The 67,909-nt window shown below is 53.3% G+C and overlaps 5 protein-coding genes across 12 annotated transcripts in view; 2 read left to right on the top strand and 3 right to left on the bottom strand.

The window, feature by feature from the left end:
* CERS4 (ceramide synthase 4) overlaps positions 1-27,572 on the top strand; it is a 27,718-nt gene extending 146 nt beyond the window's left edge. For 2 of the 8 annotated variants that reach the window (XM_072947793.1, XM_072947794.1), the window contains exons 2-12: positions 20,241-20,336; positions 20,431-20,604; positions 22,843-22,960; positions 23,626-23,744; positions 23,850-23,907; positions 24,245-24,295; positions 24,646-24,738; positions 24,915-25,043; positions 25,291-25,397; positions 26,840-26,996; positions 27,093-27,572. In XM_072947793.1, coding sequence (XP_072803894.1) covers positions 20,432-20,604; positions 22,843-22,960; positions 23,626-23,744; positions 23,850-23,907; positions 24,245-24,295; positions 24,646-24,738; positions 24,915-25,043; positions 25,291-25,397; positions 26,840-26,996; positions 27,093-27,269 — 1,182 coding nt within the window. In that variant the 5' untranslated portion in view covers positions 20,241-20,336; position 20,431 and the 3' untranslated portion in view covers positions 27,270-27,572. Of the gene's footprint in view, positions 1-789; positions 928-4,759; positions 4,779-14,830; positions 14,848-14,961; positions 15,053-20,240; positions 20,337-20,430; positions 20,605-22,842; positions 22,961-23,625; positions 23,745-23,849; positions 23,908-24,244; positions 24,296-24,645; positions 24,739-24,914; positions 25,044-25,290; positions 25,398-26,839; positions 26,997-27,092 lie in introns of those variants that run through there. The other 6 variants (XM_072947791.1, XM_072947792.1, XM_072947790.1 and 3 more) reach the window with 6 other exon arrangements.
* Positions 27,573-43,758: 16,186 nt separating this feature from the next.
* Positions 43,759-48,196, bottom strand: CD320 (CD320 molecule). The gene is made up of 5 exons (XM_015241091.3): positions 48,002-48,196; positions 45,372-45,497; positions 44,774-44,977; positions 44,336-44,494; positions 43,759-44,181 (listed from the first exon to the last, which is right to left on the bottom strand). Exons 1-5 carry the CDS (start codon positions 48,126-48,128, stop codon positions 44,042-44,044), a joined length of 756 nt encoding a protein of 251 aa, XP_015096577.2. The 5' UTR covers positions 48,129-48,196; the 3' UTR covers positions 43,759-44,041.
* Positions 48,197-51,023: 2,827 nt separating this feature from the next.
* On the bottom strand, positions 51,024-56,186 carry NDUFA7 (NADH:ubiquinone oxidoreductase subunit A7). Its single transcript, XM_006206325.4, has 4 exons — positions 56,055-56,186; positions 55,560-55,609; positions 53,114-53,263; positions 51,024-51,240 (listed from the first exon to the last, which is right to left on the bottom strand). The coding sequence occupies exons 1-4, from the start codon at positions 56,103-56,105 to the stop codon at positions 51,156-51,158; spliced, it is 336 nt and encodes a 111-aa protein (XP_006206387.1). The 5' UTR covers positions 56,106-56,186; the 3' UTR covers positions 51,024-51,155.
* A 25-nt stretch (positions 56,187-56,211) lies between these two features.
* RPS28 (ribosomal protein S28) lies at positions 56,212-57,368 on the top strand. Its single transcript, XM_006206324.4, has 4 exons — positions 56,212-56,310; positions 56,404-56,451; positions 56,953-57,086; positions 57,283-57,368. Exons 1-3 carry the CDS (start codon positions 56,272-56,274, stop codon positions 57,073-57,075), a joined length of 210 nt encoding a protein of 69 aa, XP_006206386.3. The 5' UTR covers positions 56,212-56,271; the 3' UTR covers positions 57,076-57,086; positions 57,283-57,368.
* A 161-nt stretch (positions 57,369-57,529) lies between these two features.
* Positions 57,530-67,525, bottom strand: KANK3 (KN motif and ankyrin repeat domains 3). The gene is made up of 12 exons (XM_015240900.2): positions 67,480-67,525; positions 64,784-64,925; positions 64,413-64,474; positions 62,341-63,675; positions 62,162-62,261; positions 61,755-61,958; positions 61,565-61,649; positions 60,857-61,073; positions 59,111-59,253; positions 58,784-58,984; positions 58,602-58,700; positions 57,530-57,847 (listed from the first exon to the last, which is right to left on the bottom strand). Exons 3-12 carry the CDS (start codon positions 64,444-64,446, stop codon positions 57,770-57,772), a joined length of 2,496 nt encoding a protein of 831 aa, XP_015096386.2. The 5' UTR covers positions 64,447-64,474; positions 64,784-64,925; positions 67,480-67,525; the 3' UTR covers positions 57,530-57,769.
* Positions 67,526-67,909: the final 384 nt, after the last annotated feature.

The following is a 67,909-nucleotide window of genomic DNA, read 5'->3' as shown; positions in this document are numbered from 1 at the left end:
CCTGATCCGGGACTGTCCTGCATTCATGGCTCACCCAGGCTCCCTGCCCCTCTGCGCTGCCGCTGATTCCAGATCCCGGATCACCTTCTGTTCCACTGGGCAAGAGGGAGTCTGGGGCTTCGCCACCACCCACTCTGGCCTAGCTCCGCGCCTTATCTTCCCAGCTCTGCCCCTGCACCCCACCGAATCCCAAGCCTTTGCCCAGCTGTCCTCCAGGCCTCCCAACCCCCCAGGGTGGTTCCTTGGGTTCCCAACTCTGGTTGGTTCCTGAGCGCGTCTCGGCCTCATGAACCACGAAATGAACAAGTTTGGCCTGCGAGCTGGGACAGGTCCCCAGAGTCGGGGCAGCTGGGTGGCCTCTGAGGCCTGAGGCAGCGTCCAGGCCTTCCCCACAGAGCCCAGCGGTGAGCTCCAGGGGATCAGGGCGCCCGCGGTGTGTTGGCAGATGCGCGGGTCAGAGACGAGCCGGAGAGGGGACCCTGGAGAGGGCTGCGGGGGGCCGTGCTGCGAACTGAGGAAGCGGGGACCAGGCGGCACGCAGTGGATGGTATTAGGTTCGAAAGCAAGAGTTAGGGACAGGGAGGAATCCGGGGGCCTGATCCTTGTTCAACGCGCCTAGAGGCGGGGCGGGGCGGGGCCCAGTAGCGCTCCCCGGGGTCCTGGAAACTGCCTAGTCGCGGGGAGGGGCCCGAGCTCGGCGAGGACCCCCGCCCCGCCGGGCCCCGCCGGGCCCCGCCCCGGCCCCGCCCAGCAAGCCTCCGCGCCCGCCCGCCTTCCTCCCGGCTCCGAGCGGAGGCGGTGCCGGGAGCAGAGTCCGGCCGCCTCGTGCTGGCCGCGCGCGTCTCTTTCTCCTCTGCATCTGCGCGCGGCGCGCCGGCCCCCTCCCCGCCGCCGGCCCCCTGTGCGCCCGGTAGCCTGCGCCCCCAGGTAAGCAAGCCCCCGGCTCCCCGAACGCGGCCCGGAACGCCACCCTCGCGGCGAGCTCCGGCCCCGCCTCCACGGCCATGGCGCCGGCAGCGGCCCCCGGACGCAGCCGCTGTCTCCCATCACCTCGCCGGGACGGCCTCCCGGGGCTTCCCATCTGGTCCCAGGCCCGGGCCGCCTCCCCGAGAGAGCCCCGCTCTCCCGAGGGCGCCGCGGGCGCCCCTGGACGCTGCTCGGAAACCGGCAGGCGGGAGCGGGGACGAGCCCAGCACGGTGACGCGGGGGAATCCGGATGTGTGAACGCGAGGAGCGCGACGGTCGCTCACTAGCGAACCCACGCGAAGCGCCTACTGGGTGCCACCGACGTGCCGGGGCTGGGGGTGCAGCCGGGGCCCTTGGCCCCGGAGCCCGCAGCCCGGCGACGTAGACGTCAGGAACCGCGTAAACAGACACATCTTTCCAGCCGGTGCTAAGTGCAGGGAAGACAACACATTTGGGAGATGAATTAGAGTCTGGGAGGGTTTCTGGAGAAGGTGTCCTCCGGGCCTGAGTGGACCAGCCAGCTAGGGTTTTTTAGGCCCAGAAAAGAGCAAAAGATTCTGAGGCAGGGCCCAGACTGGTGTGTTTGCAGGGCGGAAAAGAGGCCAGCGTGGCTGAAGTGAGGTGAGCGGGATCGGAGGTGGGAAGAGGTTAGTCCAGGCCTCGAAGATGGCGAGTGCGTGAATTCCGTTCTCAAGTCTGTGGGGATCAAGGAGGCTTAGAACCAAGTGAATGACATGGTCGATTGTGTCTCAAGACGGTCCAGCAGCGGCTGTGGGCAGAAGAGATGGGAGGAGGCAGCAGGTTTGAACCCAACAGGAAGGGATGATGAGAAGTGGGTGAACTGGGGTTCGTTTCGGCAGAAGAACATCACCTTCATTCTCTGCCTGCTCAGAATTGGGTCACGAAGGAAAGTGCGTGGAGATTTCTGGCATAGGCAGCTGAGGGCTTGGAGGGACAGGAAAGTGGAGGGAAAAACAGGTCTAGGGTGTGGGGCTGTTGTGGCTGAATCTGACTCGCAAAACCTGTGAGATCCCACCTGATGCGGGGAGGTTCCTGAAGACCCTCCTCCCAGCCCAGGCCAGGTCCCAGGAGACTGAGTGCAGGGGCCGGGCTAGCCCTACTGGGGCAACCTGAATCTGTTGTATTGGCCACCCAAGATGGAAATTCTGCAGTGTAAGCTTGTCTTTGAAGCCTCAGCCCAGTCCCCTTCCAGGAGCAGCTGCTGCGAATAAACTTGGCGGTGATGGGAGTGCAGGGTTGAGGGGACCTCACTCCCCACACCTGGGTCTCTGCAGGCCCACCCAGGCTGCAGGGGGGAAGCAGACAGGACCTTCCTACTCAGCTCACCTACTCCCAGCTGAGAACCTTAGTCATGGAATTAGCCTCCCGGCCCCAGAGGAAGTCTGAGTCTCAGTTTGCCTGTCTGTAAAATGGGTCAGTAGTACCAGTATCTAGGAATGTTGTTTGTTCAGATCAAAGGAAACTTTGGTGAGGAAAGGGCTGACCCATCCCTGTGGCAGCCTTACCTCTTCGGGGGATGGGGGAGGGCTGCAGCACTGATTGGAGTTTAAGGCCCCGTGAGCCTCTATTTCCTGCTCTGAGAAATGGGAGGAATGCATGACTGCGCCCACCTCCAGGACCCACAGCCGGCTGCAGGTTGAGTGAATCAGGCGAGGAAGGTGTTTGGCTGAACCAGTACCTGTCCAGAAGTGATCCATGGGCCCAGGAGCCTCTGGGATGCTGGTAGTTGGCAGTTAGGAGTTGGCCAGGATTCACTCCTCCCACCACTCCGGGGACGCCCATGGGAAAGCAGGCCCCAAAGGGCACGCTCCTCACTTATCTGGGCACTGCAGGCTGTCCCCTTTCCGGCTTTCTGGAAGCCACCTCTGTCCTTGTCCTACTAGTTTGAATTTAGTGCTCTCAGGCGAGTGACTTCACCTCCTCCTGGCTCAGTTCTGCACCTATAAATTAGGCATAATAGCAGGTATCATCTTAGCGGTGAGTACAATGCGCAGATCATAATAGCACCCAGTAAAGCAGAGTGGATGCCCCAGGTGGGGAGAAGGGGAGCCCGGAGAAGTGATCTGGCTCACCCTGGAAGGAGTCAGGGGAGGCTTCTTGTATGCGGTGGCCGACTATTGGCCAGGTTACTCAGGATTATGAAGAGTTGATGGGCAGAGACCAGTGGACGAAAATGTGGAGGGAAGACCTCACTGGGTCCATGGGAGGAGCTACGGGCGGGAGTCAGGAGGTCAGCATGAAGGCAACTGCACTGATCATAATGGGGCTGGACCAGGTGGAGGCATGGATGAGTGAGAAGTGGGTGGATCCAGGATAGATTTGAAGTGGGGGTGGGGATGGAGTAGCCACTGATTGAGGAGCAGGTTCAAGTGCAAGTCAGCAATCTGTTCCACAGCATCGGGAAATTGTGATGCCCTTAGGCACCCAGATGGAGATAAGACAGAAGGTAGGCTTTGGAGAAGCAAGCCTGGTGTTCAGGAGATACCCGCACCCTGGGGAGATGAAGTGGGGAGAGAGAGAGTGAAAGGAAACCAGGAGTGGGTGGCAAGCCAGAAGTGAAGGAAGTAAGAGTTCTAAAATGTAGGAAGAGGTCAGCCTCAGCCCTGTCTCTGAATCTGTTGCAGGAACAATTCCTCTCTGTGGCAGGGGTCTTACACCCTTATTTGGCTGCCTTCCCCTCTCCCAAACCCACCCCTACCCCCAAGCCATTCATAATCATCTTTGCCACCCTTGAATTGGCCTCTAGGACCTAGCCTGGTTCTGACCAGATTGGCATAGATGAGGCCTTTCTTCTCCCTCAATCTGGCCTTTATACCTTTGTTAATATGATCCTGTCATACCAGTTCTCCACACTGAACCAGCAGGAGCTCTCCTCTTTCCCCACTTCTTCCTAAGCTCCCCAAACCATATTTTGCATCAGGATCCCATGGCTGTATCCTAGGAGTGGGTCAGGTATCTGCCACTATCTGTGCCTATATCTGTGTTTGACCCCACCTCCCTTCCACCCTGTCTGTCTGTCATTGATTCATTCAACACACACTTATGAGGCACCTGTGCTGGGAGGCCCTGGTGACTAGCAGTGAACAAAAATGAAGCTTCCCTTCTGCTCCCCCCCTCCCCCTGCCATGGAGCTGATGTTCTGGGAGGAGGGCAGCAGGGAGAGGGTAGGGGCATGAAACCTGAAGGATGAGAAGGAGTCAGCCAGGTGGATATCTGGAGGAAGAGCATTGCAGCGGGACCAGCATGTGCAAAGGTCCTGAGGCAGGACCCAGCCTGGCATGTTGGAGGTAGAGCTAGGAAGCCAGTGTGACTGGAGCAGAGCAAGCCAGGGAGAGAGTGGGGAGAGGGGCAGATGAAGAGACTGAGAGTCCTTAAGGCCCCTCATTCCGACAACAGCAGACCCTGGATGGGTCCTTACTCAAGGGGTGCAAGGTTGTTAGGCCCCGTTGCCGTGCGGTTTGCCAGGAGGTTGCTTTGGTGTTGTATCCAATGTGGAGTGGTCACTGTGCCCTGAAGGTAGAGGAAGCTGGCAGGAGGAAGGAAGGGAGGACCAGCCCTTTCCTGGTGGGCAAGGCTTCTCCCCTTAGGAGAGAGGGAGGGGCTGGAGGGAGTGGAGGGGAATTGCCAGGAGAAGGTGCTGAAGGAGGCAGAAGAGATGAGGGTCAGAGGGAGGAGGCAGAGCACAGAGCTGGGTGTTGGGGCCGGATGTTCTCAGAGAGGCTACAGGAGCCCTAAGGGACCCGGGGATGTCCTGGCTGAGCTGTGAGGACAAGCAGCAAAAACCAAAGCAGGTATGTTTTGAGGACGCCCCCCCTCCCCCCCACCAGCCCACTGTCACTCCCCTTCCAGATGTAGCAGAAAGATTCATGGGGACAAGGACTTGGTCACCTGGGCCCGCTCACCCTTCCTACCCCCACTACTCCAGTTTTAGAGGCCTGATGGAGTGGATTCAGACACTCAGATGCCAGGACCTAGATCAGAGGTTCCGCTGAGTTGGGACACTGGGACCAGGACTGTCCCCTGCCCCTCCCTCCAAATTGGGGATGGGTGCGCCTAAGGGCAACTCCTTTTGGCACTGGCTCAGCTATGATGGTGATCCTGGCTGGTGTGATGGGGCCACAGCTGAAGCAAGGCTAACCTGTCAGGCAATGGCGGGGGACAAGGACAGTGACAGGAGGGGAGAGGAGGCAGGAGGAAGTGTCAGCCTCTGGGTCTCCTTCTCCATCTGAGCCATTGGTTAGGGCGGGTCTGTATATAAGGCTGTCATGTCCCTGCCCTCCTCTCCTCACTCTCCCCTCTATTCCAGCCCTACGGGCCTCCTTGTCTTTGTGCCATCTCCCTGCTTCAGGGCCTTTGCACAGACAGTTCCCACTACCCAGAATGCTCTAGCCCCATGGCCTCCTCCCTCACCTCTTTTGCTGAAACATCACCTTCACAGGGAGGCCTTCCAGACCTTCCTGTTTAAAATTGCAGCCCTGGCCGCCAGATTCCTGATCTCCTTTTCCCGCCTTTGTTTTCCCTCCCATACCAGACATAATGAAACAGATGAATAAAATAGATGGTATGTGCCGCCTCCCACCGGCCCCTCTTGTCTAGTACTCCCACTCCGTGAGGGGGAGGATCCTGATCAGGTCTATTCTCTGCTGACCCCCCAGTAGGTAACCCAGCACTTGGCACACAGTAGGCTCCCAGTAAATGGGACATGCCCACAGGCATCCCAGGAACTTTTGGCCGCAGCCTGGAAGGCTTGGCTTGGTAGGGGAGGAGCTGGAGAGGGTATATGGGGTAGCAGGCTCTGGATCCAGGCAGGCTTAGGTTTGAATGAATCCCAGCTCCTCACTTCCCACCCCGTGCCTCAGTTTCCCCAGCTGTAAATTGCAGACGACAGAAACACCCAGCCTTGAATGCCTGCTACAGCTTCCTGGGGGCCTGCCCAGGGACTGAAAGGAGTTGGGGGCAAGCCAGACCCCCAGGCAGGACACTTAGGCCCTTCCCATGTATTCCTAGAATTTTCCAGAAATATATTGAGAGTGGGATAGGGGTGGGGTGGGGTGGGGTGGATGGTTACTTTACTTCTGGTGGTCAGAGTCTCTCTTAAAGTTACTTTTTTTCCCCCCTCTTCATAGATGTTGAATCTCCCACTTTAGGATAAAAAGGAAATTTTTTTCGTAGCCCATTTTCCAGGACAAAAGCTGTGACCCTTTCTAATGTATATTATCAGTACTGTCCTCGAGATGGCTAATTTCTAATCATAAAGTCTAGGTTCCCTTCCACTGCTGACTGTCAAGTTCTCTTGTGGACTAGAGTCCAGAGGCTCCTCTGGGCTGCAGATTACAAAGCAATTCTTCCTTTCTTCCTTCCTTTCTTTCTTTCGCAAAGGGGAGGTAATTAGGTTTATTTATTTACTCTTTTTTTTTTTTAATGGAGGTATTAGGGATTGAACCCAGGACCTCGTGCATGCTAAGCACATGCTCTATCACTGAGGCAATTCTTGGAGGAGGTGTCAGGCTGTGCCCAGGCACATGCATCCTCTGATGTATTTCTTCTCATTGGCAAAGTCGCGAATCTGAATTTTGAAACCATCGCCTCTTTGATGGATGGAAACAACCAAATTCACATGATGCCACACATCTGTTGAGGTCTATGGCCAAGGGTGCATTGATTTGAATAATACAGGGAGTGAGGTCTCTTGCTTGCAAGCCTGAATTTCTGGGTCCTGGGTTCAGTGACCTTGGCTCCCCGGGTTAAGGATTTTCAGGACTTTTCCAGGAGTACAGCAGGAGTCTTCCCTGTGCGCTGATGACGTTAGAAAGATGCTTGCTGTGAATTTTACCAGTCAGGAGGGCCATAGGTGCTGGCCTATTTCAACTGGTTTCAACCTGCAACAGTATTCTGCCAGGATTCTTGAGTGAGATTCGCCAATTGACATGTTGGCATTTGGTGAAACAGTCTTGCCTTAGGACCTTGGGAAGTCTGAAAAGTACACAAGTCATTTACACACAATCTTGCTCAAATCTGGCTTAGATATTGGTCCCAGAATATTTAGAAACCATTAAGTTGGGGATATTGGCAGCCACTAACTTTCATTCAGAGTAGTTCTTTATTGAGAAACAGAGACTAGCTCTCTCTCTGCGATTACTGGAATCTTCTGTAATCGCCCCCCGTTGTAGATGTTAGCAGCGTTAAAGTTGTGTTTTTTGCCCAGGCATTCTTCACTGCCTTATTCATGCTGATGTAACTTGGCTCTTCTGAGGAGGTAATATTTGAACCTCAGCCCAAGTTGGAGCTGGTGATGGACACCCACAGGAATTGGAACTTGTTTACTGCCTCTCCCCACCCTGCCCCCGCTCCCAGCCACCTCCTCCGCTGAGGAGACAGACACCTCCTTGGGCAGTTACAACGCAGGATAACCAGAGCCAAACAGAGGAACCACACAGCCCCTCCAACCCAGCTGGGCAGCCCTGGAAGGCTTCCTGGAGGCAGCAACAGGCAGGTGGCTTACTTGAAGAACTAGGAGAGGGTGAATAGTGATTCACATGGAGGGAACAGCCCAGCCCAGGCAAAGGCAGTTGCGTTAGGCATCCAGATTCTGCATTAGAACGATGTTTCTGAGATTTGAATAGACCCTGGGCAGGCCAGGGACCCCACGCTGAGAACTGTGGAGTCTGGTGGCTGCAGGACGTACTGTGGGGGAGAGAGGGTGGTGGGCAGAGCCAGATTACAAAAGCCTCCGTGATGAGATTAGGGTGCCCCTCTCCAGCGGGAGGAGGGATAGTGAGCCGCCTTAGGGCTGTGAGATGGGGATAGGTGGGGAAGGACAGACTGCCTCCCAGAGGAAGTGCTTGACATTCATTTACATAAACACCTCTGGTCCTTAAAGGGCCCACGGACAGAAACCCCTGGGGTTTCTGCACCAGCGCCTCAGGGCTAGGGTAATGACGCATTCACAGAAGGTGCTGTTAGTCCCCTAGCCTGAGGCCACCTAGCAGGAGCAGATCCACCCAAGTCGGCTTCCTCTGAGGTTCCCCAGGCTGCCTCTGTCTCACTCCTCAGCTCTTCTGGGACCTGGACAGGTCTCCAGGTCCCTGTTCCAGGTGCACATCAAATCAGGGGGCACCGGGGCTCCTGAGGCCACACCCTCTCCCCATCATCATCCCTCCTTCCTCCTGGACAGTACCTTCTCCGAGTCCCACATCCAGAATTTGCCCAAAAGGGAGTTGTCCTTTCCCACCCCAGGCTGTACGCCCCCAAATTCCTGCACAAGCCTGGAGTTCCCACATCAGGCTGCCCACCCCAGCACACTCTACCCCGACCCCCACTCCCCAAAGATATCCCTACCCAGCTGTGCCCCCAGCCCCTGTCCCAGCCCCCGTCACCCACCCCACCCCCAGAAGCCAGCCACTGGTGACCTCTTGGGGCAGCGCTTCCCTCAACTGTGAAATCCCAGGGACAGCCCGCCTGCCAGGATTGCCCACAGGAGAATCCCCACCCCCAACCCCCCCAGTTCCAGGGAACACTGAGGCCCAAGGTTCCCATTGTGTCTCTAAGGCTCAGGTGACAGGTACTTGCCAACCTCCCTTCAAACCAGGAGGGCTTAGACCTGGGCTGGCAGACTTGCCAGGGTCGGGTACTGGCCAGGACCGAACGTTACCTTGTTTTCACTGTGTTAGTTTTATGGCTACTGTCTGCATGTGATGCCGCACCTGGCTTTCTCTTTGGGGGAGGGAGATGTGGATGGACAGAGGCAGGGAGAACAAGGCATAGGTGGCCATGATGACTGAGATGAGAGATGGGGCCTTGGTTGTGGGAATTGATGGAGAAGGAACTAGCTTGATTGTTACCAGGGAGATGGATGCAGGACCTGGTGGGCAGCTGAGTGTCCAGGATGGGCAGGGGGATAGGAGTGTGTGAGGAGGAGTCCAGGGTGACACCCAGGTTCCTGTTCCCAAAGAGTGGGTGGATGGTGGGTTCTTGGCTGAGAAGCCTTAGGAGGAAGAAAACACACTCTGGGTGGAGAATGACTTAAGTGTGATGTGTCTGTGCAACGAACAGCCAGGCGGTGTTGGGGTGGCAGTTGTGTCATTAGGGGAGAAATCTGGGAGATGCAGGAATCTGGAAAACCGAAGCACAAGCAGGCCAACCAAGGCTTCTGGGTGGGTGAGATTTCCCAGGGATAACGGCCAGCGCGAGAGGACACAGGGCAACACTGGGATGGTACCGACACTGATGTGTTGGACAATCCCTGCTATCATGGACAAGGTGTGCACGAGGGGGCCTGCTGTCCCGGAAGGCAGTCCGAGTTTTGCTCCTGCTTGCCCCTCCCTGAGCTGGTCTCCACAAGGGGGCGGCAGAGGGGACCAGAGGCCCGCTGGCTAGAGCTGGAGGACAGGTGTGAGCCCAGGCTGGGTGGAGGAGGGATGCCCTCGGGGTGCAACGTAGAGCCCAGAATTCCCTCCAGCCTGGAAGGTGGGTAGTGACATCTCCTTGGGGGACTGTACTTGACCCGGAATTGGTTTCTTTCCCCCGCCCCCTGGAGCCAGGAGGTGATTAGGTTTATTTATTTATTTATAATTAATTCATTATTTTTAATGGAGACACTGGAGATTGAACCCAAGACCTCGTGCATGCTAAGCATGAGCTCTACCACTGTTAGACCCTCCCCCTGTGATTTCCAATTTTTAAAGGTTATACTTCACTTATGGTTACTATAGAACATTAGCTGTGTTCCCCATGCTGTACAGTATATTCCTGTAGCTTATTTATTTTGTATCTCTATAGTAGTTATACAGCCTTTACAGTAGTTTGTACCTCTTAATTCCGTCCCCACTTCCCTCCCCTCCCCACCCACTTCCCTCCCCTCACTGGTAACCACTGCTTTGTTCTCAGCATCTGTGAGTCTGTTTCTTTTTTGTTCTATTCACTAGTTTGCTTTCTTTCCTAGATTTCACATATGCGATAGCATGTAGTATTTATCTTTCTCTGTCTGCCTTACTTCACTAAGTATAATACCCTTCAAGTCCATCCATGTGGTTACAAATGGCAAAATCTCATATATATATATATGTATATATATATATTTTTATGGCTGAGTCCACAGTCCATTGTTTATTTCAAGTATTTGTATTTTTCAGGTGTAGAATTTCCATTTGGTGCATTTTTATAGTTTCTGCTTCTTTGCTGAAGTTTCTTCCTTGTTCATTCATTAGGAGGTACTTTTTCTTCACCTCCTTGAATGTATTTCTGATCACTGCTTCAAAGTCCTTATCTGCTCATTCCAACATGTGGCTCACCTCAGGATCAGTCCGCATTAATTTTCTTCCTGAGTGTAGGTCATGTGTTTCTGTTTCTTCAGTGTCAAGTAATTTTGCATTGTGTTCTGGACATTCTGAAAGATATATTATTGAGACTCTGGATTCTGTTATGTTCCTCTGAAGAACATTGATTGTTTTTTAATGTATTTTTTAAAAGGCAGTTAAACTGTCTGGGCTTAAGCTCCAAAGCCTATTTCCCCTGTGATGGGTAGCAGATGAAAACGTTTTTTCTTTTAGCTTTACCTAGGCTGTTTGGAATCTGCCCTGCATTTACTTCAAGGCTTAGTAAGAGACTTGCATAGCATTTTTGTGTAGAATTTGGACCTTCTTTTTTTTTTTTTTTTTTTTTACTTTTTCCTTTCTTGCACGTTCTGTCCCATGGTTAAACTGTTGTGATCTCTTTGCGCTCCGTCTTCTCATTTTTCCAGCCAGTTTCTAATTCTGATGAATAAAAATGAAAAATGGGAAGCTCACCCCACAGGGTTCCCTTACCATAGATATAGACTCTCCTTCAACTTATACCTATTTTTGGTCACTCTCTAGAGCAGGACTGCCCAGGAGAATTTTCTGCAGTGATGGAAATATTCCATATCTCCATTGCCCAATATGGCAGCCATAAGCCACATGTGGCTACTGAGTATACAAATGTTGCTGGTGCAACTGAGGAACTGAATTTCAAGTTTTATTTACTTTTAATTAATTGAAATGGAAATGGCCATGTGTGGCTGGTGGATACCACATTGGACATTGCCACACCAGCGCTTTCAGGGCGTTTTTTGATATGTAGTCCAGAGAGTGTCATTGGCATCTCCGAGAGGGCTGTCTGATGCAGCTAACTCTGCTATTACCAGAAGCAGAATGCTTCTGGTGGTTTTCTGCTCCGTGAATTATGTATATCAGGCCATTAGTGTCTCTCTGCATTTTGCCTTCATTTTGTTTTTTCAACTCAGCGATCTTCCCAAGTCTGTGAGCATAGATTTTCCTCCTCCCCCCATCCCAATTTGGTAATTTTTGTATTTAAAAAAATTTTTTTAATTGTGGTAGAATACATATAACAAAAAAATTAACCAGGGGGAAGGTGTAGCTCAGTGATAGAGTGTGTGCTTAGCCTGCACAAGGTCCTGGGTTCAATCCCCAGTACCACCATTAAATCAATCAATCAATCAATCAATCAATCAATCTAATTACCTCCCCTCCTCCAAAAAAAAAATTACTATCTTAACTCTTTTTAAGTGCACAGTTCAGTAGTGTTACGTATATTCACATTTCTGGGAAACCAGTCTCCACAACTTTTGGTCTTTCCAAACAGAAACTCTGCCCCCATTAAACAGTCAGCTGGACCCCCCCCCCCCCCGCAACCATCCCACTTCCTCTCTCGGTAAATCTGACCCCTCTGGGGACCTGCTGTAAGGGGACTCAGACAATATTTGTCCTTTTGAGCCTGGCTTACTTCACTGAGCAGCACGTCCTCCAGGTTCATCTGTGTCATAGCTGCCTCCTCCTTTTAAACCCTGGTGGACTGTTTCATTGTATGGAATCTTGAGGTTTCTGATTCCCACCCCTCCCTCACCGCTCCCCCACCACCTCCGGCGGTGGACATCCGGGTTGCTTCCACTTTTCACTGGACCAGAGGAGAGGGAGGAAGTCCGAAGGGACACAAGGAAATCTCGGGGAGTGATGGATGTGTTCAGTGTCTTGATTGCGGTGATGATTTCACCAGTATGTACATATGTCAGGTGCATCACATCACACTTTACTTTTCTTTCTTTCTTTCTTTCTTTGGGAGGGAAGGAGGGAGGTAATTAGATTTATGCATTTATTTATTTGGGGGGGTAATTAGGTTTTTATTTATTTATAATATCTTTATTTATTGCCCCTTAATGGAGGCACTGGGATTGAACCCAGGACCTCAGGCACACCAAATCTACCACTGGAAGGCTGTACCTTCCACCCCCTGTTTATTTATTTTTGACAGGGGTACCAGGGATTGGACCCAGGACCTCGTGTGTGCTAAGTCCGTGCTCTACTGCTAAGCTAGACCCTCCCCCAAATCATACACTTTAAACACATATGGTTTTTGTATGCCAGGAATACCTCAATAGAGCCGTGTGATTCTGGTTTTAATTGTAATGGGCCAAGTGAGTTCCTCTTACACACCTGTCTGTGTGCACGGCCTCACCCTTGCCCTGGCCCCGCCTCCACCCGCCGCAGGGGCTGTGCCTGCCGTTTCCCCCTCAAACTCCAGAGACCTGATCCCCTCTCCTGCCTCAGTCCTTCTTGAAACCGCCCTGACTGACCCCACCAGCAACACACACCCACACCAGGTGATGCTGGGGACCTGAGTCATCCAGGCTGGGGGAGGGAGGAGGGACTCAGCCACCTCGCTCTCCAAGCTCTGCCAGGCCAGGCCGGCTAGGGCTGAACAAAAGCTCTGAAGAGAGGCCCTTGGTGGGGCGGCCTCTTGAGTCAGGAATTGAATCTGATCTAGGTCTTAAAGACTAGTCGGAACTGGCCCAGTGAAGCTGGTGGAAAGGCCTGCCGGCTGGATGCCAGGGGAAGCTCTCGGGAATCCCAGCACCTGCTGTGGGCTGGTGCAGGGGCTGGGCTGGAGCGGAGGCAGTGGGAGGGAGGGAGCCGGCTCTGGGGAGGAGTGGGCACAGCCAGCCCTCACCAAGGCTCACCCAGGCCCCTGAGCCTGCCAGCCGGCATAGGAGTTAAGAAAGCAAAGTTAGGAAATCATATGCACCTTCCTGGTGCCCTGCTCACTGGGAAACCCTGATAGGCAGACAGGCCTTGGGAGGCCTCCACGGGGTCCTGTGAGCCCTGAGCCCGCTGGTGGACAGCCCCCTCCCTCCCCGAGCTTCCAGCCCTGGTTCTCTCCTTGCTGATGCGGTGACCTCCATCCAGCTGCTTCTTGCTTTGAGCCTCCGTCTGCTGAGTTCTGAAAGGAGGAGACAGTGAACCTACTTTAGGGAGACTGAGCTCACCTTGCCCATTAAAGCAGGTGGTTTCTTTTTCTAAAAAGTTCGACCACTTGAGCTAAAGTCCTCATGTCCACCCACCTGTCCATGTGTCTCTTCTACCCACTCATTCATCCACTTAGCAAACACTTAGTTGGCACCTAATGTTGTGCCAGGCCCTGTCTGAGGACACAGCGGTTACTAAACAGCATTCTCGCCTTGGCGAGGCTTATGCCGTTGGGTGAGGCAGACAAATACGTAAATACGAAAACAGATTAAGTGGGATGAGAGGGCTGAAGGAACTAAGCAGGGTAAGGAGATGGCATAATACACTGGCTTTGGTAGTGATCTGAGGTTTCTCTCAGGAGGTAACAGGTGAGCTGAGATGTGAATAATGAGACAGAGCTAGACAGGGGTTGTGTGGGAGAACAGGATGTGCAAAGGCCCTGGGGGCAGGAGTGAGTTTGTGTGTTGGAAGCCCTTCAAGCAGCCGTTGCAGTGAATTGATCTAGTGGCAGGAGGGGGTTTGTATCAACAGGGCCAGAGTGTGGAGGGTAGGAGTGGGTCTAAATATGAGGGGCTGGGAATAGGCAGAGCCCTGGACTCGGGGCCCTCCTTGGGCTCTTTGCAGGGAGCAGCATGGCAGTGTCTCCTGGACCAGCTGCATCTCTGGGCATTAGCACCCGTCATGGACCTTCTCAGAGAGGCCTGAGTCGAGGAGCCTGGGCCCAGTGCAGGGGTGGCTGCTGCGATTATCTACAAATAACCCCTGCTCAGCACATCATGTGTTCTCTGCCTGGGCCTCCAGCCACAGGAGTCAGGTGACCCTGGGCAGCAGGCCAGGCTGCGGGGGCCGGGTGAGTGTGTGTGTAGCTGTTCTTCCCTGGGCGGCCCAGACATCTGGAGTCTGAAATGATTTCCTTCTTCACAACCCGGCCAAGTCCTGTGTTTCCAGCTCGATTTAAAGTAAAACAAAACAACCGAGGTGCCCAGACCTGCTCCGCTGGGCAGTGCTGGGGCCCTTGGGGGTTTGGGGAGTAACAGGAATCCTTGCTCATCCTCCCCCCTCTCCGGATCAGCACAAAGCCCTCATCTCTCTTTCCCCCAATCTGGGGGTATTTTTAGCCACTAAGAAGGATTATCAGTCTGGCTCCCAGGTGGCAGGGCTGGGAGCAGGGCCAAAGAGCCTTCAAAAAGCAGCCAGGCTGGGAAACCGGGTGGGGAGTGTGGGGAGGACGGGGTAACTGGGAAGAAGGCTCAGGTTGGTCAGGCTGATTCGCCCACTTGGTGATCCTCCAAGAGAGCCCGTGGCAGCTTTAGCCAAGCCAGCCCTCGGAAGCCTGCAGAGGCTGGGGGTTTCCGGGAAGGACCCCCTAGAACCTGCCGCAGCCCAACAGCCTGCTCTCGAGGCTGCCCCCCATCCACCACCCCCTCTTCTCTACTGCTGATGATTTTACTTAGTGCCCGTTCCACCCCAGGCATCATTCCCAACCACCCCGACATGGAGGGGGCTACTGCTATTCCCATTTTACAGATGAGGAAACTAAAACATGGGGCAGCCAGTTCACCTGCTCGAGGTCACATGACAGGTACGTTGCAGGAATCAAATCCATCCAGCTACCGGTGTGGAGTGTTGACAAACTGCCTGGCCTCTTGAGTCTCCAGGCGGTAAAGCAGAAGATCTGGCTGTACCTGTTTTTCAGATGGGCAGCTGAGGCCCTGAGAGGCAGAGTATCACAGGGAAGGAGCAAAGGAGCTGGGGTCCAAAAGAGAAAAAAATGAAAGTGAAGCTTGGTGAGTTGGACACAGCACATGCAAAGACCCTGGGGCAGGAGTGAACTTGGTGGGTTAGACAAAGCACGTGCAAAGGCCCTGGGGCAGGAGTGAGCTTGATGAGTTGGAAGCCCATCAAGCAGCCCCTGCAGTGAGTTGAGCTGGTTGGGGGAAGGGAGTGTATCAACAGGGCCAGAGTGTAGAGGGCAGGAGTGGGTCTAAATATGAGGGGCTGGGGGGAGGCAGAGCCCCTTCTGTGTGCCAGACCCTGCCCACAGGCTCCACATGCGGCCTACTCAACCACAACGCAAGGAGGGCACCTGTCCCACCGAGAGGTGGGAGAAGACACAGGCACCCGGGGCTTCGAGTGTGGGAGCTGGGCCTCTGGCCAGTCTGCTGCGTTCCAGACCCTGTTTTCTTCTCAGACCTCAGCGTCTCTTCTTTACCAAGAGGGTGAAAGGGTTGGGGGATCAGACAGACACAGGTTAGAGAGCACAGGACTCCCAGGGCCGGGACCTCTGCAGTCAGGGCATGTCGGTCTGAAGCCCCCTTGGAGGGCTCTCTGGTTTGGAAAGTTCGTTTCTATTCCCCTGTCTGACTTTGGGGCCGGAAAAGGCTGTGCCGGCTTCAGCTGAGGGTCATCGTGCTTCCTTCCTCCTCTACTCTCACTCTCCCAAAAGACTGCCCAGCCAGTTCCCAGTGTCACAGTGAATGAGGCAGAGCTGGCGGAGGGTGCTTTAACTGGATCTGAGGTAGGGGCACTTGGGACGTGCCTCCAGGAGGTGATGACTGGACTGGGTTTTGAAGGATGCATAGGAGTTTGCCAGCCAGACAAGAAAGATAGGTAAGCCCTGTGAGTGCTGAGACCTTGCTTGGTTCCCCACTATCCTGTGTCCTCAGCACCCAGCCTGGGGCAATAAGTGTTAGCTGGGCATTCTAGGCAGAAGGCAGCATTTATGAAGTCTGGGGTGTGTGAAATCACATAGTATGGTGGGAATAGGCAGTGAATAGCGGGCTTTGAGGCTGGGGACATGGGCAGGGGCCTGGGATTTTGAAATGCCATTGCTCTTGTGTGTTTTCACTCATCCCTGAAGCTCATCAAGACATGCAGGCACCACAGCTGCGGTGGACGCCAATCTGGGCACCCTTGGGTGGAGGACAAGCATGGGGCTGGGGGCCTGGACTCCTGGGTTCTGGCCCCAGCTCTAGCTGGCGGTCTGATAAGCAGAAGGGTCCCTGAGGAGCCAGCTGTGGATGCTCTGTGGTGGGTGTGGCTCTGGCTGGGAGGTGGGGCCAGGAATTCCAGGCTGGCCCTTGCGCTCCAGTGGGTGCCTGGGATCAAGCGAGCTTTGTCTGTTGGCAAGGCTCTTTTTCTAGAGAGAGCAGCCCCTTGAGCAAAAGTCCCCACATCCACCTGTCCATCTGTCTGTTCGGTCTGGGCCCCCTGAGCCTGGAGGGGTCTAGGCTAGGCTAACCACTGTCACACACCTGTCAGCTTAAAGAAAAACCACGTGACGTGAGAGCTGTGAGTTTTTTATTCTGGGTCTTACTGAGGACTGTAGCCCTAGAAACAGCCACTTCGTATCTCTGAGTAAACTGCTCCGGACCAGGTCGGGAAGGAGCCAGGAGATACATGAATTTTTTTGGCTAGGAAATGGACACAGTCAAGCATACATCTTGGTAAAAAATGACTGCTAATCACATAGAACAGACATCAAGATAAGTTAATGATTTTCGTGCTTTTCTGTGTATGGGAAGATGCAAGAATCCGGGGTCATAGAAATTCTTCCGGAGGTGTGGCTTATATCCTGAACTCCCCTCAGGGCAAACTGTCTGTGGCTGACTGTGGTGGGTTGCAGTTTAACCCTTTGCGTAACTGGATGGTGAGGGCTGCTCTGTGTTTTGGGGGGTTTCTTTTTGGACACCCTTGCCCATTGGTCAGGCTGCTGCCTTCTAGTGTCCCTCCCACACTGGAGTGTCCAGTGGTGGCAGTCACTGCTAATCGCGTCACTGATGCCTGAATCTGGACCCCCCACCTCACACCTCCCCTCCACCCGGCATGGTCTCTGGGCTGCCCCTTCAGCTACATCCCCTCCCTGGGGAATTCCATCCATCTTTGTGGATTTAAACAGTCCTCCTGCCCCTGCCCCAGCCCAGAGGAGCTCCTGCCTCCTCCCCGCATCCCAGGGACATCTGAGGTCCCCCTCCCCCACTGTTTGTCTTATCCAACACCAAACCCAAGTCCTGCCCCCAAATCCGCTCACCATCCTGGTTCACCTAGTTCCCCAGACTCTGATAATCTGGAGATTTTCTTTTTTTCTGTATTTGACATGTGCTATGAGAAATATCTATTTGGTCTTCTGTCCCTCGTCCCTGGTCCCGTCACAGAGCTCCTAAAAACCTTGGGACTGTCCTCAGTGAAGAGAGAAGTAAAGTTGTCTTTTGTTATGCTTATGCAGGGCTTTTGGAAAGCCCCCCAGGTCACCTAAGGAAGGGGCCGGTTGCCAGGAACCAAACCAGCTGATCTGAGGGTTGTAACTTTCAGTCCCACCCCCAGGTCTCCAGTGGCCAATGACTTAATTACTATGACTATATAATGAAGCCTCCATTAAAAACCCAAAAGCACAGGGTTCAGAAAGCTGGGTTGGTGAACACATGGAGGTTTGGGGAACGTGGTGCATCCAGAAAGGGCATTGAAGCTCTGAGCTCCTTCCCCATAACTTGCCCGATGACCCTTTCCATCTGGCTGTTCTTGAGTTACATCCTGTTATAAAAAAACCGGTATTCTAGCAAATAAACTGTTTTTCTGTGTTCTACGAGCTGCTGTAGTAAATTAATCAAACCCAAGGAGGGGACTGTGGGAACCTCTGATCTCCAGCTGGTTGGTCAGACACACAGGTGACAATCCGGACTTGTGATGGGCGTCTGAAGCGCGGCAGGTGCAGTCTGGGACAGAGCCATCCACCTGTGTATCTCCAGATAGCTAGTGTCAGACTTGAGTTGCACTGTAGGACACCCAGCTGGTGTCGGAGAATTGCTTGGTGGTGACAGAAGTAACAACGGGGTTGAATCTCGAAAACATGACACAAGTGAAAGAAGCCAGACACAAAGACAGGGTTTGTGATTCTATCTAGACGAAGTTCTGGCAGAGATGGAAGTAATCTGTGATGGAAAAAAAAAAAAATTGGAGCAGAAGTTCCTTTTGGACGGTGGAGATGGAGATTGACCAGGAAGGGGCCCGAGAGAGAACCTTGTGGAGGGACGGGAACGTTTTGTGGCCAGAAGTTGATTTACACAGGTGCTTGTATTTGTCAAAACTCAGCAACCGTATACCTCACGTGAATTTTTTTTCTCTGGTAAATTTAACCTTGAAAGGAAAAAAAAATATTGAATTCTAGTTAATGATCTGCATGCTGAAATGTTTAGGGGTGATGTGACTTGATGTCTGCTGCTTGTTTTGAAAGGCACCCCAAAGGTGGACTGCCAGGTGGATAGAGGGATGGAAGGATGGGCAGATGTGAAATGAAGCAATAGAGCAAAATGTGAATGGTAGAGTCTAGTGGTAGGTATACAGATGTTCACTGTAAATTCTTTCAACTTTTCTGTAAGTTTGAAATTTTTCATCATAAAATGTTGGAAGAAATTATCCAAATTCCTCCCCATAGCCCACAGACCCTGCAGGATCTGCCCAATCACCTCCCTGCCCTCACCTCCTCCCAGTCTCCCTCTTACTCACTCTGCTCCAGCCACTCGGGAATCCTTACTGGTCCTCCAACACTCGGTCCTGCCTCAGGGCCTTTGCACCTGCTGCATATTTCTCTGGCAATCTCCACCACCGCTACTCTCATTTGCATCAACCCAGGCCCTCCTCATCTCTGGATCTCAGCTCAGATGGTATCTCCTTAGAGACCTTCCTTGATAAATCACACCACCCTGTTTCTTTTCTACTAGGCCCCACCACACTGTGTTATCTCATTTGTTCATGAATCTTTTACTTGTGTATTGTATTATGAGCTCCATGGGGACAGGAGCATGTCTGCTTTGTTCCCTACTGTGTCCCCAACACCCAGCATCAGGCTGGCACATACAAGTCACTCAGAGAACATCTTGTGGATGGACGGACAGATAGGTGGGTGGGTGGATGGATGGACAGGCAAGTAGACAGACAGGTGGGCAGATGGATGTATGGATAGGTATATATGCATGGATGGGTAGACAGGTGGGTGGATGGATGGATGGATGGGTAGATATACAGTTGAGCAGGCAGATGACTAGATGGATGGATGGATGGATGAGTAGATGGACAATGAGTGGGTGGATGGATGGATGAACAGACAGGTAGATAGACAGGTAGGCAGATGGATGTACAGATGGGTATACTGATGGATGGGTATAGGTATATGGATGGGTAGATGGATGGGTGTCTAGACAGGTAGGTGGGTGGATGGATGGATAGGTAGACATACAGGTGGGCAGGCAGGTAACTGGATGGATGAACAGACAAATCGGTGGATGGATGCATGGGTGGATGAATAGACAGACAATGAGTAGGTGGATGGATGGATAGACGACAGGTGGGTAGATGGATGTATGGACGGGCAGATGGATAGGTGGGTGGATGGATAGATGGACAGACAACATATGAATGAACAAACTTCCCAAGTGGGGACCAGTGTGGGGTTTTGGGCACATGTCTTAAATCTTGGGAAAGGGAAAAACTTGGGGGGGCTCTTCAAGATGACTGGACCCCACAGGTAGGGGCTGCTCCCGCAGCAGGTCTGGGCGAGAAGCTGGTTCACTGTGATCACTGCTCCACGCAGTGCTCGGTCACGCAGTAGGCGCTCTTGTCCAGCCACAGCCGGGCTGTTGGGATGGTGAGCCAGGCAACATTCACACCTCAAGGGGAATCCACGTTTGGAAGGATGGCCAGGGAGGGGACTGTGGCGTTCCTTAAATCCTTCATCTTTGGGCTGCATCAAAGGCCTCTTTCTGCAATGTAAGGAAGCCTTTCCCGGCACTTGAGAAGTCAGTTCATGACCCCAGTCAGCCCCTCCCTTGGCTTCTGGCCGCCGTCCTGGAGTCTGCAAGGTACAGAATAATAACTACTGTCAGGAGCTGTATTGTGAAGGTCAGTAGGCACCGGGCTAAGCACTTTGTGCTCCTTATCAGGCTGGGCTGAGACATCAGTATTACTGTCCTTGTTTTACAGATGAACTTGAGGTGCAGAGAGGTCAGGTCAGTTGCCTGAGGACACACAGCCCAAGTCTGTCTTTAACACTGGTTGGAATAAACTCCAGGTCGCCAGGTGTGCTGTGAGGGACGAGGGTTGGGTGATGGGCTCTCCCGCCCCACCCATCCTGCCTGCCGACCTCTCCATTCACCGGACCCTATGTCTGCAGGATGTGGTCCAGCCTGAACGAGTGGCTGTGGCAGGACAGGTTCTGGCTGCCAGCCAACAACTCATGGGCTGACCTAGAGGACCGAGATGGCTTGGTCTACCCCCACCCCCGGGACATGCTGATGGCCCTGCCCCTGGCGCTGGTGCTGCTGGCCGTGCGCTTTACCTTTGAGAGGTGAGTATCCGCTGTGCCCTGGCACGTCGTCCCTCGTGTTGTGGCAGCCACCTGGTGCTGCCCCACCTGCATGGTTTCATCCTAACGTGTCCCTGGTTGGAGCCTGGCTTTGATCAAAGTGCTTTTCCTGACTCAGTCCTGCCCCCAGCTGCCACCACTCGCACTCTTCTGATCGCTGATGCCCGGTGTTGTGGACCACTGCCCAGAGCTCTGGTCTGGGTCTGCCAGCGTCTTCAGAAAATGAGTAGGGGGCCTGGAGGGGGATGTACCCGCTTTGCTGCCCATGGACAGGTCTGCAGAGGCATCGTTCCTGCCCCTCCCCACTCCCTCAGCACCGTCTGGGCATCTCTCCCCCCACCACCCCGCCCTCTTCCCCACCCTTTTTCCCTCCTTGCTTTTTCCAGCACCTTCCAAAGGCAGCCAAAGGAAGAGGCATGGGCACTCCAGCTCCTTATGGTCCCCTCCACTCACCCCCAGCCTCCTGCAGCCTGGCATCCGGCCCCTGAGTCTATGCCACCTGCCCAGATTCCCAGTGACCTCCTGGTTGCCAAACCCCGTGGATTTTCAATCATTTCTCATGTACCCTAGATGCTGCCCCAAACTGGGGTCCCTCCTTTCTCTGGCTGTCCATCTCCTGGACGTGGGTATCTCTCCTGAGGTCCCTCTGTCCCAGGTGGTCGCGCCCTTTCCCACTTGATCAACAGCTCCCAGACCCTCCTTGCCAGGCCCTTTCCTGCCAGACTGCCTGCAGCCCTTCCACATGGCCTGCCCCGCCCCGCCCAGATTCCCCCTCCATGCCCTAGGGCCCCTCCCCCTCCTCCACTCCTCATGTGTGATTTCAGGCCCCCCACCTTCTTGGTGACCCCCTGGCCCTTGCACTCACTCCCCTGCAGTTCCTTCCAGGCTGGGTTCCCAGGACTCCTGCCCCTCCCCCTACAGAGCCCTTCAGCCCTCCCCCCCCCGCCCCCACTTTGGGTCCCCTCCTTTGTCCCACCCTGAGCACAGGGACACGGGAGCATCCTGCACCTTGGTCTGGCTTCTGCACTCATGACGAGCCTCCTGGGGCCTGGGCTCCCTGGATGCAGGCTGGACCCAGGGAGCCCAGGGAACATTCTTAAACATGGTATTTAACAGACGCTGTTTGAGCTTTTACACTGGGCCAGCCACTGCTCTAAGCAGTTGCGTCTTAACTCAGCCCTCATTGCAACCCTGTGAGGTGGTACTGTTATTAACCCCATTTTATGGGAGTGGCACTGGAAGTACAGAGAGGTCAAGTGACCTGCCTGAGGACACACAGCAGGTAGGTCTGCAGGAATTCGGGGAGGCCCAATTCAGCCAGGCCCTGAAGGACAGGTCTGTTTTCTCACGTATTTAGCTGATGGCTCCAGCTGAGGTGGGGGTGTTAACTTGCCCCAGAGGCGCCCCTTGCCTTTCCGAAGGGCAGTGGGATTGGAGGCAGCTTTTCTGGGGTCAAAGGCAAGGGTTTTTCCCGTTAAGTGAAGGTGAATCCTGGTTTCCATTTCCAGGTCTGCCACTCACTTAGGTGTATTTCTGACCTCTTTGAGCCTCAGTTTGCACATCAGGACAATGGGGACAATAATAATAGGGCTTAGTGAGCCAGCACGTGAGGTGGACTTGGACACTAGCCTGGAAGATCATAAACGTTCAATAAACATGTCATGTCCATTCTTATTCCCCCCACCCCACCCCTGCGCCCCAACACAATTGAGTCTGACACAAGTTCTTGCTGGGCTGCCCAGAGCCTCAGTTTCCCCAAATGAAAGGTGATGTTGGCAAGGCGGACAGGAAATTCCCTCCTGACCCCTGGTCTTGGGGGCCCCCTTGTGGACAATTTGGTGATTGACTGATCAGGGTCCTGGCTCCTCCCAGTGTCTACGCTGGAGGAGGGGTCGGGGTGCTGGGAGGAGGGAGGCCAGAGAGGAAGCAGAGCTGCTCCTGCCCACAGGGAGTCCCCAGCCCGGTGGGAGGCACCCAGGACCCAGGCCACCATGAGTCTGGTGGGGAGGGGACTCTCATCCCTGTTTTGGGATTGACAGTGCCTGGCTACCCCAAAAGTTGCCCTTCTTCCTCCATCCCCAAGACCATTCCAGCTGCCTTTCTTAAGTTTGGCCCCATGCAGTGGTCAGGCCACCCCCTCCAGGGTCCCAAGACGCGACCTAGCCCTTCCGGGCCTCCATCTCCCCGCCTGGACTGACGGGTTGCCTCCCCTACACCCAGGTTCGTCGGCCTGCCCCTGAGCCGGTGGCTGGGGCTGCGCAGTCAGACCAGGAGGCTGGTGAAGCCCATTGCCGCTCTGGAGAAGCACTTCCTGACGGAAGGGCAGAGGCCCACGGAGGTGAGGTCCCCCGACCCTCTCCTCCAAACCCAGTGGCCTGCTGGGCTGCCCTGGGGGCAGTATGTGCCCAGTTGTTGGGGGTAGGGAAAGGCCAGGGCAGCCTCTGATACCCCCACAGTGCCCCCCCACCACTTCACTGGGACCCGCATCAGCAGGCCTGTTCTGGGGGCCCCCCACTCCCAAAGGCGGTCCTCTGACCCTCCCTCTAGTCCCATCCGCAGTGGGTCTGCCTGGTGGGCAGGGTCTGGGCTGTGGGAGGTGCTGGGCTGGGTCCTGGGGGAAGCAGGGAAGGGGGCGTCTCCATCCCTTGGGCGGGGGTGGTAGGCAGCTCCTGTGGAACAGAGTGCCTGTGACCCCCCCATTGTCAGTCTCCCTCCGCAGGTCGGAGTTGGGGAGGGGGTGCAAGAAAACCTCTGCGGGGGCTGCCCCCCCCCAGCCTCTTTCTTAATCCCAGTCCCCATCAGTCACCTGCCTGGGAGCAGAGATGGGTTTTTGTAAGGCTTATCCTGGGGGCCACACCCCGTGAAGAAGCCCCCTAGTCCCCCACCTCCATAGGCAGACAACCCCTCAGGCGAGGTCTGGGGCCGCAGGGGATGGCCTGCCTGTCCCGAGACAGAGGCAGGAAGCCACCTCTGTGACCCTAGCCCCCATCACCCCCTCCCCAGCCCCAGATGACCCTCCTGGCCGCCCAGTGCGGCCTCACGCTGCGGCAGACCCAACACTGGTTCCGGAGACGCCGGGACCAGGACCGGCCCTGCCTGAGCAAGAAGTTCTGTGAGGCCAGGTAAGCGCAGGGCGGGCTGGGGAGGGGTGTTGAGGGTGCGGCGGCGGGGGCGGGGGAGGTCTGCCCCTTTGACAGCTGCCCCATGGGCTCCGTCCCCTCCCACAGTTGGAGGTTCGTCTTCTACCTGTGCTCCTTCATCGGTGGACTCTTGGTCCTGTACCACGTGAGTGTCCCTGACAGCTTATCTGCCCCTCCGCCTATCCCACAAGCACCTACTCAGTGCTAGACCTGGACTGGATCGGGGAGGGGGTGGGGTTCGGGCAGAGGGGAAGACACGTGCAAAGGCCCAGAGAGGGTAGAGAGAACATGGTAAGGTCGTGGTGAACGTTCACTCAGTGGGTGCCTACTGAGGACCTACTGTGTGTCAGGGCTGGGGATTCTGAATAAGCACCTTGTCTACAGTGAGAGCAGCACACCGAGGGCCAGGGAGCCCTGAGGAGGCTGGGGTGGGGGGCTGGGTTCTAAGCTTTGGACAGCCTCAGACTCCCACGTCCCTGCAGGAGTCGTGGCTGTGGACGCCGGTGATGTGCTGGGACAATTACCCAAAGCAGGTGAGTGGCAGGGCGTGTTTGCAGGCTGGTGGGAGGGTCAGGGTGCTCAGAGTTCCTGTGGCCACAGGCAAGTGAACCAAAGCTGGACATCATACCATAATTCCCCTCCGATTCCCACTTATTTTTGCCTTCCCTGTGGAATGGAGAGGGGCCAGGAGTCGGGACACTCAGAGCAGGAGCTGCCACAAAACTACTGCCCTTTATTACCTCCAGGGATGGGGGCTCATGCCTTCCTCACTCACTGGGATTCAAGTGTCGTGGGTTTGAGCAAATGGGGAGGGGCCTGCCCCATGTCTCTGCCCCACAGGAGCCTCCACTCCCCGTGGCTAACTTTGCACACCTCACCACAGACCCTGAAGCTGGCCCTGTACCACTGGTACCTCATGGAGCTGAGTTTCTACATCTCCCTGCTGATCACGCTGCCCTTCGACATCAAGCGCAAGGTGAGGCCAGGCCAAGAGTCCGTCTGAAGAAGTGAAGCCCTGGAGCGGTCATGACCCGCACACCCTGAGACCCTTGGTGCCTCAGGCAGGAGGTGCAGAGTCCACACGCCCAGCAGCCCCCTGGAAGGGCCTGTCCCCAGCCCTGAGGGCTGTGATCCCTCCTTGGTCTCCCGCAGGATTTCAAGGAGCAGGTGGTGCATCACTTCATAACCATCACCCTGATCGTCTTCTCCTACAGCGCGAACCTGCTGCGCATTGGCTCTCTGGTGCTGCTGCTGCATGACTCCTCCGACTTCCTGCTGGAGGTGGGCCCGCCCCTGCCCTCCCGGGGCCCCTGGAGCTGAGGTGCCCCCTCCCCTGTCAGTCTTCCTGGGCAAAGAAGCTTCTCCCATTCACAGACACACTTTTTATGTTTCTGGGCAGTTCCTAGAGATAAGACCCTGCCCTGACTCACCTGGCCCAGCCGCACAGCTTTTCCCTGGGAGGAGGCCCCCTGCTTCTCAGTCCCGCCCTCCCCCTCCTGAATCCATTTCTCTCTGCTGTCCTCCCCAGGCCTGTAAGTTGTTCAACTACACGCACTGGCGGCGCACTTGCGACACTCTCTTCATCATCTTCTCCTTGGTCTTCTTCTACACTCGCCTTGTGCTCTTCCCCACGGAGTGAGTCAGCCCTCCCGCTGGGGGTTGGAGAGATGGCCGGGTGTGGCTGAGATACCTCACCCTTGGTTCCCTGATCCAGGGAGCTGGAGTTGTTGGCTGGGAGGCTTCCAGGAGGAGGCAAGGCAGGGCATTCCCAGCACAGGGCGCAGCATATGCAAAGGCCCAAGGGTAGGAGAGACAGAAAACTGGGCTCAGTCATCATCCCGTGTGCATGGAACATGGGTTAGGAGCCAGGGTTGGATGCCAGTTCGCCCAGTCATCCCAGTGCTGAGCCTCGCACACCAAGTCGAGGGAGCCATGTGAGGGTCCCTGCTTGCTTGGAGCTGACGCTGGTGGGTGGGGAAATAGAATAAACAAGGCAGACAAGTACACTGTGGAGTACGTGAGGGAGTGATCGTGCTAAAGAGAAAAAATTGGGAAGGGCAAAGGAACTGTGTGGATAGTTGGAATTTGGGTGGTCAGAAAAGACCTCACTGATAGAGTTCATAGAGACTGGCAGGAAGTGAGGGAGAAAATTACTGATCATAGGGGAAGAGTGGTCCAGGCAGAGTGGGAACAGCATGTGCAAAAGCCCTGAGGCAGGACCATGCCCAGCATGCTGGAGGAACAGAGAGGCCTGTGTGACAGAAGCAGAGTGAGCAAGAGGGAGAGGGAGGAGGTGATGAGCCAGAGTAAGCGGGGCTTCTGGGCCTTGGGGAGAAGTTGGGCTTTTATCCCAAGCTAGGTAGGAGCCCTGGAGGGTTCTGAGCAGAGGTGGGGTGGGACCTGACAGTACTCACGGGCTCCCTCTGGTGGCTGCAGGGGGAATAGCTGGTGAGACATTCGAGCAGGAGCTGGGGGCCAGGGCAGAGGCGACTGCCCTGGTCCAGGTGGGCAATGATGGGGCTGGACCAGTGTAGGTGAGAGAAGTAGGTGGACTTGGGGAGGGTGACTCAAGGGCCATGAGTTGCTGCTTGAGGATCAGAAGCTCAGCTCTGGCTGTGCTGGGGTTTGAGGGACTTGCAAACCCCCACCAACTACCACCACCGAAACGTGGAGGAAGCAGTGGACACCCACCTGGGGTTCTGGGGAGAGACGTAGATGTCCAGTATTTGTAGCCATGAGACAAGTCACCAGGGACCAGGCATGGACAGAGAAGCCCAGTCCTGGGGCCCCCTGATGTTTGCAGGTCAGGGAAGCCTGCAGGGATGGAGAGGAAGCAGCCATGAAGTGGGGAGATGGGAGCGTGGGTCCCTTGGCAAGCTTGTGTGTTCTACTAACTTAATATAACCAGGTGAGGGAGGTACTTAAATGCCCAGATGAGGGACACAGGTATCAGTCTGGGGGTGGGTCATGGGGAGCCATAGAAGGCTCTAGAGCTGGGAAAGTCACACACGTTAGTGATTCCTAGGACGGGGGCCTGCCGCAGCTGGTGAATCCTGGCCTCTCCTCGCCTACTGTAGGATCATCTACACCACGTACTACGAATCCATTGCCAACCTGGAACCCTTCTTCAGCTACTACTTCTTCAACACGCTTCTGATGCTGCTGCAGCTGCTGCACGTGTTCTGGTCTTGTCTCATCCTTCGCATGATCTACAGCTTTATGAAGAAAGGCCAGGTAGGGCCGGGCTGGGCAACGGTGGGCTGGTGTGGGCCTCCCTGGAGCCTCCAGCCCAGCCCTGTACCTCACCCCTCCCTCCTCCCGGTTCCCCAGATGGAGAAGGATATTCGCAGTGACGTGGAGGATTCGGATTCAAGCGACGGGGAGGCCGCCCCAGAGGTTCCGCGGCTGAAGAATGGGGCAGCTCATCAGCCTGGAGTGGCCCCCACCGATGGCCCTCGGATCCGGGCAGCTGGGCGGGTGGCCAATGGGCACACACGAGCCACATAGATGGCCAAGGACTGGCCGCGAGGGGCTGCCCCAGCACCCGGCAGCTTGGATTTGTGGGGTGGCTGGACCAGCAACCCTGGGGCCAGCTGTGTGGAGACAGGGAGGGCCCTGCCCTCAGGTGGCGGGGAGGGCTGATGATCTGTCTCCAGCCCCTTCCTCTGCCCACCCTCCCTCCTTCCCTCGGGTAACTGGACAGCCGGGGGTGGGCAGTCACAGGCTGCTGAAGTCCCCCAGAGCCACCTCTGGGGCCTGGGGATTATGAAGAGCTCCGGGCAGAAAGGGGTCCAATAAAACTTGAACGGAGCCACCTTCTCTGCCTGAGAGTCTGCATCCCTGTCACAGCTCCTCAGCCATCTCCTGGGGCCCCAGGGCAGCCAGGACTTTGTACCTCACCAACAGGACACTCACAGCCGCCCACCCCCAGAGACCCCCCCTCAGGCGAGCCCCGGGCCCCCAGCCAACGCGTTAGCCAAGCCACCTCCCTCCACCCCAGGGCAGCCCTCAGCCAGCTACTCACAGACCAAGGACAGGTGAGCAGGTACAAGGCTCAGACAGGTGGAGTCCTTCTGCCAAAGGTCACATAGGACCGTGCAAGAGGGTGGAGGGGAGGCTGAGCGCCTGTCCTTGCAGCCCCTGTGCGAGGCTGGCAGAACCCTATCCTCAGGGTCTCCGGGGCCTCCCTGGAGACAGTGAAGTACGAGCTGGGGGGTAACTTCCTGCAGGTTTCCCAAGGTCCACCTGGGTGAGTTCAGTGTCTCCTCAGGAGCTGTGCGGGAAGGTGCCCTGACCACTCCCCAGAAGTCACAACCACAAGGTCCCACGCCAGGCCAGAATGTGCTGCCTTCAGGGGGATACCAGAGAGAGGGGTCAGAGGAGAGAGTCAAGAGATGGCTGAGGGGCATCAGGGAGAGGAGACACACAGCCGGGATGGGGCTGATGGACACAGGAGGGAGGGAAGGGGGCAGGGGGCGGATCTCGTCTCCTGTGCTTCTCAGCAAAGAGGAGAGGGTGGGAGGGGGAGAGATGGCAGAGAGGAGAACGTGTCCACTGAGAGATGAGGATGGAGGGGAAGAAAGGCAGAGAAAGGAGATTCAAGAGGCAGGCTTTAGAGATGCCGAGAGAGGAGCTGGAAAGACACGAGAGGGAAGAACAAATAACAAGAGCTGCAGGTGTCATGGAACGAACAAGCAAACAGGAAAAGAGAAGGAAGGGACAGTGGGAGAGACGGAGGGAAAGGAGGCACTGGAGAGAAAACAGATGAGAGATTGGACTAGGAGCATGGAGAGAGGATGCAGAGACCAGGAGGGAAGGAAGGGAGGCGAGGAGAGAGATGGGGAAAGAAGAGGAAAAGCCAGCACGGTGTGAAGGGGGATCAGATAGAAACGGGAAAGAGGAGCCGTGAAGCGGAAGAGCAACAGCTCCTAAGAGGAGCGGGGAGGAGTGGAAAGGTGAGCAGGTGGTCTACAGGGGAGAGGCAAACAGCCTGGATGCAAATGAAAGGATGCTCAGCCTCGCACAATATACACAAAGCACAAATTCAAACTACCAGGAGACGTGCTTTCTCGCCAGCTGTCGTGACAAAAGGCAGTGACAGCATCATCTGTTGGTGAGATTTGCAAGGAAGATGGACCAGTCCAGGACCACCCCCGATGGGGAGTATCTGGCAATGACCAGAAGTGCAGATGCCTTTCCTCTTCATCCCTAAAGGTAGACCTAGATCTTCCTAACACACCAACAGATCAGGAAGAAAAGGACAACCGACTTCAAAACAAGAACAAAAAGCAGAGTGGACATTCACAGAAGAGAAGACACTTAGGGCCGATAAACTTATGAAGACTTAACTGAAATCTCATGAATAATCAGGGAAATGCAAAGCAAGACGATGAGATACCACTTCAGACCCATTGGATTGGCAAAAATGAACTGGCCAAAGCAGCAACTGTCGGACAAGAGAGAAATCAGTAGGCTCACATATATGACTGGGGGTGGGGGCAGGGGACGGTAAATTGGTACAATCATTTTGGAAAACCATTGCCCATCATGTGAAATTGTTGACCGTTTTATAATGTTCAAAAGCAACTCCAACAAAACGATGTATTTTTGAGGCATGAACATCAATCTAGTGGAATTTTTTTAATAAACAGAAAACAAAACTCAGAATAGTGATAAGTTCCCTTTGATCTTGGGAGGTAAAGGAAAGGGACTGAGATCTAAATTGCGGTCACTGTTCAAGGATTGGAAGTTGTGAGGTGTAGTGACAGACACATTATATTATTAGTCAGTACAATTTAAAAGGAATATGCAAAACAGACAAGCTGCAGGACAGGAGGAAACATTTGCAAACCATGTATCTGAAAAGGCTCTGGTACCCAGGATATATAAAGAACTCTTACAACTCAACAACAACAATATTTTAAAGATGGGCAATATTTTAAAGATGGACTTCAATTGACATTCCTCCAAAGGAGATCTGCAAACAGCCAATAAGAATGTGAAAAGGTACTCAACGTCATTAGTCCTAAGGAAATGTGAATCACAACCACAAGATACCACTTCACACCCATAACCATGAATACAGCAAAAAATAAAATAACCATTGTTGGTGAAGATGTGCAAAAGTTGGAACCACTCTTATATGTGCTGGTGGGAATGTAAAATGGTGTGGAACAGTGTTTCGTCGTTTCTCAAAACGTTGAACAGATTCACCGTATGACCTGGCAATTCCACTCCTATGTATATATCCAAAGGATTGAGAATAGGGACAGAGATAAATACCTGTATGTGAAATGTTCATAGCAGCACTACTCCTAAGAGCCAAAAGATCAAAACAACCCAAATGTCCATGATGGGTGAATGGATAAACAAAATGTGATACATCTCAAAATGGAATATTATTCAGCCACAAAAAGGAAATACTGATCAATGCTACAGCGTGAATGAACCTCAAAAACATTTGCTAAGTGAAAGCAGACAGACAAAAGATCACACATTTTATGGCTGCTTTATTTATTTTTTTAATTAAAAAAATTTAATGGAGGTACTGAGGATTGAACCCAGGACCTCATGCACGCTAAGCACACACTCTACCACTGAGCTATACCTGCCCCACTATGACTGCTTTTATATGAAATATCCAGAGCACCTAAACCTATAAAAACAGAATGCAGATTATGGTTGCCAGGGGCAGGGGGAAGGGGCAATAGAGAATAATTGTTTCACAGGTAGAGTTTCTTATTTTGGAGAGGGAATCTTAATAAAGAATTCCCGACTATCAATGAGAAAAAGAGTTGCCCTGAAGAGAAGAGGCCAACAGAATATAAACAAGTCACAGGAGAGGAATTTTTAACACATGGGAAAATGCAGTGGAATACAATTCAGTCTTACAAAGGAAGGAAATTCCAACACATGCTGTGACGCAAATAAACTTTGAGGACATTATGCTCAGAGAAATAAGCCAGACACAAAACGACAAATACTGTGTGATTCCAATTACGTAGCTAAGTAGTATCTAAAGTGGTCAGGGGCTGGGGGAGGGAGGAATGGGAAGGTATTTAAGAAATATAGAGTTTTAGTTTTACAAGTTAAAAAGAGTTCTGAGGACTGGTTACACAATAATGTGAATATATTTAACCCTACTGAACTATACACCTAAAAATAATTAAGATGGTAATTTTTATATTGTATTTTTTTACAATTTTTTAAAAATGGGAAGTCAGTAAACTATGAATAGAGAGGAAGTTCCTCAACTTTTAAAAAGTATCTACCAAAAAACAAAACAAAACAAAACAAAAACCCTACAGCTAGCATCATACTTACTGTGAGAAACTCACACCTTTCCCACCGAGATCAGGAGCAAGGCAAGAATGTCCCCTGTGCCATTCACCATACTGGAATTTTAGCTAATGCAGCAAGACAAGACAAGGAAACAAAAGAGACACAGATTTAGAAGGAAGAAATAAAAGTGTCTTATTATTGTAAGATCATCTATGTAAAAAATCAAAAAGAATAAGCAACAACAATAAAAAAAAAACCCTCCTGGGACTAATAAGCCATTATAACAACATTGTGGGATACAAGGTTAATATACAAAATTCAATCACTCCCCAATGTACCAGTAATTCAAAAGAATTTGAAATTTAAAACACAATACTCTTCACATTAGCACTCCCCCCCCCAAAATTAAATACTTAGAAAGGGTAAAAATCTAACCAAATATGTACAAGTTCTACAAGAGGAAGACAACAAAATCTGATGAAAGAAATCAAAGGACTAAATCAATGGAAAAACAGTCCATGTTCATGGATAGGAAGGATGACTCAATACTGTCAAGATGCCAGTTCTTCTCAGCATGATCTATACAGCCAGTACAATTCCGATCAAAACCCCAGCAACTTATTTTATGGATATTCTCAAGTTCTGGGGGAGGTAAAAGACCCAGACCAGTCAGCACAATATTGAAGGAGAACAAAGTTGGAGGGCTGACACTACCCGACTCCAAGACTTTCTATGAATGTACAATAATCAAAATGGTATAGTAGTGGCAAAAGAACAGACAAGTAGATCAGTGGGGCAGAAGAGAGAGCCCAGAAACAGACCCACGTAAATACAGTCAACTCATCTCTGACGAAGGAGCAAAGGGGGAAAGAGAGTCCTCAATAAATGGTACCAGAACTGGACATCCACATGCAAAAATGAATCCAGACCCACATTTGATACCCTTCACAAATTAGCTCAAAATGGACCTCGGACCTGAATGTAAAATGCAAAACTATAAAAATCCTGGAAGACAACATCAGAGATGTTGTCTAGATGACCTTGGGCTTGGGGATGACCTTTAAGCCATGACATCAAAGGCAAGATCTGATAAGCTGGATTCATCAAAATTAAAATTTTCTGCTCTGTGAGAGACACTATTAAGAGAAGATAAGCACATACTGAGAAAAATTTGCAAAAGACATACCTTATAAAGGATTGTTATCTAAAATACACAAAAAACTCCTCTGGTGCAGCCACTATGGAGAAAGGTATGGAGGTTCCTTAAAAAACCATACCTCAATTACACCTTAATAAAACTAGAAGGAAAAAGAATTGTTAAAGCAGTTTCATTGTATTATAACATTCTACCTTTCAAGGGGGCATTGATAAATTATTTGCATATTTTAAAGGAAAACACATAGAAAATAGAAGCAAACATATCAAAAATATTAGCGGTAATTAACTTGGGGTGGTAGAAATATCAGCAAACATCATTTTTGTTTTTCGATTAAAACTTGTTTTTCAGATTTGCCAAAATTCAAGTAAAACACAAGGGGAGAATGAGCTTTTTCCCTGAAAAGTGGGCGTAAGCAGGTGTTCACTTGATAATGATTCATGATATGTTTGGGTTTTGTGCCTTTTTATATCTGCCATGTTTCACAAGAAAAAGTTTTCGAGAACTCCGCCCCAGGGAGCATGCCGAGGGCAGCGGGCAGGCTAGCAGTGCTGAATTCTCCTTCCCCACGCCAAACTATGGAAATCATGGGAATGAGTTTTTTATTATACATTTTTTGATTGAGGTGAAGTTCCCATAAAATAAGTAATTTTCAAGTGGACGACTCAAGGCCGTTTGGTACATTCGCAATGTTGGGCAATCACCCCCTCTAGTTCCAAGACATTTTCATCACCACCCTCCACCCCGACACACACACAAAATTGCTGTGCCCAAGAAGCCATCGCTTCCCACCCCTCCCTCCCCCAGCCTGTGACAGCCACCCACTTGCTCCCTGTCTCTGTGGATTTACCTATTCTGGATATTTCATGTACATGAAATCCCCTTTCTCTAGGACATGCAGACACACCAGCAGCACCTTCAGCCTCACCCACCTCCACCCAGGCAGTGAGCGCCTCCACTTCCTGAAATGTGAGGGTGGAATTCCAGCCACCTTCCCAGTGAGAAACAAGGTTAGGGCATTAGGTCTTTTCTCTGTTCACCCCTGAGTCAGCATTCCTGGATCTTGCCTGACCTGACGGTGTCCTGTCCATCTAGCGCTAGGTGCCCCTGGACCACTGGTCCCTCAGCCTGACATAGGAATTCTGGTAATTTCCATTCACGGAGGCTTACATCCTGCATGTGCTCGTGTTTGTTCCCCAGAGTGTTGTTCTTCGTGTGTTTTTTGCCACATTCTAGTGACTTAGGCATGCTGTCCCATGTGTCTTCACGTGTTCTGTGGGCTCACGTGTATTATCACGTGTGTGTTTCTGTGATGCCTCTGTAGAGGCTACGTTTTATTCTATATAGGGCTGTGTTACAGGGGGCCTACATGGAGAACCCAGGAGACTTCTCCAAGGTGCTGAAAGTTCAGCATGCAAAACCCAAGTCCAACCAATCTCCCCACGGAGGCAAGGTTACTCCTCCAGGAAGCCTTCTCAGATTGCCCCCACCTCTTTTTCAGCTGGTGGATGTAACAACCACTGCCTGTGCCTTCAAGCCCCTAGCCCCTCCCCACCACCTGGCCCTGCAAAGCCTGGCCTCAGCTGTGCAGATCCTAGATTCACAATCCAGGAATGAGGACCTCCTGACCAGACAACAGCCACCCAGCCAGGCACTCCCATGGAGGAAGGCTCAGCCAGAGAGGTGATCTGACACGAGACCAGTGCACAATAGACAAAACCTAACAACACAAGAAAATAAAGAAACAACACAGATTAAAGCAATTGGCAAAACAGAGAGGAAGAGGAAAGGGAGGAACTGGAGCAGTCACTTAATGAGTAGGGGGTGATGGAAATATTTTGAAACTAGACAGAGGGGACTTTTGCACAACATGGTGAGTGTACTAAAGGTCCCTGGATCGTTTTCTTTCAAAAGGTTAATTTTGTTAATGTGAATTTCACCTCAACGAGAACAAAACAGGTAAGAGTATGGAACACGATAGGAAAATTCAGGCCAATTTTCAATAATGTCCAGAAAAGCACAGATGAATCAACCTCAGAAAAATCAGGGAGATTTATCTCTGTCAGCCGATGGACTTGCTTCTGACCTGGGCACTTGTTCCAGCACACATGTGTTCTATAAACTCACACTTGAGAATGACAGAGCTCATTCAGACACAGCACTTGGGCAACTCAACATCCTTCTGTGCCTGTAAGCTGAGTGTTAACACAAGTGTAAAGTAACTTAAATACGCTAGCAGGGTTTCAAAGTTACCTTTTTAACTGTTACATTTGTAATAAGCATACAGAAATATAGACCAGAATTCGCCTTCTTAACAAATTCAGAGATTGTGACACCTGGCTACGACATGGATGAACCATGAGGACATGATGCTGAGTGAAACAAGTCAGACACAATTCCATATTTATGAAGTCCCCAGAGTAGTCAGATTCTACAGACAGAAAGTCACATGGTGGGTGCCAGGGGCTGGGGGGCGAGGGGGAGGAGGAGGAATTAATGTTTAATGGAGATAGAGTTTCAGTTTTACCAGATGAAGAGTTCTGGAGATGGCTGGTGGGAATAGTTGCACAAGGCGGATGTACTTAATGCCACTGAATCATGTACTTAAAAATGGTAAATTTCCACGGGAGGGTAGAGCTCAGTGGTAGAGCGCATGCCTAGCATGCACGAGGTCCTGGCTTCAATCCTTAATACCTCTATTAAAAATAAGCAAATAAATAAACCTAATGCCCCCCCAATTTTTTTAAATGGTAAATTTCAATGTTATGTATAATTTACAGAAAAGAAAAAAAGAAAAAAGGGTGAAGGTGGCTTGAAGGGAAAGAGAGTGAGGAAGGTTCCAGGCAAAAACAAATGCATAAATACTGGGGAGAACTGCAAAACAAGCCAAAATCAGCAGGTGGTCCAAAGGAATCCCATGGGAGTCTGGGGAGGAGGAGAGAGGGAAGAGTGAACAGATGGAGCACAAGGAATTTTTAGGGCAAGGAAATTATTCTCTACGATACTACAGTGGTGGCTACATGTCATTATGCATTTGTCAAAACCCATAGAATGCACAACATCAAGAGTGAACCCTAATGTAAACTATGGACTTCGGTTGATAATAATGTGCCCATGTTGGTCCATTGATTGTACCAAATATGCCGCACTGATGACGGATGTTGAGGGCAGGGGAGTATATACGTGTGGGTGGGGAGGGATATGTGCAAACTCTGTATTTTCTGCTCAATTCTGCTGTGAACCTGAAACTGCTCTAAAAAAATAAAGTTTATTCCAAAAAAAAAAAAAGGGGCATCCCATGGGAACACTCTTTGACATAAATCGTAGCTGTATTTTTTTGCACCAGTTCCTAGAGTAATGGAAATAAAAGCAATAATAAACAAATGGGATCTAATTAAACTTAAAAGCTCTTGCACAGCTAAGGAAACCATCAACAAGATGTAAAGACCACCTACAGAATGGGAGAAAATATTCGCAAACTATGCAACCAACAAGGGTCTAATTTCCAAAATATACAAACAGTTCATACACCTTAATATTAAAAGAAAAAAAGCAATCTAATCAAAAAATGGGCAGAAGACCTAAATGGACATCTCTCCAAAGAAGACATCCAGATGGCCAACAAGCACATGAAAAGATGCTCAGTATTGCTAATGATTAGAGAAACGCACATCAAAACTACAGTGAGTACCAACTCACACCGGTCAGAACAGCCATCATCAAAAAGTCCACAAATGATACATGCTGGAGAGGGTGTGGAGAGAAGGGAACCCTCCTATGCTGCTGGTGGGAATGTAAACTGGTGCAGCCATTATGGAAAACAGTATGGAGACTCCTTAAAAAACTAAAAATAGACTTACCCTATGATCCAGCAATCCCTCTCCTGGGCATATATCTGGAAGAAACTGTAATTGAAAAAGATACATGCACCCCAATGTTCACAGCAGCACTATTTACAACAGCCAAGACATGGAAACAACCTAAATGTCTATCAACAGATAAATGGATAAAGAAGACGTGTTACATACATACAATGGAATAGTACTCAGCCATAAAAAGGAATGAAATAATGCCACTTGCAGCAACATGGATGGACCTGGAGACTGTCATTCTAAGTGAAATAAACCAGAAAGAGAAAGAAAAATACCGTATCATTTACATCTGGAATCTAGAAAAAAAAAGACACAAATGAACTTATATACAAAACAGAAAGAGACTTACAGACAGAAAATAAACTTACGGTTACGGGGGGAAAGCAGGTGGGGAAGGGATAAATTAAGAGTTTGGGATTAGCAGATACAAACCACTATATATAAAATAAATAAACAAGTTTCTACTGTATAGCACAGGGAACTATATTCAATATCTTGCAGTAACCTATAATGAAAAAATATGAAAAGGAATATATATGTATATGTATGACTGAAACATTATGCTGTATACCAGAAATTGATGCAACATTGTAAACTGATTATAGTTCAATTTTTAAAAACTAAATGAGGAGAAAAGAAAAAACCTTCCTCCTTGTCTTTGTGGACTCTTAAATCAAAACAAAGCAGTAACGTCCCAGGAAAAATGCTCATCACTGAGATTCACCAACAGAACTACAGAAAGAGCTGGGGGTGGTCCCCCTCCTCTGAAGATGTGTGATGGACCCCAGCTCTTTACCCGTTGAATTAACAGTCTTTGGAGCCTGGATTAATGTTAATTAGAAACACTTTCATATTAGGCACTAACTTTCCCCACATTCTGTAAATTTCTAAGTCGCAGGGGAAAAAATAAATTTTTGGCTTTTACATTATCAAGAGAATCCTGTCTATGTATATGAGAGCGGGGGTTTAAACTGGAAGAGAAGGCACAAGGACCAACCTTCCCGCCTCTAAAAAAAAAAGAAAAGAAAAAAAAGAAACCCATGGCTGGACGGGCGAGTCAAGTGCAGGGAGACAGCGCCACCTACTGGTGACTTCCTGCGTCCTTCAAGGAGCTGGGAAAACAGGCATAGGAGCCACTGCGATCTCCCCCGTGTACCATCATTCCTGTTTTCCAAACACTGTGGCTGACCTGCCAGCATCACTGAGAAAATAGAAATCAGCAGAAAAAACCTTCCACAGCCGCCACACAGCACCAGGGGTGCATATGAACCTGCATCTAGGTCCACACACCAGCTCAACCTTCTTTCCTGCTGCTGTGAGTAAGCGATCTGCCCTGATCCCAGGCAAACCCAGGCCACCTCCACTAGTTCCCACCCCACTTGCCTACGTAACGAGCCACCCCAACAGCCCTCCCTCTATATTAGATTATTCCCATCGGCACGCAAATATGCTGACTCATCGTCTAGCTTTTTCTGTTTTGTTTTTATTATTGAGAGGAAATCCACATAACACAAAATTAACCATTTAAAAGTAAACTTCAGGGAGAGGGTATAGCTCAGGGGCAGAGTGCCTGCTTAGCATGCATGAGGTGCCGGGTTCAACCCCCAGTATCTCCGTTAAAATAAATAAATAAATAAACCTATTTACTCCCCAACCCCCCCCCCCAAAAGTAAACTTCAGTGGCATTTAGTTCATTAGTAAAGCTGTGCAAAATCAAAACCAAAAAAATACAGTGTTAACTTAAGCCAGAAAATTTCAATTAGATAAATCACTTCTTTAAAGAGGGATCTCCTTATACAACTAGTTTCTACTTTACAGCAGAGGGAACTATATTCAATATCTTGTAATAACCTATAATGGGAAAGAATCTAAAAAAGAAAAAATATATATACCTGAATCACTTTGCTGTATACCGGAAACACTGTAAATCAACTGTACTTCAATTGTAAAAAAAAAAGGGGGGGGGATCTTATTGCCAAAACACCCTTTGAAACCTAAATCAATTGTAAATGAACTATACCTTGATTTAAAACCAAAAAACTAAATCAAAACATGCCCACCTCAGCTCAAAATCTCTGAAAAACACCCCATCTCACTACGCAACCTCTGTACCCCCCACCCCCAACCCCTGCCGTCTCTAACAGCAAATCTTAGGACCACTGCCACTGCCACTCCCTGCAGACCTCCTGTTTCCGGAACACATTTCTGCCTCAGGGCCTTTGCACTGGTTGTTCCCTGTTCCGGGAATGTCCTTCACCTACGAGCCTGCACAGCTCACCCATCCTCTTACTTCCTTCAGGTGTCCACTCAGTTGTCTCCCTATTCAGGAGGACCCTTTTGACTAATACAAAAATAGTGACCCTTCTTACCCCAACCCAGCAAGACGATCCCTCCTTCTACTCTGGCTTTTAGTCCCCAGAACTTAGCACCCTCTGACATGGATGTACTGGTTGGTTGGTAGATTGTCTGTCCCCTCCCCTCAACTCCACATCATGGGGGAGGGGACTTTGCTTTGTTCAAAGCCAACTTTCCAGCACCGACAACAATGCCTGGCACCAGGTTGGTGCTCAGTGAATGTTTGTTCTCCTCCACACATTAACCTACAAGTGCAGTGCAATCCCAATGTCCCAAAGAGATATTCTATGAGCCACCACCAAGCTCAGGAAAAGACTCCCATACTACCAGCGAGAGGTGGTGGTTGCATGATGTTACCTGTGTGCTCAATGCTGCTGAATTGTTTACTTGAAAAAGGTTAAGTTTGGGAGAGTATAGCTCAGGGGCAGAGCGCATGCTTAGCATCCCCAGTACCTCCATTGAAAAAACAAACAAACAAAGCATGAAAAGTCAAAGAGTGGACGGTGGCCCAGTTCCTGGGAATCCCAGCCCCTCCCCCATGGTAGTTGGAAGGGTCCTCCCACTTGTTGGCATGTGAAGCTACTGAACCCATAAAAACTGGCAACACCGTGCTTCGCTGCCTCTCTCGCTTCCTCATCTTCAGAGACGGCCCGCACTGTCTATGCAGCGTGTACCTACTTATACTTTAACTGAGCACCCAGCCCCCACACCTCGTGGCCTCTCTCTCACCTTCTGAGACAGCCTACACTCTATGCAGTATGTATCTCTCTAAATAAATCTTTACTCAAAAAAAAAACCCACAAATAAATAAACCTAATAATCCCCCACAAAAATTTAAAAACAACCAAATAAACAAAACTAATTTCCTCCCACTCCCCCCAAAAAAGCCTAAATTTTTTTCAAAAATAGGAAAAAAATAACAAGTTGAAGATTTTGTATTAAAAAAAAAGAAGGAAAAAAATTTTAATTTAAAAGAAAAAAGAAGGGAAGTGGGTCTAGCTCAGTGGTAGGGCACATGGTTTTGCATGTATGAGGTCCTGAGTTCAACCCCTGGTACCTCCATAATAAATAAGTAAATAAACCTAATTACCTCCCCCTCAAAAAAAGAAGTGAAAAAGAAACAATCGTTAAGTTTCTGTTACTCCAATTAAATTAAATTTCTGTTTTTTCCATTTCAATTAAAAAAAAACCCCACAGTGTAATACCATCGTACACCTGTTAGAACAGCTAAAATTAAGGCCTGCCCACCCATACCAGGTGATGGCAAGGCTGTGAGGGGAGGAGAATATATACATTGCTGGGGAAGGGAGAGTAAGAATACATCCACTTTGAAAAACATTTGGGCCATTTCTTTGGAATTAAATAGACCCTTACCATAGGATGCAACCCCTCCACTCCTGGGTATTTTACCCAAAAAAGATAAAAGCAGATGAACACACTTATACATAAATGTTCACAGCAGCTTTCTTTGCAAAAATCAAAAACCAGAAACCATCTAGATATCCATGGGTCAATGGACATGAGACAGTCATACAATGGACTACAGCTTGGCAATGAAACTGAGCTCATGGGATGAGTGTAGCTCAGTGGTAGAGAGCCTGCCTAGCGTGCATGAGGTCCTGGGTTCAATCCCCAGTACCTCCTCTGAAAGAAAATAAATAAGAATGTAAAAAAGATTAACTACCCCCCCACACACAAAGAAAAACTGAGCTTACTTTTAATACATGCAGTATGTCTACATCTTAAAATAATTGTGCCAGGTGAAAACCACAAGGCAAAAAAAAAAAAACAGTACATGATATACAACTAATCTATAGTGTCTAAAGCCAATTGGTGGTTGCTTGGGTAAGTGAGGTGGGGGAGGGGGATCAAAAAGGCCACAAGGAAACTTTTGGGGAAGAACCTTGAAAACATGATGCTCAGTGAAAGAAGCCAGACACCAGAGGTCACCCAGGTACACTTCCACTTATATGAGATGTCCCGGAACAGGCGAATCCACAGAGACAGAACGTAAATTAGTGGCTGCCAGGGGCTGGGGGGTGGGGGCAGGGCAACTGCTACTGGGGAAGGGGGTTCCTTTTGGGGTGATGAAAATGTCTTGCAACTAGACAGATGTGATGAATGTGGACCATGGGTGCACTAAATGCCAGGGAACTACAGACTTTCAAAGAGTTAATGGTTACTTTCATGTTATGGGAATTTTTCCTCAATTTAAAAAAAAGAGAGAAATGGTGAAAGCTGGATAAAGATACACACACAACACTCCACCCCAATTCTCCCTCCTCATCTTTACCATTGCAGCCCCCACACTCACTCCCGACTCCATCCCCCACTGGCCACCTCCACAGCGCATCAGAATTTCACCGGGTACTGGGAACCATGCCCAACCATCCACATCCCCCTCCTTGTGGGCTCCCCACACATCCCTCCCTTTTCAAGCTGGACCCTCCTCGGAATTTCCTGGAAGTAACTGACTGGCTTACTGGCCCAGGGAAGGATGACAAAGCCGCCCCTGAGACCTCAAAGCCACCTGTCAGTCAGCTCCTTCAAGAGGAGGGGAGTCCCCCACGCCCCAGGCACCAGACATGATGTTCTGGCCTCCAGACGCCAGCAGCCACCATGCACCAGGAACAAAGAGCCACCAGCCAGGCCAGGCAACCTGGAACCACAAGAGAGGATACAGGGGTTGTGTGGAGCCCATGGGCGCAGGGGCACAGGGTGGTTTGTGCCACTGATCACTGAGAACCCAGCTGACACCCCAGAAAGATCTAGATCCAGACCTCAAGTCAGGTGGCGTGGGACATCTGCAGCTGGCCTTGTGCCCCTTGACATGCCCCCTTGGCCCACTGCAGCTGACCACACTTGAACAAAAGTTTAGAAGGAAAAAAATCTAAAATCAAGAAAATTCTACTCTCTAGTGTAATTCCTTCCTGCCAGCTGGGAGGAGCCCACAGTTCTGCAGCAGGAAACAGCCCAGCTCAGGGGGCGGGGATCCAGTGGGCGCCAAGGGAAGGCCTTGTACCCCAAAAGGCTGGGCACCCTCTGCTCCACGTCAGTCAAGGTCCCTGCAGCCCACCTCCCAAACCTCTACCACTGCCCAGAAGGGAACCCAGTCCCCAGCGTGCTGCCTGAGGCCTAGACTCCAAAACCCACCTCAACTCCCTTCCCGAGTGGGGGTGGGGTCTCAAAGCTGAACTGTACCAGCCCCAGAAAGCACGACCCCAGTCTCCTCCCAGCATCTTGTCTTCAGGGGCCAGCTCCCTGCCTGCCAGATGTCAGAGCCCCGAGACCCGGGGTGGAACCCTGGGTGCTCCCCCAGCACTGGGTCGCACCAGGCCCGCTGGTGACAGGCACCCTAGTCCACTTCCAAGGATGTCAAGGAAGTCAGTGCCTCACAGGGAGGCTCCCGGGGCCCTGGCCACCCCATTTGGAGATGAAGAAAACAAGGGTCAGAGAAGACCCCTGTGCTCACACCCCAGCAGGAGCAAACCACTCACCAGCAAGTGTGCGTCTCATATGCAAACCAATCCAGAGTCACTATCCCCCCCCATCACCCCAGGGCCAGGTGCTAGACAACGAGAGCCAGCGCACTGTAAGTGCCCAACATTAAGCTTTTGATCGCCGACGTCCACCATAAATAAACAGTTCGCCAGCTGTAGAACAGCTACTGGCAACACAACCCCCCCCCCCAGGTTATCTGGCAACCCGACCCATGGAAATTCCCCTTTCAAAAAGCCCTGGGGATACACACTGCTATCTATAAAACAGATAAACAAGAAGTTTTGGGGGGAGGGTACAGCTCACTGGTAGAGTGTGTGCTTAGCATGCCCAAGGTCCAGGGTTCAACCCTTAGTACCTCCATTAAAAACAAATTAATAAAAAACCTAACTACCTCCCCATCCAAAAAAAAATTTTTTAGAAAAAAAAAAGTTTCTACTGTATAGCACAGGGAACTATATTCAATATCTTGTAATGACCAATAATGGAAAAGAACCTGAAAAATAATAGATGTGTATATATATATATATATATATATAACTGAATCACTTTGCTGTACACCTGAAACTAACACAACATTGTAAATCAGCTATAGTTCAATTTAAAAATTTTTTTAATTAAAATTTTTAAAATTAATTTTCTTTTTTTCTTGTTTGAGGTGGGGAGGTAATTAGGTTCACTTATTTATTTATTCACTTGATGGAGGTACTGGGGATTGAACTCAGGACTTCATGCATGCTAACCATGCGCTCTACCATTGAGCTATACCCTCCCACCTTTAACTAAAAAAAAATTTTTAAAGCTCTGGGGAACCTGGATAATTGACCCCCTGAGTGACCTGTCTTCCCTTCCTGCACCCTAATTCCCGCTCTTATGCTTTAAATTCACCAGTAAAGAATGAACACACGAAACTCCCACCTTTAGACTCTAACAAAGGCAGAGCCCCAGGTCTGGCCTCCCTCCCTTCCTCCCTCCCCGCGATCTTGCTGCAGAGCCCTCAGGGACCTGCATGTACCCTCCAGGACCTGTGAGTAATAGATCTTGTCCCTCAAAGATCCCTGATGGGTTCTGCTGAAGTACATCCTGCAATCATTGTAAGACAAAGAAGGGCCGGTCCAGCCACAAAGCTGGCTCCAATCAGTCAGGAAAGGGCTTGTGGAAAGTAGGAGGGGAGTGCCCCAGACATTGCTCTCCAAGAGAATCCCTGATGATGGGCCAGATAACAGTCAGTGAGGACTCCCCCAAGGCTCCCGGAAATTATTCAAACTAGTCATTTCCCTGCCTGTTCACCCTGCCTCACTTATTTCTTCTGGTGGAAACCACAATAAAAGCTCTCACCCATGTTGTTTCCTCTCCCCCCTGCCTCCTGTCTGACCCTGGTGCTTCCCCGGGTAGCCCTGCATGGCAGGCTCTGCCCCTCCTTCTGGGCTCTGTGAGTAACAAAGCATTTTGTGAATGGCCGTCATGTTCTGATATGTTTGCCTCATTGTACCTGCATCACATAAAGCCTACATTTTGAAACAGAGTGGAGACCAACCAGCTTCCATCTCAAAGAGGAAGAAGACCTGACAGATGAGGGGGTCTACTGGCCCAGGACTCCAGGAGGCACTGCCCCAGTCCTGCTCCTCTTCGCAGAAGCCTGTCCTCCTGCCCCGCCCCTGCTGTTCCCTGCTCTGGATCCCAGGGAGCCAGGGGCAGAGTGGCCCAGCGGGCACCCAGGGCTGGGTCCCCAGCTTCTACCTTTTCTGGATGGGCGCTCCACCACAGAGGAGGGGCTGTAGCAGAGACCTCCAGGCTACCCTGGCAGAGGAAGACAGAGGCCCAGAGACAGGCAGACGATGTGAAGTAACTTTAATTACCACCCTCAGAGTAGGCAGCAGTAGGGGCTGGGGGCAGCCCCTCAGTTCTGGCTGTGGCATGTCCCCCATCCAGGCTCCTCATGTCCAGGGGAGGGTCTGGGTGCCTTCAGCCTCCAGGGCCACATCTGCAGGAGCTCAGGTACTCAGCGCCACATGGCCAGAAGAACCCAGGTCTTCTCCTGTTGAGCCAGCAGCCATGTGCGTGTCTCCATACCTGGCATAGTCGGAGACCAGAGATCTGGTGGCCAGAGCTTATCCTCAGAGCACTGAGGTCGTCCTCTCTGAATGCAGAGGCCCCTTCACAGCCACCAGCAGCCCCAGTGAGGACAGGCATCCCTGGGCATAGAGCCGCAACAACACAAAGAGGATGGCAGCCGCCAGACCTACACTTAGCACCACTGTGGGGGAAGAGAGACAGGAGTGGGTGAAGGGGTGGCAGGGGCCTCCCCCAACCACCAAGCTCCTACACATGGGAAAGGAGAGGCTGCAGCCTGTCCGCTCCCAGGAGCAGCTGCTCCAAGCCCCAGGAAGGGGAGGGCCTGTTCCTCTTACCAGCAGCTGCAATAACCCCATAGGCGCTTCGGTTTCCAGACTGAACTGAGTTCTGGTCCTTCATAGGGGTGACTGTGGAATTCCTGAGATAAGGGGTACTCTCCAGGGTCACAGAGGTCCCCATGGACGTGGCACTCCCTTCCTGGAGGGGCTTGGTTCCTGCAATAAGTCCAGGCACTAAGGTGCTGGGGAGGGAGCACACAGGACCTGGGAGGATGAACTGGTGTTCCAGGTGCCCAGGGCGGACTTGGGGGCTCACCCTCCATCCCAGACTGAGTGAGGATGGTGCACCCTGCTGCCCGAGGGTCCCCCCACAGCCCCCATGGGAATGTAGACACAGGCAGACACACATGTCCATACTCCCAGCCCCGTCATACACTGGAAGGCACTAGGCATCCCTGTCTAACAACCAACCCACCCCACGCCACAGGCACACACCACAGCCAAGCTCGTCGCTGGAGTCAGAGCAGTCCGGGTGGCCATCGCAGAGCCATGTGTGTGGGATGCAGGCATCGCCCAGCGCGCAGTGTAGCTCCCCCTCCGGGCAGAGTGGGGGCCCGCAGTTGACATTCTTGTTAATGCCACCAGGGCAGTCAGCGAGGCTGTCACAAGAGCAGGGGCTGCCAGTGGGTGGCTCAATACCTGGGGTACAGGCTCAGTCAGGTCCCAAAACACCCACCCAAGAGGGCCTAGGTACTTCCCACTGCCCAGCCCCAGCAAGCCCCACCTTCCAAGAACAACTGACCCCATAAGGCCGGCCCATCCTAAAGGTTCCGCCCTCTGTTTCTGCTAGCCCCACCTTCCAAGGACCCACCTCCCTGTAAGCCCTTTCTTCCAAGACACCACTAACTCTGCCTCCCTGTAAACCCACCTCTTAACCCGGAGATCCACACCTCCCTCCCTCCACACAGGCCCCGCCCACCCTGCCTCCACCCAGAGTGCCTTGCCTGAAAACCACACCCCCTCCACAAACACCCCCCCCCACGCCGTGGCCCTGCCTGTTGCAAGCCCCGCACCCCAGGGCATGGCCACTCACTGCACTCCTCCTCATCACTGCCATCTGGGCAGTCCTGGTCACCGTCGCAGCGCCACATAAGGGGTATGCAGTGGCCCTCGGTCCGGCACTGGAATTCGGTGGATGGGCACAAGCCTGCGCTGGGATCTGAGAGACACACATTAGTGAGGCCTGGGCACTCCGGCCCCTCCTCTAGAAGCAGGCTGTGACCACCAGGAGACAGGTCAGGTCCCAGGAACTACACTGGTGGTCACGCTTTGCTCAGGACGCCGACTTGGCTTGGAGCCGAGCAGTTCACAGACACACTAAGGGCCCTACCGGGCAGAGCCTACCGCCATGCCCATTCTGCAGACAGCACTTAGGAGAGGTAAGCCCTAGGCTGCAAGCTGGCGGCAAAGTCAGGGTTCGAACCCAGGTCTCACTGACACCGGGGTCTTTACCCAACTCCAAATGGCCACATGGTCTCCCCAGGAGGCTCTCCAAGTTCCGGGCTTAAACAGACTAGGGGAGGGGCCATCTCAGAGCCTGTCCTGGCCCAGGTCCATGGTCAGGGTCAGGAAAGCCTGTTTTATCCCAGCTGCTTAGCAAAAGGGAAACTGAGGCCTTGGGTAGAGGACCTGCTTAGTCACCATGGCTTATTGACTCACCTGCTAAATTCCTCTCAGATCTGACCACTTTCCCCATCGTGAATGTGGAAACTTCTCCCCATATTCCTAACCCCATCTCCACTCAGACACCAGAGACCTCTCAGCGTTATCCCATTAGGTCACTCATCTTTGCCTCCCCTTTGCTCAAAACCATCCCTCAGTCCCCTGACTCTCTCACAACCAACCCTACATACATCCTCCGTGTGGCCAGCAAGGTCTGGCCAGCCCTGAACTCTTCCTAGACCTCGCCTCCTCTTCTTCTCCCTCTGACCTGGCCTCCTTGCTGCTTCTCCAAGAGACCTGGCTGGATTCCACTCCAGGGCTTTTGCCCATGCTGTTCCCCAGCTCAGGACACCCTTTCCTCCCTTCCCTCTGCAGGTGCTGATTTCCTCCTCAGACTTCCCGTCTCAGCTTATTTCCTGGGAGGGGTCTCACATCCCCTCTCAGAGACCACTGAAGCTCGGCCTCCCATTTAGAACAATAGCCCTTGAACTGGTACCCACGTAGACAGGACACTAAGTGGTCGTTAGGACCATGACCTTTTGATTGTAAGCACAGGGCGGTGCCTAATGATAAATGGACCCAGATCACACCATGGTCTGGGCCGAGTCCAGGGGAGATCTGAGCCTTCCTGGACCCTAAGCAGAAGAACTTTGGAAGCTGGACCAGCACGCAGGAGTCTTGGGACAGAGGAAGGGTGTGGCCTTTATGGCTTCCTCCTGGGGGCAGCAGAGCAGGTACCAGATACCTGGCTTGGCCCCAGCCTGGCCGCACTCCATTAGATCCTGGTCCTCCTACCCCATCCACCACAGGGGCCCAAGCCTCCAAGCCCTCCACTCCCCACTGCCAGCCCCTCTGCAGGCCGGCCTCCAGGCCCAACTGCACCTGTGGGCCCCATAGTCCCTGAGCTCTGTGGAGCGAGGAAGAGCCATGGACAACCTGGAGCCGACTTCCTTCCCTGCCCACGGGGGTCTGGCGGCTGACAGGTGTGGCTTCCTCTCCAGACCACTCTAGCCACTCTCAGTGGCAACCTCTAACCTCCCTCCCTGGCCTGCTGGAGTGTGTGTCCTGCAAAGTGGACAGCAGAGCAGAGGGGACCCAGCCTCACAGGGCTGTGGTTTGGAGCCACCAGTGATTTCCCTTCCCAGCCTCAATTTCCTCACCTGTTAAAAGGGCATGCTAGGAGTCCCTACCTCAGTGTCCTGAAGAGAAGAGACTGCTTGTGTGTAAAGAGTTTGGCACTTGGTTAAGTGAGTCTTGCCTCCTTGAAGGAACCAGGAACATTTAGCCTGAAAAGGCAGGGGCTTTGGGGTGAGGTGGGGATAACCAGAGAAGACGGGAACCCACGGAGAAGTGGCTAAGTGTATGAACCTGAGCTCACAGCTGAAAGTCAGGGGCACCTGTGAGCACAGGGAGGTCACTCTAAAGGTCCCAGCTGCCCCTGGGAACCTCAGAGAGGGCCACCAACATCACTTAGGCCAGGGTGAACTTGTCCAAGGGCCTGGGGTCACGAGAAGGGAGACCTTTCTTTCTCTAAGGTCGGAGGAGGAAGGTGCTGAGATTGGGAAGGCGGGAGACGGTCACCAAGGGAACTCGGCCACATGGCTCCAAGCTCAGACGCCAGGGCAAGGAAGGCCGCAGGAGGTGCCAGGTGACTACCCCTGTATGGTTGGAGTTTGTACAACCAGAACGTGCAACGAGATTTCCTGCCCACTCTGGGGTGAAGGGCGGCTTAGAGGTGACAATGAGGCATGACAAAGCAGGGCAGGTACGGGGGTGTGAGCAGAGCTGAAGCAAAGTAGTCAAAGGTGGGCAGAGCAACCCAGCGGGAGGATCCCCCATTTGGGATAGCTTGCAGGCGGGCCAGGTGCCCCTCAAAGCCGCGTGAGAGGGGAGTGTTCGGGACGGACTGCAGCGCAGCCAATGATGAGGCGTCGCTGGCGGGCGGGGGTGGAACTAGGCTACTGGAGTGGAGGGCGCGTGGGCTGCACGGAGCGCACTCACCTGGGGCCTGGGTCAAGGACCAGGTCGGGACCGAGGTCGGGACGGCCTCACCGCCCAGCCCGAAGCCGAGCAGCAGCCGCAGCGCCAGGCCCAGGGCTGTTGCCTGCCGCACTCGGCCGCGCGTCATTCTGCCGCTGAACGAATTGCCCTGCCGGGCGGCAGCTCAGGCCCCGCGCGGTCGGGCGCGCTTGTATCTCCGCGCACGCATGCGCACAGGTCTGAGGCTACCGTAAATATCTGAATACGGGGGGGCTCACGATTTGAGGCTCTCTCCCACTTTTCCCAGTGTCAAGGTACATCGAAAGGTATGCAGCCTATTTTAAATTAGAAACTTCTGGAGATGCACACAAATTTGCCGGTGTCTATTTAAAATATTTAACCTTCCAATGCATCCTGAACCAAATGTTGATGCTTAGTTATCCTGTTAAATATGGCAGCCACTCACCTCAGGCACTTTCTATCCCCTCCTTCCCCCTGCCCACACAACCCCCCCCCGCCCCCGCTTCTTTTGTGCACTTGACTTTTTATTTTACATTTTTTAAAAATTGGAATATAGTCAGTTTACAGTGTTGTGGCCATTTCTGGTGTACAGCATGTTTCAGTCATATATATGCGTATATATACTCATTTTCAAATTCTTTTCTATTATAGTTTACTACAAGATTCAGTATAGTTCCCTGTGCTACACAGAAGAAACTTGTTTATCTGTTTTACATATAGTAGTTAGTATCTGCAAATCTGGAACTCCCAATTTATCCCTTCCCATCCCCTTTCCCCCCTGGTAACCCTGAGTTTGTTTTCTGTGTCTGCGAGTGTTTCTGTTTTGTAAATAAGTTCATTTGTGTCTTTTTTTTTAAGATTTCACATCAGTGCTATCATATGGTATTTTTCTTTCTCTTTCTGCCTTACTTCACTTAGAATGATGATGTCTAGTTCCATCCATGTTGCTGCAAACACCTGACATTATATATTTTATTTACTTCCTTTGGTTTATTGTAATTCCCCATTAGAACGTCAGGCCCAGGAAGATGGGAATGCTGTGTTGCTTCTTGGAGCCTCAGTGCCTAGATCAGAGCCTGATGCATAGTAGCCTCTTAAACATAGTAGATGAATAAATGATGGAAATGTCCAGTTCTTGGCTTTCATCCTGGGTCCTCTGTTCCTTGAACAATCGTGGATCTCCTCACCAACACTCACTGTCTCGTGGTCCTCATAGACCCCCTCCCAGGGAGGTGCGTCTTACACTCTACTTCTGGAGCAAGACCTCCAAAGGTAGACTGGATTTCCTCCTCTCACACTCATTCCCTAGGCACACAAAATACAAACCTTCTGAGGGTTTTTTTAGTCAACTGGCTGCTGTATGTTCTTCTGGGAAATAAATATTTTATCTACAGCTCTGCCCTCAGGAGAAGCAGCACTGCTGCCAGCAGGGCCCCCGCACAAGTCACTGTCCTCAGCGTTGAGACATCTGTGCAAGTGTTCACTACCCCCAGGTTTCCTGTGAAGCAACAGTAAAAGGTCCAGCTTTTCACAGAAGGCGCTCTATTTGCAGGTTGATGGTGTGCTTACTATTCGAAAATGTTGGAGGTTAGAACTGCTATTTGTATATCATGATCTCCAATTCCCAGGAGCAATAGGGTAAGAGGTAAAAGTGCACTGGCACAGGGGCAGCCGGAAAGGGCGGCAAATAGGACTGCCTGCCTGCGGGGGGGGGGGGGGGGGGGGGAGTGTCCTGCTCCACCTGTGAGGCTCAGGTTGGGAGCTGGGGCCCAGGGAGGGATGTTGAAGAAGAAACTGACAACGTGTAGAGTTTGAGTGCAGACGCATCCGAGACTGGGTTAGGAACCAGCTCTCAGTGAGCTGAGGGGTTTCCTGGTCTTCCCACACTGGAGGTGTCTGCCTTCATTCCTTCTGCACCCCCTTTCCAGATTTCAAGTCTGGGTCATGAAACTTTACTCAGAAATCTTTGATGGCACGCCTTGCCTGGGGTCTTTAGATGCCCCCGCCAATGTGACCCTCCTTGTGGCCTCTGCACACTCTGCCCAGCCTTCCTCTCTCTCCTGATCTTACTGAATCCGATTCATCCTTTGTGCCAGCCAGAATCCCACCTCCTCCAGGAAGCCTTCCCAGGGGCTTTTTCCTTCAGAAGAGCATTTAGCATCTGTACCACCTATTCCTGGGGCACTTATACCTCTCGCCTGGAACTGTGACTCTTCTCCTGCCTTGCTCCAAGCTTGAAGGCAGGATGGTCCCCCACAACATTCCCCACTTGAGGCCACTGCGCAGCTCCCTTTCGCTCCCCACAACCAGATGGAGGTCGCTTCCTCTCTTGGGCTGACTCCGCCTTGCCCCCCAGGCTGGAGCACAATGGTTTCTGGCTTTCTTGCTCAGGAGGTCTTCCCCACTGGTCCCAGGTGAGCCTTCCATATGAGCCACCTCCTTGTCCCCTACTGTCCCGGCTGAGCTGAGCGGCAGGGTGGTCAAAGTCAGGCGGGGGATGCAGTGGGAGGGGGCCGGTGACTGTCCACGTGAGCCTTGGCTAGGGGAGTTCTCCCGAGTGGGTGAGGGGAGTGAGCAGTGTCTGTTCCGGCCCCTTGGCCTTTCCAGTCAGTCCTCCACAAATACCCAGAGGTCCTGGAACCCACTCGCTGTTCTCGTGGTGAGAGCCAGTCCCTCAGGGAAGGGATGGTGACATATCTGTGCCCAGTGACAACATGTCATCCTGGAGCTTGAGAATCATTGTCCTCCCCTGCTCCTGGAGCTCTCATGGGATTGAGATTCAGCACCAGCAGGGAGGGCAGAGCTCAGTGGTAGAGTGTCTGCTTAGCATGCATGAGGTCCTGGGTTCAATCCCCAGTACCTCCATTAATGTCAATAAGTAAATAAATAAACCTAATTACTTCCCCCAAAAAACAAATAAATAAATAAAATACCAAAAAAAAAAAAAAAAGATTCAGCACCAACTTCACCCTGAAATCCAAGTAAGCCCCGTGGGTCCCTTCAAAAGTAAAAACAGAAGCAATCCTGGAGAACTCAATATACATTTTTATTATAAATTACATCACGTTCTCCCCAGAGGGAATCCAAGGAGTCCACGGAGGGGGAAGCACTCAGGTGGCTCTGAGGGCTTAGCCAGGTACCCCAGGGCACAAGGTCACAGGTAAGGCTGATCCGTGGACAGCTCCCATCTCTTTATGGGAGGGGCCGGCGTCACCGCTTTCTTCTCGGGTACAGCTGGGCTGGAAGATGAAAACAGAATTCAGTTAGGCCCAGGTTCCCAGAGAACAGTGTGGAGGAGTCCGAGGGAGACCCCTGCCCTGGCACGAACACTTCTGCTGAAGTGGTGGATTGGGAGGCCAGAGCACTCTCCACCCAAAGGGTCAGCTGACAAGCCCCCTTTCTGCCCTGAGCCCATGGTGAACCCCGACACCGCTGGGCCTGCCCTGCTCTTGGACCCAGAACTAGTGTGAAAGGCTGGGCTCCTCCTCCAACACCCCTCCCCACCTGCACCCCACTCCTGCTGCTCTGGAACAGCACACTAGCAAAAGGGCTGAGCAATCAGGTGATGCATGTCCCTGCTCCTCCTTCCCTCGAGTACTGAGCACCTGCTATGTGGCAGGCACTACAAGTGGCCTCCGCCTAATGGGGCTGAGTTGATATGCAACTGGATAATACACCGTTTGGCCCGTGGTTGGCCCATGGTGAGCCCCAAGAAGACACTGTGCTGGCAAATCCAAGGCATGTATCTATCTCACCCCCATCCCTGGCCCTGGGGCCTAGGCCTGCACACACTAGAAGCAAGAAAGGAGAAGGGGCAGGTGGGTGGGATCTCCTCTCGGAGAAATCCCCCAGGAGCAGGGGTTCCAGGGCCTCCCATCCTCCCAGGAGCCTGAAGGAGGTGGAAGAGGCAGAAGGCAGCCTCCCTAGGAAATGCAGACATCCCGGGGGCAGGTGAGGGGTGTGGGGGAGTGGGGCAGCTCACCGGAGCCTGGTGTTGGACTCTGGTGAACCTGGACATGGCAACATGGACAGTTCACTGAGTTCTAACTGCACAACAGGCCCCGCCTGGCCTCATCACCTTAGAGATCTGCTGCAAGCCCACCATCCCCATCTTCCAGATGAAGACACTGAGGCTGAAGGCCAAAGGACTGGCCCAAGACCGCACCGCAAGTCAGCTCTAGAGTCCAGACACCACTGGGGGTCTGGGCAAACTGTGAGATTGTGATTCTGCTACCCGCGGGCTGTGTGGCCCAGGCAGGTCACTTGGCCTCTCTGGGCCTCAATTTCTTTTTCTGCAACAGGGGCCATCACTGCCTAACTCATGGAGTTATTAGGAAGTAGATGTGGCACTGACTCCATTCTAAGAGCTTACAAACGTTAAAGATAAGAATTAATTCTCATAATGACTCTGCTATAGACTAAAAGTCTGTGTCCCCTAAAATCCATGCTGGAATTCTATGCCCCCATGTGATGTTGTTAGGAGGTGGAGCTTGGGGAGGTGGCTCATGAAGGTGGAGGCCTCATGAATGGGGTTAGTGCCCTTATAAGAAGCCCTAGAGACCCCTTGCCCTTCCAAACACGTAAGGACGTGGCAAGAAGATACCATCTGTGAACCAGGAACGTGCCCCCACCAGCCGCTCAATCTGCAGCCACCTTGACCTTGGGCTTCCCAGCCTCCAGAACTGTGAGGAAGAATTTTATTTGTTTTTAAGCCATCAGTCTGTGGTATCCTGTCATAACAGAACTCTCTAAAGTAAACACCATTATTGTCCCTGTTTAATTAAGAGACAATACCTGAGGCCAGGGACAAAACTGGGTTTTAAGGGGCCTGAGGTTTACATAATCTTCTCTTCAAGAACAATACAAAATTACAAAAACAAAAATGCTTGGGCTTCTTCCAAGACCCTTGAAGGGCACTTGGAGCTTCCTCTGCTTTGCAGGAAACCCACCCAGGCAGGCTAGGTGGGGATTCAATGAGCTCTCAGATGAGAAGCCCCCAGCAGCACATTTCCTGCCACAGCTGATGCTTGATGGCCCTTTGCAAGGACATTTCCTTGCAAAGGACAAGCAAGAAAAAGGGCAGATGGCAGGAGGGTGCTGTGGCCTCCTCACCTCTCTGCTGGCTTGCCGGACGCCAGCACCTTCTGCGAGGACATGACGATAGAGGGCGGCATGGCTTCCCGGCGGCCATCTCGAGTACAGTAGTAATTGTTGGAGAGTCTGTGGCTGGGGCCCACAGGGAGCCTGGGAGGAGGCTGAGTCCTGAGGACAAAGAACACTGTCAGTGAAGCAGAATGGCAGTCATTCTCCCTGCCTGGCTGGCCTGGAGTGTGGGGTTGGCAGCCACTGTGATGTGCTGCAGGCCAAGGGGATCCCTTGATATGCTGCTGTGGCCACAGGCCTGGGGAGGGGCCAGGACCTCGAAGCAGGTAGGAGCCCCTGCACTGGATGTGAAGCTCCCAGAGGACAAGGCCTCGGACTGCCCAACCCCACGTCCCTCACCTGCCCCAGATGTGGTGGGTATAAATGACACTTAAGTCTGGGAAGCCTCCCAAGCAAGCGGGAAGCCCAGATTGGAAACCCAGGTCTGTTCCCATTCCTCCATGGCCCAGCTTGGCAGCTGGCCTCATGTTCACCTGCAGGGTCTCGGGAAGTGAAGGGGCAGGGGTCTAAGGCTCTGCCTACCACCTATCCAGAAGTCACAGTCAGTAAATGCTTGGGCAACAGCCTCAGACTTGGCTCATTCTGAGGGGCTCTGTCCCCAAAGGCCAGGCTACAGAATCTCTGGGTTTCTAGTAATCTCAGGGACTCTCTAGAGAACCCTGCTGGGACCAAGGCTTATTACTAAAAGAGCACTTCGTCCACTGAGGTCTCTGCTGCCACCCTGTGGTCACTGCAGCCAGAGGGGGAGCAAGCAGAGCTATGTCCCCACTGGGGCTGAATCCTGGGGTCAACATACAAAGTTTGAGTCCTGAAAAGACATTGCTAACCTCCAAACAGAAAATAAGCTTCCCTGGAAACCGCTGCAGAGAGGGAAGGCAGGAGAAAAGTCATAAAAAGATTGGGTTTTCATTCAACTACATTTTTAACCAATGGTTTTAACCATTCTGGGTTTAGGAGTTTCTTAAAACAAGTGATAGCCATTGCATTAAGGGAAAAAAAGAGAAATACGGGTAAAAATAAAGTTTAAAAATTTAATAGAAAAGCAATATCCTAAATAAGTAAGGTCCTACTGTACCACACAGGGAATCATAGTCAGTATCTTGTAACAACCTATAATGAAAAAGCATATGTATGTATAATTGAATCACTATGCTGTACACCAGAAACACAACATTGTAATTCAAATATACTTCAGTAAGGAAAAAGAAAGAAAAGTATGACTAAAAGCAGTATCTTTTGTAGAAGTTAGAATTTACTTAACCCCTGGAATGCAGAGATGACCCTCTGTGGGAATGGAAGAAGCCTTCTGCAACCTGGCACTGAAAAGGTAAGAACCAGCGCCCAACAGAAAGGCCCAAATGAATTACTCAGGGGCATCATTTTCCTTAAAAAGTTGAAAATTTTACAAAACTGTCTCCTCAGCCAGGACACCAAATACCCCAGATGGAAAAGAAATTTAAATTTTTCGATATTTGGAATTAGGTACAACATGTAGACATTCACATAAATTTGGTTGTTTTAGTGCTATTTTTCCGCCTTTCATGCCAACCTTCTCTGCTGCTTTACGTGTGTGTGTGTACACACTGTGGTCCCCTATTCCTCACTATTCCTCAGTGTTTCAGCCACACTGGCCTCCTTCCTACTCTGGCTCTTGTCAGGCTTTGCAGCCTTGACGCTGACTGTTCCCTCTGCTCAGAATGTTTTTTCAACAATTATCCTTTGGCATTTCAGGTGACTCAAATGTAGATCCCTGAAGAGCCCTTTCCTGACCACCTGACCTAAGGTAGCCACCCTCCAGCCCATCTCATTTTGTTTTGTCTTCAGAGCATTCCAGAACAATGTTTTTCATTTGCTGTATTTATTTCCCTACTATCTTATGTTTCTCCCTCTCCGTTGATATGAGCTCCATGAAAGGAATGCGAATAAGAGTTTGTTCGCAGGGGTATCCACAAGGGCTGAGGACATAGCGGGGGCTTGTAAATATCAAGTAATTTTCAAACTCGAATGGGTTTGAAATTGAGACACCACTGGGTTCAAATCCCAGCTGTCACTTTCTGGGTTTTGAGTGACTTTAAACAAATGAGTTCATCTCTCCAAACCTCGAAGACTTTCATCTCTAGCTTGGGGATGGTAACAGTGGCAGGCTCACACTGAGGACTGCAAATCACACTCAGGACTCCCACACAGAATTCATGCCCAATCTGGCCGTTCCAAGGGCAGCTCTCTTCGACTAGTCCCGCATGATTAAAAGCAAACTTCTGCCTCCACAGCCGGCTAGGGGTCTAGGGGCAGGATTTCGGCCCAGCGTTCCAGGGTTTAATAAAAGGACACGGGTCTGTTTTTGGTGGAGGAAGGACATGGGCTGGATTCTGGGCAGCGAGCGGGGCCTGCTCACCGCTTGGAGATCTCCTGGTAACGTAGCTGCAGCTTCGCCTGCAAGTCTTGCTGTGGGAGAAAGAGAGGAAGGAGGTCAGCCCGCAGGGTACCCCAAGAGAGAAGGCCAGCGAACAGGGGCAGTTCGGGGATGAACAAACGAAGGGGAGGCGGGAGATGGGCATTTGGCGACAAGGATATGAGCCATGGAGGTGAAGAGGAAGGATGGAGGCCGGGGCCACAAAAATCCAAGGCTAAGAAGGTACAGCACTAGAGAGAACCCAGGCCTGAGTGGGACCCCAGTCAAGAGAGAGCCAAGGGCTGGGGATGGGGGTGGGTGTGTCTCAGGCTGAAGGGGACATAAGTCGGGGATTCCGGGCTAAGTGAGTAGTCCCGACCTAGAGGAATCCTGGCACTGCACCCGAGAGATGCAGGAAGAAGGTGAGTGGTGGGACCAGGTCCCGGGCTTATGGAGCCCGCAGCCCCCTCCCAGTGCAGCCCTTCCCACCCCGCTTACCCCGGATGCCAAGTTCCGCAGCCGCTGGATAAAACGGGTAGCGGACGCCATCTCCCTACTCCACCGAAGGGCGCCAGCGACGTCTCTACCGCGAGCACTGCTGGGAACGTGGCGTATGGTCTCGCGAGAGCGGGAGCGGGCGGGGCTCGGATTTCGTATAAAAGGGCTCTCCGAACCACGTGACTCCTCTCAGCCCGACCGCCGCCGCGCCGCCATCATGGACACGAGCCGTGTGCAGCCCATCAAGCTGGCTAGGGTGAGGCAGAGGCTCAGATTTGGGGACCTGGATGAGGAAGGGGGGAGTAGAGGAACCGAGTGGGCAGGTCTGACGCAACCTTCTTTCCCCCAGGTCACCAAGGTGCTGGGCCGGACCGGTTCGCAGGGACAGTGCACTCAGGTGAGGGGTCGGGAGAAAAGGGGTTCGGGGTCTGAGTCTCCGAAGATGACTCTTTCCATCCTCCAGGCCCAACTCCCTGGTATCTGAGAACCGACGTCCCCTTTTCCCCAAGGCTCACGGAGGGTCCGAAGCTTCACCAAGGCCCTGCCCACCCGGTCTGAGCTCTGTCGACCTCGTTCTACAAGCTCTGACGTACCTCGTTCTCGAGATTCAGCTTATCCTAACGACCACTGTGTGGTTCTACGCCCTCACAGTTGCGCTGCCGTCCCCGACGGGCCCAGAGCGGCAGTTGTCTCCCCTGGTGGCTTCTTTTGGCCCTTGAGAGCATTGTTCTTCACGTTTCGGGCCCTCTACGGCTTTTCTCCAGGCCCAGCCTTGCCTCCCAGCCTCAGTACCCCTTTGTCTCTGTGTAGACACGTCCCCTGAAACTAAATTTGCTGCCATCCCACGGTGCATATTCGTGGCTGACTCTGACTTCCCTTCCCGCGCGGCACCCCGTAGGTGCGCGTAGAGTTCATGGATGACACGAGCCGCTCCATCATCCGAAACGTGAAAGGCCCCGTCCGCGAGGGAGACGTGCTGACCCTACTGGAGTCAGAGCGAGAGGCTCGAAGGCTGCGCTGAAATTGTGGCTAGTGAGTGCATGACTGGAGTGAAAAACAGCGGGTCACCGTTAGACTCTTGGTTGGTGGTAGGGAGGTTTATCGCCATGCCCACGGGTGAGGGACTCTTCATGGTGGGGTGTGTAGGAGGGGTATGGTTGGCAAAATAGGGGTTACCAGTTGAGAGGGCTGGGGCTGTTAAGCATCTCATGGTTCCATTTGTTTACAGGGTCCTGGATGTCTGGGTCTGGCCACTTGGCCCACAAGGATGATTTCCTGACTGTTAGTTAATAAAGCATTTATATTGTATGTAAACTTGGGGGTTTTGTCTGCATTGTCACTAGGCTTATAAAATCCTCCTGTGGGACCGCCCCAGGTGGCCACTGATCCACCCCGTGGCGAGTAGTTTTCCCAACAAGGCATAACTCTTTGAGGAGAGAGAGAACTATGTGTCATGGATCTCAAATAACACAAACTGAGTTAGGAATGTTTTATTAGGGTAGAAGGCTGCAGAAGTGGGTGGACTAGGGTTTTATCTCTTCTCAGCCCCCACCTCACCCTGCAGAGTTCCAGGTGAGCCCCTCCGGCCACTGAGCTATCCCAGCCTTCCTTTTGGTACAGGGCTAGCATCTGGATGCAACCCCTGCTATGCCCAGAGGCTGAGGTGGGGGAGGGAGAGGTCTCTCCCCCATTCTGGGTTCAGCGTGTCAGGCCAGTCATTGAGGCTGGGGGTCCTTTTCACTGTCGCTGCATTCTCCTTCACCGGGCACGGCCATGGGAGAGTCAGGGGACAACTGGTGAGAGAGGTTGGGAGAGGGGGTCCTATATCCTGCAAGCCGGACACTGTGGGTCCCAGCCCCTGGGACTCGGACGTTTAACCAAGTGGAGGGATTGCCTCTCTCCACTGATCCCTGCAAATGAAGCAGGGACCCCACCTTTTACAGCGGAGCTTGAATCCTGCTTCTGGCCCATCTGACCTGGAAGAGGCACTTGACCTCCATGGCTCCTTTCCCACATCTCTGCAGGAGAGTGCAGGATGGGCAGCCTGACTGGATGAATTTAATTCTGCAAGCGCTGAGAATAGAATCGCCTGGCACTTGCCTTTTGAATATAAGCCTCTTCCCCTTGGGGACAAACTAAGGCCCCCAGACCAGCTCTTCCTGCCTGCTGCTGGCAAACTCCTTGTTCCCATCCTGAAGCTGTAACTTGCAGGGAGTCTGCATCCTCTTCCCCTGCCCTGCTTGACTCCAAAGTCTCCCCTGTCCCTTTGCTGTGAGCCTCCCTGGGGGCAGTAGCAGGATCCACTGACATGAAGGTCTGAGCTAGGTCGGACAGCCCTACTTTGACCTTAGGTCACGTCCCCTCTGGAGCCCTCAGGCTCGGGACCTGTGAAGTGAAGGTGTGTCTAACTTGGGCTTTCTGCAGGTTGAACATCAAGTCCCAACCACACGAGAGAATTCAGACCCAGGTTTCCCACTCCTGGAGCACACTTGGTATCCTTGAATGTGCAGCTGGGAAACTTGCACATGGCAGCGGGGCTACACTCACCAGGGGACCAGGCTGGCCAGAGCTCAGGTGGGCGTGCAGCAGAGCGGCCACCTCGTCCTGCTCAGCCTCCAGGGCAATGGCTAGGGCGCTGGTGCCTTCCTGAGGGAGGATGGGGACAATCAGGTTCCTGAACCAAGGCACGGCTACCCTACCACCCCCACACCAGCCCTGTGGTGGCTCACATTGTCCAGGAGGGCAGGGTCACAGCCTGGCTGGGCCAGCAGCAGCCGGACAGTGTCCAGGCGCCCGTACTCACTGGCGCACATCAGCGCTGTGGCTCCATCTGCATCCTGTGCATTCACATCTGCCCCACACGCCAGGAGGGCTGCTACCATGTCCTGGCGGCCATGGCTGATGGCCAGCATGAGGGCTGTCTGTCCTGTCTGGGGAAGGAGGAGATAGGGCTGGTGTGGACTCTTAGGGCGGAGGAAGGGAAGTCAGGGATATTTGGCTCCGGAGGTGGAAGTGACCCCCCCAGACTCAGGTTCAGGGACAAGGTGTCTGTGCACCTGGCTGGCCTTGGCGTTAACATTGCCCATGCAGAAGAGTCTCTGGACCACAACCATGTCCTCATCTTGCCCCACAGAGGTGAGTGCAGCCAACATGAGGGCCGAGTAGCCGGCTCGGTTCTGATGGTCAACGTTGCAGACCCCTTGGGGAGAGACAGGAAGCAGTCTGTCAACCAAGAAGAGGACACCCCCAGCCCAACCTAGTCCGCTTACCTCCCTCCAAGCCTCAGTCAGGTTCATCATCTGTTTTGATCGAAACTGGTGAGGCTTAGGCTATAGAGAAAGAGAGTTAACATTCAAGAAACGGAAGAGTGACTTGAGGTCAGAGGGAGACGTCAGGAGCAGAGGTGGGTAGTGTTCTGACCAGTAAGAGGTTCCGGGGGATACTTAGGGAGGAAGGGGAAGCAGTCTGGAAGTGGAGATAAAGAACAAGGACACGGCTGTGTACCAGCCCTTCATTCCAGGGAGAGGGGAAACAGCCCCTATGTGCCGGTGCACTGAGGGCTCAGGGTCCTGGGGAGGGGGTAGGTGGAGGGCCAGGCTGACGCACGTGAGAACCAGAAGGCCCACAGCATGGTCTGGGGAGTTGGAGCCGAGGGTGGATTCAAATGCAGGGAATAATGGGTCCAAGGAACCTCTAGCCTCTTGTGACCAGTGTCTGTATCTGCCTTGACACCTGCCGCAGCCCCAGTCCCCAGCCCTCTTTAAGATAGGAGCTGCCCAGAAAGTATCTTGAATTCATGCCTCATCCCCTCCTCCCAAGCCACAGCTCCCTGTCCATCCCAGAGCAGCTGTGCTCTTCCTCCTGGTCACCAAGACCTGCACGGATGGGACGACGGATCTGTGTGTTTAGGGAAGTAGCATGGGGGATGCGACAGTGGGACCTGCCTAAGCTTGCAGTGACAGTTGAGAGGCCTCCAAGGGCAGGCCCTAAAGGGTACTGAACTTGAAAGAGGACACCCAGGAGAGCAGTTGGTAGGCAGTGTATCTGCTGTCCACTATCCCCTTTGCTGTGAGTCCCACGGGGGAAAGCAGTTGTATGTGGGTGACCCACCCCCATCCAGTCACTGCACTGGTACCTAGAAGCCTCTTGATACATGTCTGTGGGCTCAACAACACCTGGGTGTGTGGGTCTCTGCTCCAGAGGGGAAAATGTTGAGGCAGGTGTTGGAAATATGTGACAGTGGAGTCAATGCAGGGCCTGGTGGTGGACTGTGGGCCTGGTGCCCCATCCCAGGAAGAAGTCACAGCTCTGACCAGTGAAGACTTCCTCTGGAGGATGGAGAGGTGGTGGCTGGATACTGGGGCTCAGGGAGGAGGTGAGCACCAAGGCTGAAGATCCAGGAGCAGGAGGTGTGGTGACCATGGGCTGACCTATATGCCTGGCCCTGTTCTACTTGTGTATTATCACAGTTGCCCAGGGAGAGAGGTGTTAAATACCACGTTTCACAGATGAGGAACCTAAAGCCGGTGGGATGACGTAATCCCCCTAAATTTCGGTCTTACCTCATCCCAGAGCCTGGAATTCCCTTCCCCTTAAAAGTGAGAGGCAGGTCAGGGCAGATCTCGGAGAGGTCAGTCTCTCTACAGTGCGTCATGGAACCCCCCTGGAAGAGCCAGCGATGCCCTCTGCCTGGCCAGCCCTTCTCTGCAGTCCACCGGCTCTCCCAGCCAGGACCTGCTCAGATTCTCCCTTCCGTGGCTCCCTATTGCTTGGCGCCCTCCCCCTCCCTCCTCAGTGCTGACCCGTATCCAGCAGCAAGCTCGCGATGGCCAGGTTCCCATGGGACACGCTGTAGTGCAAGGCTGTGTTCCCGTTGCCATCCGCCAGGTTCACCACGTGCTCCAGCAGCTCGCGTCCCAGGCGCCCCACCGCGCCCAGCACGCCGGCCACGGGCTCCGCTTGAGAGCGCCGTTGGCTCGACACTCGAAACCACTCCTGGGCCACCAGGCGCGCTGCGCCCTGCCAAAACGGGGTGGGGGTGGGGGCAGACTTCAGCCATGGTCCAGGGCGCGATGCCCCAGAGGCTGTAGGGGCGGGGCTGGGAACCCAGGTAGGAGAGGATGGTCACTCCGTGTCCGAGGCGGGGCGTGGACCCATGGGGCTGCACCCTCTTGGAGGAGTGAATACCGTCACTGTGGGTACAGGGCTTGAGGGGGCAAGAGTGTTCCCCTTCTGGGGAAGAGCCTGTGGGAGAAGCTGGAGCGGAGGAAGGCGGTGAGTGCATGTCTCTAGGGAGTCCGGGAGTGGGGCTGGGGCTTGAGGTGGACCCCTTTTGGGAAGTCAGGGAAAGATCAACGCTCCCTTAGAGAGCCTGGGATCCGTGGAGGTCCCTGGTGCGACAGAACTTGGGACTCTCCGCCCCAACTCTAGGGAACCTGATGCACTTCCCTAGGTGGGTGTCAGAGGAGGTCCTTGGCGGGCCTCCTGTGAGGGGCTCTCCTGACACTCACGCTGTCGCGGGCGACTCCACGGGGTCGGCTCAGCTGTCGGTGCAGCGCTGCGCACGCCTCCCGCAAACGCGGGCTCAGCTCGCACCTACCGAGGAGACAGACGGCGAGAGAGGCTCAGGCCGGGTGGGGGTGGAGGGTGGGGAAAAGGGAAAGAGAGCAGCGGTCTCCACTCGGTGTCCCCGGTGCTCACCTCCCTTGCGCTCCTGGCTGAGGCTCTGGCTCTGCCTCGGGCTCGGGGTCCTGGGCCTCCCCGCCGCTGGGAGAGCCGGGGGTGCCTGAGTCCGATCCGCCGCCACTGTCGTCACCTGAGCCCGAGGAGCTGCTCCTCGGAGGCTCAGCAGCGCCGTCCTCACTGTCGCTGTTGCTGTCACCCTCGCTGGATGAGCTCTCATACCTGGGGGTAGGGTGGGAGGCGTCTGCTGAGCCTCCCCTGTGGGCTCGTTCTGGAGTGCTGCGAGGTGGAAGTGGCTGTCCCCATTTTATAGATGAGGACACTGAGGTTTGCCAAGACCACGCTGCGAGCAAGGGGCAGAGCTGGGATTCAAACCCGAGTCCATGTCCCCTCAGATGCTGCCATGGGCAGGGGAAAGTGCTCACTCTCCGTTGAGGACCCCAACAAACTGCAGGCTCTTGGGTCCGGGGCTGGGTTGGGCGCCAGGTGTACCGTCTCTCCTCTTCATAATGGATTTGAGGGTGCCTAGCGGATATCACATGAGGACACTGAGTTCGAGTTCGGAGGCCGGCAAGTCAGGGCTCACCGAGGGATTCGGACTCACCCGTGGGCGCCACCGCCATGTCCCCATCTGTGGGTCCAGGCAGGTTCTCCTGCGTCAGAGCAGGGGCCTCCGCGGGGGTCTCTGTCTGAGTGGCCTTCTCGGCACAACCCCAGGGGGTCTGGGTGGCAGCCTCGCACGGCTGGGGCCGGGCCTCTGCCGCTGCCGCTGCTTCTGCTTCCTCGGCAGCCTCGTGGGCCTCCTCCAGCTCGCGCAGCCGACCCCGCAAGAGCTCGCTCACCCCGCGCTGATGCTCCAGGCTGGCGCGCAGCAGCTCCAGCTCGCGCTCGGCGGCCGCGGGCAGCCCCAGCAGCGCCTCGGTTACCCACGCTTCCGCCTCAAGGGTCTCGGGAGCTGCCCCCACGCCGGCCTCCTGGGTCTCTGGCACTGCCTGGGCTCCCGCCTCTTCCGTCTCCAGCATGGTCTGTGTGCCAGCCTCCCGCGTCTGGGGCACCCCGCCGAGGACTTGCAGGGCGCCTTCACTGCGCCTAGAAGCCGACCCGTCGGGGCCGTCAGCCCCGGGGCTGGCCCTGGAGCGAACGCCGCGCTCAGAGGTGGCCAGGCGCTCGGTGAGCCGCCGGAGCTGTGCAAGCTTCTCTGGGCGCGCCTCGGCCTCCACGTCGAACTCCGGCAGCCGGCGCCCGGCTAGCAACCGCGCCTTCTCCGCGCGCAGCGCGCGCACCTGCTCTTGCAGTTCGGGCAGCGCGCGCGCCTGCTCCTCGAGCTCGCGCAGGCGCCGCAGCGCCACTGCCATCTGCTCGCGCACCAGCTGCAGCTGCGCGGGGCCAGGAGAGGCGGGGGCTGGGTTGGGGACCGGGCTGCTGTGGCCGGACCCGCGCGGGCTGCGCAGGCCCATGCGAGCGGGGCTGGGCGCGCGCTCCTGCGCCTGCGCCAGCTCCAGCAGCCGGCTGGTCTCCAGGAGGGTGTGCTCGACGCGCGGGTTGCGCACGGGCGCACGGGGCGACAGCTGTGGCAGCAGCAGCCCCGAAGGTGCGCCCGGGGAGAGTGCGCCCGACGCTCCGCCGTCGTCACTGGCCAAGGACTCGCTGGATGTCCAGACTCCTGGGCTGCGCGCGCCCGCGAGGCCGGTCCGGGACGCGCGGGGTCGGCGCGCGGCCTGGGGTCCCGGGGCGCGGCGAGTTGCGGGGCCGCGCTCCAACTCCTCCACGTACTTGAGGAAGTCCAGGTCCAGGTGGAAGCCGTATGGCGTTTCCACCGAGTAGGGCGAGCTCGGGCTGCGGGCGCCTGCACTGGCACCGGGGCACAGGCGAGGGCCACCCAGGTCTACAGGCATGACAGGGGCTGAGGGGGGCGTCAGACCTAGGAGACCTGGAGAGACTGGACAAACGGAGCGCGTCCCCCACCGGCCCACGACACGCCTGCACGACTCCACTTGCACTAAACCCTGCACACTGGAGGCTTAAGCTCCTCTCTGCACCCAAAAAGTGCAATCATGCGTGCAACTGAGCGTCTACTATGTGCCAAGCACCTTTCTAGGCGCTGCGGACACACCAGTGAACAGGACAAGCATCCCTGCCCTCTTGTAGGAGGCAGGTAAATAAACACAATCATTCCGCGTGGTGCTTAGAACAATCATAATAATAACAAGATGAAACAGAGTAAATGGAAGAGGCAGGATTTTGGCTCTGGCTGTCAGGGCGTGTTTCCTGCAGAGGGGACATATAAACTGAGCCCTGAATGAGAAGGGGGAAGCATCTGGGGACAGAAGGTCCTAAAAGAAAGCAGCCTGTGCAAAGGCCCTGGGGTGGAGTGAGCAGGGTGGGGGTAAGGATGTCTGGAGCAGAGTGAAGGAAGGGAGCGCAGAGAGGAGCAGCAGAGGTGGGCTTTGGCCAGACTGTGGAGAACCTTCTGGGCCACCATGAGGAGTTGGAGTTTTATTCCACAAGTGAGAAGGCACCATAGGCAGATTTGAAGCAGGGCCATGACATTATCCAATGGACATTTATAAAGGGCCCCTTGGCTACTCAGCAAAGGATGGAATTCCAGGGCTGTACCACACCTGGGCACCAAGTGTGGACCTCTACACACTCACGTATCCCATTTTGCACACTCACCAGGCAGGTTCTGATTCAGGGCAAACTTGGCCATGTTTCTTGGAGTAACTGCCAGACACACCCTGAAAAAGGCCCCCAGAGGGGAGAGTTGGGGGCTGGGTCCAGTCCTGCTGGCTGTGCCCCTGGGGTCAGCCTGGACTCTGAGTGAGTAGACCCAAGAGGTCCTCTCCACCCACCCACCTGCACACAAAGGCCTTCTCCCTCCTCCCTCCAGTGGCCTTGAAACTTTGGAATGAATGAATGGGGGACCCCCCCCCAAGATGCCAGGCCTCTGTCCACTGGGCAGGAGGAGGCAGGAAAGATATTAAAAGGAAAAGAGAGGAAGGCAGTCAAAAGAACAAGAGTTGGGGAGGGGGAGGTGCATTCCAGACCTGCTGAGTTTTCTGTCAGTCCTTGGGGAAAATTTAGAAACTGATGCTCACAGGGGTGGAGTGCCAACCTTCAGAAGAGGAAGGTGAGAGTTGGAAGCCCTTTGTGGGCTCATTCAAAACTCATCTGGTCAGATTCTACAAACTAAAACAAAAACAAAAAAACAAAAACTGAATTTCTTACATTTTTTCCCTTAGAGTGCAAATAAGATATAATTGTACATCTGAATTTATACCAACGTCACTTGTGCGATCCTTTAGGAATGATAGAGAGCTGTGGGCCAGATGCACCAAGGGGATGCAAATCAATGGAAACTAGGCTCCCTGGAATGTCTCTAGTGGAGTGCCACAGGGCTCTGCCCTTGGCTTGTAAGAGGTTGTAGTGGAACCACAAGCACCCAGGTTGTCAGAGCTGCGGCCGAGCTTGGGGCTAAAGGGAGAGTGACTCTTTGGGTGACATGATGGGAGGCTTTAAGAAACTGAGGGAGGTAGGGTCACATCTATTAATGTGACATTTAATGAGGACAAATATCAAATCCAAAACTTTGATTCAGAAAGCACATGGTAGGAAATCTGGAGCTTTCAAGAACCCACATGAAACACCCTCAGGGAAGGGAAAGCAGCTTGTAGTGAGTGCCTACTGTATTCCCTGCCTGATTAAATGTAAACCCCACACATACAATCCTGCAAGGCAGGATGGTGCCCCCTCTTCCAGATGGGGAAACTAAGGCATAAAGCGATGAAGTCAATTGCCTACGGGAAATGCCCTCAGAGTGGGTTCTGCTTATCTGGGGACCTCTAGTCTGTCCAGCCCTCCACCGGCAGGACCCAATCTGTACTCTCCCTCATTTACTGCCCATCTGTGCTAACCACCTGGTAACCTTCCTGGTCACCCCTGCTGGCCTCTTGCACGCCTGATGACCACCTACGTGCCTAACACCCCCCAGCCATTGAGCATCCACTGACCCACCTAACTCACTCTGCTCCACTGCAGGGGGAACCCTCCCTCTCACCAACTCTGTCCAACCTGGGTGCCTGACATTTCCCCCACCCCCTCAAGGCGGTGGGAGACAAGGGAGGGGGTAACTTCCAGTCCTGAAGCAGCTGTTTCCTGTCCCCTCACTCGGGCGATGAGGGGCGGGCCAGCAGGGCAGCCGGTCATCACGGAGGACAGCCAGTACCTCTCAGGATTTGTTTTCAGGAAACGGCCAGGGAAGAGCTGGGTCATGGAAAAAAACCTGGGCTGGGGCCTAGGGGTCTGGGCCTGCCTCATGCACAGCTGGCTGTGTTACTCAGTTAAGTGTCAGCCCCCTCCTCCAGTGATCTGGTCACACCCCAATCTGAGAACCTGGGAACTAAAAAAAAAAAAAAAGACCAGCTGTGGACAATCCCTAAGACCCAGCCAGCTTGAGCAGCTGGACCCAGAGAATGGCCAGAAAAATGGGTGGATGCCCCAAGAATGATCAGTAATAATAACAACACTTTTGCCATTTACTATGGGCTGGCCTCTATTCTAAGCAGTTTATGGGTGTTAAATTAAAAAAAAAAATCCTAGGTAAACCCTCTGAGGTAGGTTTTCTTATCATTATCCCATCCCCCATTGTGCATATAGAGAAACTGAGTTGCAGACAGAGACCCACCCAAGGTCATACACCAGCAGAAGCAGGATTTGAACCCAGGCAGCCCTGCGGGTGTTTCTGGCCGCTTCACTCGATGGCCTTCTATACACAGCCCTCCCCTCCTCGGGAGGGGCAGGGAACCCGAGGGGGTCGGCCTTCCCAGTCTACCGGTCCCTGAAGGGGAGAGCAGGCCCACACCCCGGCGGCTCCAGGGGCTGCAGCCTCATAGGAGTGGGGGCGTGCAACTGCCCTCCCCTCTACTCCGCTCCCTGCCCGAGCTGTCATGGCTAGATCCGGAGCCTCTGCCTGAGACCCCCTCATTAGGCCGTCAGAGCCGACGCCTTACGCCCCCACTCCCGCCCCAAGGGACTATTTCAGGACTCGGAGCTGTGATCACGAAACCTGAGGGCTGAAGGACTCGGCGGGCGGTGCTGTGCGGATCCCAGGCCCGGGGAGGGAGCGTCTTCCTGGATTGAGGCCCTGGCTAGTGGCACCCCAGAATGTTGGGGCGGGACTTTCAGACCCCTGAGGTTAGTGTAAGGCCGATGATAGTGGGAGGGGGAGGTACTGAGGTCAGCACCCCCTCATCCCCCTGTCCCCTCAGGACGGCCTCACAGGGACAGAGCAGTTTCCTCCAGGAAACGCCGCCGGGCGGTTCCATCCGGGCCCATTGTCTGCAGTCCCGGGGGCCGTCCGTCCCTCCCCACAAACACCGTTTCCGAATCACCCCCCCCCCAACATTCAGGTCCAGTGCAAGGGGCTGGCCCCGGATCCCCAAGCTGTTCGGGAGTGACTCTGGGAAAGGGTCCCGGAGTCGTTTGGGGTGCTAGGGGGCGAAAAAGTCCCCTACTTAGCTCCTGAAGGGCGGGAGGAAGGCGGTCTCACGAATCCAGAGCCCCCGACTCTGTTCTATGCCCACCTGGGGCTCCCAGTGTGGGAGGGGTCCCAGCCAGAAGGCAGGAGCCCGCCCCGTCGCTGCGCGCTGAGCCCGCAGAGGGGCTGGAAGGAAAGACCCTGTCCCAGTGGGTCCCCTGACCCCCCCCAAGGACCCCATCGGTGCCCCGCAAGCTGGTGATTTACCTGAAGCCGCAGCCCCCGCCGCGCCCGCACCCGAGCCCGCCCCCTCGAAGCTCGGGGACTGGTTATCAAGGCCTTGGCCCTAACTGACGGCCATGTCAGCGAACCAGCGCCCGAGGCTCTCCAAGCTGTCCAATGGTGAGACGGGGTGGGCCGTGCTGGCCCTGCCCCCAGAGTTTGAGGCGGGGCTGGGGGCGGGGCCTGGAGTGGCTGTCCTGAGGGCGGACCAGCGGGAATCGGGAGCACAGCTCCCAAGTGCTGCCCAGCGCAGGGCTAAAGGCTTGGATTTGATCCATAGGGGACAGGGAGCCACTGGAAGATTCTAAGTAGGAGAGTTACTCAGGAAGATTTGCGTATTTGGAAGATCTCCTTGGTGGAAGCTGGAAGGACTGCCTAGACCCTGGATCTTTTCCACCGCAGTGTCTTTGCACAG

The sequence above is a fragment of the Vicugna pacos genome, chromosome 22, assembly GCF_048564905.1.
Source record: "Vicugna pacos chromosome 22, VicPac4, whole genome shotgun sequence".
NCBI classification, from domain to species: Eukaryota; Metazoa; Chordata; class Mammalia; order Artiodactyla; family Camelidae; genus Vicugna; species Vicugna pacos.
The sequence above is the reverse complement of the archived record's forward strand: the minus strand, read 5'-3'. Positions and strand labels throughout refer to the sequence as shown.

Bases quoted from the DNA above. Each gene is read 5' to 3' on its own strand.
- CD320 (XM_015241091.3), bottom strand. From the start codon at position 48,128: ATGACGCGCGGCCGAGTGCGGCAGGCAACAGCCCTGGGCCTGGCGCTG. The intron at 44,978-45,371 runs GTGAGTGGCCAT...CCTGTACCCCAG, and splicing joins CAGTGATGAGGAGGAGTGCA to GTATTGAGCCACCCACTGGC. The intron at 44,495-44,773 runs GTGTGTGCCTGT...GACTTATTGCAG, and splicing joins CAGCGACGAGCTTGGCTGTG to GAACCAAGCCCCTCCAGGAA.
- NDUFA7 (XM_006206325.4), bottom strand. From the start codon at position 56,105: ATGGCGTCCGCTACCCGTTTTATCCAGCGGCTGCGGAACTTGGCATCC. The intron at 55,610-56,054 runs GTAAGCGGGGTG...TTTCTCCCACAG, and splicing joins TGCGGAACTTGGCATCCGGG to CAAGACTTGCAGGCGAAGCT. The intron at 53,264-55,559 runs GTGAGCAGGCCC...CTTTGTCCTCAG, and splicing joins TACCAGGAGATCTCCAAGCG to GACTCAGCCTCCTCCCAGGC.
- RPS28 (XM_006206324.4), top strand. From the start codon at position 56,272: ATGGACACGAGCCGTGTGCAGCCCATCAAGCTGGCTAGG. The intron at 56,311-56,403 runs GTGAGGCAGAGG...TCTTTCCCCCAG, and splicing joins AGCCCATCAAGCTGGCTAGG to GTCACCAAGGTGCTGGGCCG. The intron at 56,452-56,952 runs GTGAGGGGTCGG...GGCACCCCGTAG, and splicing joins CGCAGGGACAGTGCACTCAG to GTGCGCGTAGAGTTCATGGA.
- KANK3 (XM_015240900.2), bottom strand. From the start codon at position 64,446: ATGGCCAAGTTTGCCCTGAATCAGAACCTGCCTG. The intron at 62,262-62,340 runs GTGAGTCCGAAT...GATATCCGCTAG, and splicing joins CATGGCGGTGGCGCCCACGG to GCACCCTCAAATCCATTATG. The intron at 61,650-61,754 runs GTGAGCACCGGG...TCTCCTCGGTAG, and splicing joins CAGCCAGGAGCGCAAGGGAG to GTGCGAGCTGAGCCCGCGTT.